Source organism: Stegostoma tigrinum, chromosome 23, assembly GCF_030684315.1.
Source record: "Stegostoma tigrinum isolate sSteTig4 chromosome 23, sSteTig4.hap1, whole genome shotgun sequence".
Classification (NCBI taxonomy): domain Eukaryota; kingdom Metazoa; phylum Chordata; class Chondrichthyes; order Orectolobiformes; family Stegostomatidae; genus Stegostoma; species Stegostoma tigrinum.
In genome coordinates, this window is record NC_081376.1 from 37,074,297 (window position 1) to 37,146,385 (window position 72,089).

At 43.6% G+C, this 72,089-nt stretch overlaps 1 protein-coding gene across 3 annotated transcripts; it reads right to left on the minus strand.

Moving 5' to 3' along the window:
* Positions 1-3,472: 3,472 nt before the first annotated feature.
* LOC125462505 (platelet-derived growth factor subunit A-like) lies at positions 3,473-39,896 on the minus strand. Of its 3 annotated transcripts, XR_007249667.2 has the most exons (8): positions 38,916-39,896; positions 37,733-37,829; positions 30,375-30,479; positions 19,446-19,633; positions 8,724-8,847; positions 6,897-7,026; positions 6,219-6,263; positions 3,473-4,649 (listed from the first exon to the last, which is right to left on the minus strand). XR_007249667.2 is itself a non-coding variant. In XM_048552612.2 (7 exons), exons 1-6 carry the CDS (start codon positions 38,973-38,975, stop codon positions 6,917-6,919), a joined length of 684 nt encoding a protein of 227 aa, XP_048408569.1. In that variant the 5' UTR covers positions 38,976-39,894; the 3' UTR covers positions 3,473-4,649; positions 6,897-6,916. The 3 variants fall into 3 exon arrangements, 2 of the variants coding, with proteins under 2 accessions (XP_048408569.1, XP_048408571.1); XM_048552612.2 differs by lacking the exon at positions 6,219-6,263 and having other exon boundaries at positions 38,916-39,894; XM_048552614.2 differs by lacking the exons at positions 6,219-6,263; positions 6,897-7,026 and having other exon boundaries at positions 38,916-39,880.
* Positions 39,897-72,089: the final 32,193 nt, after the last annotated feature.

A 72,089-nucleotide genomic window follows, 5' to 3' on the forward strand; every position in this document is an offset into this window, starting at 1 on the left:
TGAGGATAAAGCTGGGGAATTTCAGCCACATCACTACATTATAGGTCAAAGCAAAATAAATGATAAACTGCTACACACATCAAACAAAAATATCACATGTTTCCATATTAAGTCTTTGAAAAGTAGACATGCAACAATCCCAATCAGAAGAATGCATGCACAAGCATCCCCACCAGTTCCTAGTGTATTATCCAGGGTGATTCCCTCATTACTGCAGTACTGTTGGATGTGTTGTCTTTCAGCTGAAACTTCCATTTGATATCATAGCTGCTCTCTTAAGTGGATGCAAAAGGTCTCATAATACTTTGTTGAAAATGATCAAGGATGTTCTCTTCAGTGTTCCAGCCAGGATTTATCTCACAATTAACATCACTAAAAATCTCAAATCCAATTATTACCATGCATTTCCCACAGTTAGCACAATTCAAAAGTTCACATGTAGAAGGGGCAAGGAGCAATTTATCAAGTTTGATGACAATAAAAAGCGAAGCAAAGGGATGTTAACAAAGTGATTGGGCAGTAAGGTGGAAAATGGATGTAAAATTCAGGAAAATATGCAACTATTCATTTCAGCAGCAAGAATTAAAACCACAATATTTTATATATCTGTGAGAAATTTCAAAGTGTCAGCAAACTTTGGGTGTCATTATACAAGAACACCTGTAAGCTGAATTTTCACTTCCAACGCTATTTCAAAACTCAAATCCAATACTGTGTTGGGCAAGTTCGTGATCTGGAGTTTTTACAGGACTACCTCGTAATTGACACGGATGTGGTTCCCTGTCAAATTAAGGGTGGTGGGCAGGGTCTCAAGGCTGCAATTATTTATCATTTAGCTTCCAGCTTTTGGGAAACAATAGGTCGTAGTAGAGGAGAATTAACAGAGGGGGCACTTCAACATGAAGATGCATTCTCACCAACTCTTAAAAAGTTTAAAGAAATTATCAGTATGAGGTGTGGTGAAAACACTCCACAGGGTGTCCTTTACCTGTACCCTCAACCAGTCAGATGCAAAAGGCCTTTCAGTACAGATGGTTCTTAGCCCCCGCTCTTAAAAACTGAAAACCAACTGGAAATTCCAGTCAGCTTCCTAAAAGTGTCCTTAAAAAGGTTTAAAACAATCCTAATTGGTATTCCACTTTGGCTGACTCTCAGTTTCCTCGACTTGCCTTCCTGAAAATGGCTGGCCAGTGGACAAAAGAGAAGAAATTCATACTCAAGTCACTGCTGGATTCTTAAGGTCCCTCTAGCTCTGCTCCAGTCCTTGACCAGGCGTGAAAGTTCTGCCAGAATGTTAACATGCAGGTACATCAAGCTGTCAAGAAGGAAAACGTCACTTTGCCTTTATTGTAAGAGGAAGTCTTGCTACCAATAACGGAGTTTGGTGAGACCAGATCTGGTGAATTATGCAAAATGTTGCTCCCCTTGTCAAAGGAATAATACTCAGAATCTATTTCACAGGCTGGATAGGTTAGATGTAAGGGAAATGTTTTCAGGGTAAAGGGTATATCATTTAAAACATAAAAGAAAAAGAAATTATTCACCCAGATGTTATCTATCTTTGGACAGCTGTGGACACTCAGTCAAATAAATTCAAGGCTGAAGTAGATTTTTAAGACACAACGACTATCAAGGGATAAACAATTTTGTTGGGAAAATGGAATCAAGACAAGTCAGCTGTGATCTTACTGAATGGCAAAGCAGAATCAAGAGGCACAATGATCTAGTCCTTCACCCTAGTTCTTATGTTCTTAGTATGTCTAAAATGTTTTGGAATGTTCTGATATTGTGAAAGGTACTCTGGAAATTTATGTATTTTCTTGTCACACTTTGTAGTGATTGAAGACTGTAACAACAATTTCAAAAGAAACACACTATATCTCCACGACTTTAAGTGGTGGCAATGTGAAGCAGACCATTGCCTGAGGCTCAGTAATCTGCCTGAAGTACACACTGAATCACCTGGAGCTCACTAAAGAAAGTGATCATTGGATGTGTGAATGGGTAAATGGTTAGAAATGGGCTTTATCATGATGCAGCATTCAGTCAAATAGCTTAACGTGATGACCATCTGAATAAGGTAGCCAAGGGTGCCATGGTAAATTCCATCCAGTAAGGAGTTACCAGAAAGGCAGAAATAAAATTTGGTTAAATTAACTTTGAGTTTCTGTTTCTTAGAAATTCTATTTGAAAAAATATTGAATACCTTCCAGGTCAAATATGAAAAATCAAGGATTGGATTTTGTTAATTAATATCATGCAATATGTTAAAACTTCATAAAATAATTTAATCACAGGTAAATTTAACTCAAAGAAGCAATTGCTATTGGTACAAATAGTATAATGTTCTGCCCTGCACAATATTATAATTCTTGAACAGAAATCATTGTTAGGCTTTACAACTGGTTAAAACAGCTATGCAATGTCCAGAGATAAATTACAAAATATGCAAGAAAAGTGGCCATTTAAGATACTAGGTTCTACTAGGTTACAGTGCCCTTGGCATTAAATGCCTCAAAGTACAAAATTTTAAAAACATTCTCCGTGTGGGTATTGTTGGCAAGACTGGGATTTATTACTCATCCATGGTTGTCCTGAAAAGGAACTGGTGGACCACCTTCTAAAGCCATTTCAAATGACAACTAAGAGCCAAAGACAATGCTGTAGGATGACAATCACAACAGACCAGGCAGCAGGTTTCACTTCCCTGAAGGGGATTCGTGAACTAATGAATGTTTCTAAAAACAATCCTGCAGCTTTGTATTTACTTTCATTAAATTATTTTTATTTGCAAACTTCAAGATTGAATTAAAATTCTCAAATCAATGCGATGGAATATGAAATCTGACTGTCTGAATCATTATTCCATTAACAACTTATGCAGCCATATCCACATTATTTGTGTCAATTGCACCAGGGAATAGGTTGTCTAAAAGGACTTTTTTTATTCATACATTGGGTATGGGCATTATTGGCTAGGCTAACGTTCATTTTGCATCTCAAAACATCCTGGAGAAAGTGGTGCTAGACTGCTTTCTTGAAACGCTGCAACCCTTGCGAAGAATGGAGATGCAATGCTATTAGGAAGGACGTTCCAACATTTTGACCTATCAATAGTAAAGGAATGGCAACAAGGTAACAAGTCAAGATAGCGTGTGGATTGCTGGGATCAGCAAAGCTAAATTCATCCCTAGCCTCATTCTTTGTCACAATCAAATAACTTCCAAAGTAAAGGCTGAGTAGTAGACATTCAGATTGACTGGCCTGTAGAAAAGAATAGGAGAAGTGGCCAGCCAGCATATCCTTGCTATTGCTAAGTTAGCAGAACAGGGACAGGGGTGGTTTGAAGTTAGGGCAATGGTTCTGTAGGACCTCCATGCAAAGTTAAATTGTAATGCACAACCAAAGTGGAATAATGGAAGCCCCTATTAAGTCGATGACCATTAGGCTTTTTTGTAAATCACAGCACTACTTTCTTGAATATATTCAGAAGTTTAATTATTGTTGTGACCACATATTTAAAAAGAGATCAGATTATCTGGTAGAACATCAGATTTCCTTGTAGAGCGCACTGTTCATACTTTTATAGTTCCCATTGCAATAGACACTCATGACCATTTCAGACAATCACATATGTGAAATAAAAGCTTGAAAATACTTTTCCTTAAAAAGGTGGAATTCACAAAATTGAGCTATTACTAACAGGCAAAGAAACAACATTTTCAGACTGTACAGGACCAGAAATGTTAATTTCTGGCTTCTTGTATCATTTATTAATGCAAAATAATTTTACTTAAAATGCTTTAAATTAGAAAGGAGGAGAGGGGAAAGAAAGGAACATGTTGAACCAAAAAGACTTTGAGTTTTTTTTAGAAGAATGCAATTTTCTGAACAGCTTGGTTAAAGATCATATTCTTCCAGTAAAATAAATCAATGATATGCTGGAAAGTCATACCTGCAGTCTCCTAAATGCAATAAAATATACAAGTAGTCCACAGAATAATAAAACATTAAAAAGAATACAGTAGAAGCAAGCTTAATATACACTCAATGGTGTGAGAATAAACTCAACATCCATCTTCAAGGCTCCCCACCCGATCCCCTCTGAAGGAACTGCGTAGTTCGTAAGAAAACAAGAGCAATGTGCAAGGTTGCCCCACAGTCTTGTGGATAAGCTCTGGAAAAGAACGTACTGGCAGAGGCTTCTCAAACGGTCCATGCCTCTCATTCGCGTTAAGTCCCGTTGAGGCTTTAGGGAGACACAGCCTTCTAATCAACAGCACCATTTTAGAAGTTCTTCATTATATGTTCTCCATTCACCTGAAACCATGTCCTTTCAGCAGCATTTTAGACATTCTTGCCATCCATTTGGATGCCTTTTCTTTTTCTCCATATTTATAAAAATATCAAGCTGCCTCCCGTCAATTCACTGAGCAGTCTCATTCCACAATATTCCTCCTGATTGCCTTGGAATTAAGACAGTTTTTTGTCCATTTTCAATTTGCTGGGAAAACAGTTCTATTGAGGGCAAAGGGAAATAACAGTCGAAAAAAAGCACCTTTGGCAATAGGCTTTTGGCATGGAGCAAAAGAGATGTATATGCATGCCCCCCACTGTAAGTCCTCATGTAGCTTATTTTCACCTCACATCTGCAAGAGAAGAAATAGTAAACATTAATGATAACACCAATGCTGCATCTTAGGTAAATAGCAAGCAATCACCACTTTTTAGAGCACAGTTTGAAATGGGTCTAGTGGGCATTATGGTTTAATAAATCAACAGTGACATCTTAATATCAAAGTCTTAGCTAATGTTTTCTTGGCAAGTCACTCACCCAAGCCCACATGTGCAGGTATTGCAGTAAAGGAATTTGATGATTGCAGACAATAACAACGAGTTAACAGCAGATCATGTTGTAAGCTTTAACCAGTTATTTAAAAATATAATTAGCAAGCTACTTTCATCTGCAATCAAACTGAATGAAGCTGGAGGACTGTACATAGATATATGCTTTTCAGATATCAATATTAAATCAACACAAATGTGTAGCTGTGCCTCCTCCACTTAATTCTCTTCCTACTCCTGTTCCGGTTCCAAATGGGGCTTTCAGCTGTATTTCAAAGTCACATGCCACAAGCAAGTCATCATTAAGAACGTATTCAGCTGATTCTAGTTCTAATCCCATTCAATATCCGAATGTATTATTTTAAGAAGTGCTCCCTGACTAGTGATCAAGACTACACTGTGCAGCTGTACAGCTGCTCTGAGGATCTGCACACGCCTATCAACACGCCAACGTATTGACTTCCAGTTGCTGTCATCCACGAGCCTTGGAGGTCCATGCGGGAAAAAAATAATAGAGGGGACACTGGTCAAAACACTATCTTGGACAGGTCATTGTGTAGTGATATCAGTGGACTTGTAAATCAGAACACCAAGTTCAAGTTTAGGGAACATTGGCTTGAATCACAATACAGCAGCTAGTTAAACTTGAATTCAATAAAAATCATGAAATAAGAAGCTTGCTTGTAACCCCTGCTGATTGTTGTAAAAACCCATCTGATTCACTAATGCACATTACCTGGTCTAGTTGACATATGACTCCAGATACAGTGAAAGGTAGCTAACTCTTAAGTGCCCTTCTAAGGATGGCCAACAAACGTTGGACTGGCAAGATATCAGCCCTGTTAAGACTGGCTCACGCAAGATCCAGAGTAACATTTGGGGTAACTTGGGTCGGGGTGGATACTGTCAGGTGCAGCTTAAAACCAGAGACATTTTTGGGGCTAAATGTCATAATCAGAAACAGTACAATATTAGTGATGCTGGACTCCAAAAGGATAATGCTCTGGGAAGTAATTTGTTAAAGGAACAGTGTTCAGTCAAGTAACTGGAGGAATGGAAACTGCAGCATGACACTGCACAGATACAAGATTTATTTTAAAACAAAGATTTGCAGAGCAGCCAATTATCAGGCTCAACACTAAATGGTGTTTCGTAATCATCACCTCAGCAACTGAGCATTCCACTCAGTCCACAATCATCACTTCTGCATATGGATTGCTCAGATTCCAATTCCCAGTGGATAAAGGCACTGCTCAATATATTAAGTCACATAGGCCTGAAGCCTCCTTGCCAGTGCTCAGTTTAGTCAGAGTAGCAAGGCAGAACAAATTGTTCCAGTGTTTCTGAGCTAAAAAGAGATGGGAGGAGCTTACATTTCCGCTTCTGTCCTGACTGTTAACCAGGGGATCTCTTACAAACTGGAAGGCAATGGGAACAGATTGAAACTTGTCTGTCATATCCTTCATACAGACATGCCTTCTATCACATAACATTGCAATTAAATGTTGGCTGAAGTAGCGAAAAGTGAAACCATAAATAATAATTAAATAACAATAAATAAATGAGTAAGGGTAGTTTGGGGTGCAGAGAAAACAGAAACCTCACTTACTCAGACAAAACCTTTCATTTGGGCTAACCATTAGCACAAAGTGCATTTATGAAAGAACAATATTATAAAAGTGCAGTCATTTCACGCAAAATCATTCACACAAGGCAATTCATTGAGATTTGTACAAGAAATCAAGCAGTCAGCAATCAGCGTTAGCGCAGGAAAAGGTCAGGCTAGGATTGTGCAGGTGCATGCCCTTAAAACCAGTGAAAGATAAAATAAGCAGTGAAGGTGTGAAACATCCAGCAGTGATCAGCTTCAGGAAGCATAACTCCCCAAAGGCAGAATCAGTCAAGCCCATCAAAAAATAATTTCTACCCAATCTCAAGGTGAGATGTGACACAAACTGGAACGTGATTGAGTTAAGTTATAGCATCTGATTATTAATTTTCTCTGATGATTTATGCAGGCTGATATCAGCTATCAGCACAGCAGGTCCTACCTGAATGCATCCCAGAGCTTTTATGTTGGAAACACATCCTTGTCAGGTGCCAGTATTAACTTTTTACGCTTCCGTTTTTTAATTTTTTCACTATTTCTTCCTTTAAAGCGCTTTGGGCTGGTGAAAGGCCCTAAGAAAATGCACTTGTGTTGGAATTTATACAGATATCAACAAGTACTGGAGCTGTTTCTAGCCAATAACAGATCACAATCTCACTAACTCAGCAGCTTTATCATACTTCATTGACCACTAATATGCAGGGTTATCATCTTTTTGTTCAGTCTCAAACTAATGAAGGGGCAGGAGGTTCAAGCCTTATTCAAAGGAAGAATCATTTCAACAAGAGAATTCAGAGCATGCATGCAGTAGCTCAGAGTTTTTAAGCTCAATTTTTTACGAAGTTCAATTGATTTTTAAAATCAATTTTATCACTTTCCTGTTTTATTTACATTGTTCAATTAAATCTATTGGATAAACAACTACTACCGATAATTCAAAGGCTTAAGTCTTGAACTAAGCTCACTAAAAGTAGGTCTGAACCAAAAAACTTCAGAGTGAGAAGAATGTGAAATACACTGACCCAGAAAGTCAGTGTAATATCACAGGGTAAATGATTATTAAAGTAAATGAACAGGAACCAGGAAATGGGGATTAAAGAGTTGACTGACAAAAGTCTCGATGGGTTAAAGTGTCCACTTTTGTTCCTGCCTCAGCTTTTACGGATAATAAGGAACATTAACTTCAAACATTAGTGATAATGGGAACTGCAGATGCTGGAGAATCCAAGATAATGAAATGTGAGGCTGGATGAACACAGCAGGCCCAGCAGCATCTCAGGGGCACAAAAGCTGACGTTTCGGGCCGAGACCCTTCATCAGAGAGGGGGATGGGGTGAGGGTTCTGGAATAAATAGGGAGAGAGGGGGAGGCGGACCGAAGATGGAGAGAAAAGAAGATAGGTGGAGAGGAGAGTATAGGTGGGGAGGTGGGGAGGGGACAGGTCAGTCCAGGGAAGACGGACAGGTCAAGGAGGTGGGATCTTCTTTTCCCTCCATCTTCGGTCCGCCTCCCCCTCTCTCCCTATTTATTCCAGAACCCTCACCCCATCCCCCTCTCTGATGAAGGGTCTAGGCCCGAAACGTCAGCTTTTATGCTCCTGAGATGCTGCTGAGCCTGCTGTGTTCATCCAGCCTCACATTTCATTAACTTCAAACATTAACTTGTTTATATAAAACATCTTATTCTGGGCCAGAAGGTCTTGATTCAAGACCCACCTGCCCTGGAAGAGGATCATAACATGTCCTGACAAGGTTGATTAAAATAACTACGAAATTTATTTCAACAAAGGCATTTATTCTAATTATTTTTAGCCCTCAATAAAACAGCATACTAGTAATGTTCAAACAAACACATTAATGTCTGCAAGTGAAATCAAAAGGTACAACTCAAATTCCAAGGTCTCAAATTCCAAATTTTTTGCGAAGATAATCAAACAAGGGATAATTCATAAGTCTACATATTGAAAATTAAGACTTAATATCTGGTTTACTATTTAGCAATTGCAAGACAGCCCTATAAAACCAAGTAGTCTAGTTCAAATCCAATTGTAGCAACTCTACTAGTAAGAACTTTAAAATGTTACAATGTATCTGCTGAAGAAACTGCAAATTATATTTTAATATTGTCGGATGTATCGTTTGATAATGCTAAATAGATGAATAGCAACTTCTCTTTAAATAGCACCTCTAACATAGCAAAACATCCTAAGGCACTTTCACAATAACGCTAAACACAGATAAATCAAAGCACTATAGATGCAGTCAAGTACCTTCATGTTCTCTGAATTCTGAATTAGAATGTAGTAATGTGCACATACATTCCAGGTGCTCTTCTAACCTGACTATGACCTCCTTTAATCTGGGCTTGCGCCTTATATACTCCACTTTCGCAACCTGTAAGTCAACAAAAAGTATGTTAATAGTCTTATCCTAAAGTTGCTACATGATATAGTGAAGTAAATGAATTCAGATCATGGGAATTAAAACAATCACTGTTATGGATTTGATACTTCCAAGATAATTTACTGCAACTGACACTTTATGTAATGCGTCCCATATTTAAAGACAGAACAAAACTATCTTATGTTTCCATGGGTAAACTACGGGAACAACTAATACAATATTGGATTTCAGGTTACTGAGGTGAAATTAAGGAAACAAAATGTATCACCTCTGACAATATCCCAATTCAAAGCAATCTGTGAAGTGCCTCCGTCCAATAGTGCAGTATTTCCACTGTTTGACTGCAGTCATTAACCTCTTCTAGTCAACTGTGTTAATATAGCACTCAAAGCAGTTTTAAACTTAAGTTTTCCAGAGCACTAAGCACTGTGTGAATAAGAAAATATTAAAATCTACAGTCAAATGTACAAGTTCAGTTTTAAGTCACAAAAATTGCAAATGTAATAAACAGAGCAGCAACTGTGAAGCAAAAATTATTCAGTACACTTGATGTAAACCATTGAATGCAATTCCACTGGGCCTCTTCTATTCATCGACATTTCATTCCAACCTGTTCGAAATAAACAGATTTTCAGGATCTGTAGATTATAAAGTAAGGCCAGTTTGAATCCCTACAGTGCGATTCCTAGAAACTAGTTCTGACAAAGTGTCACCAGACTTGAAACATGAAGTCTGTTTCATAATCCCCAGATGCTGCCAGACCTGTTGAGTTTCTCCAGCATTTTCTGTTTTTATCCTAGATACTAGAGCTGACAAAAGACTTATATTTCATAGGACTTCTAGATCTGTCTATATAAATAACTCCATCTAACAAATTAACTACAGAGAATACACACATCATTCCAGTTTCCATCTGTCCAGCAGCTTGGGAGACTTAAGTATATCAAAGGAATTATATAAATGCAACTCATTGCCACTACAGTGATTCTGACAATGAATTAGCAGGCAATAATCGCACTACACAAAGCTGAGAAATTTGACTTTCATTTAGCAATTCATAATTCAAATAAGAGAAGTTACATTGAAAGCTTCTGGGGCATCATAAAAAAACCAAAAGGCCTTCTATTTCTGTTTGCAGAAGGAAACCCATTACCCCCATTCAACATTAAGTACAAGTCTAGTGGATTTGGTAGACTATATTGCTCAAAATAGTCTAGTTAATCAAAGTTATACAAACAATAACGATGACTGGGCAATAAAACCAAGATTACACACATCCAATGAATAATTTTAATTCTTTTTGCCCATTTAGCACAACTTCCCATAAAACACTGAGAAAACTAAGGATCTCTTTCCTGTGCCTGCTCACAACTTCAGTCCAACATTACAGTATTCCTGTTCAATAGAAATATCTTCAACATTTGGGAAAATCTAATCCAGACATATTTTGGAAAATTACTGTCCGGCCTTTAGCTTGGATGAAGATATCTAATTAAAGACAGCATATAAATAAAAGGGATCATTTAATTTTAATAGCAGAAACAAAATCGTTCAATAGCACATGCTTGGATTTCTGATATGTTGCTTTCAATCTGGCAGTGCAGATATGTAAAGTTACTCTCAAAACATGTTTAAAAATGTAGAAATAAACAGAACTGCAGAATTCAGTTTAAAGCTATTAAAAGGTATTGTGCTCCATATTGGTTTAGTTCTCCATGAACATTATTCTATCTTTATGCCCTATAGAATTACCAGTGGATTACTCAGCAAGGAATAGAAACATGCTCCACTCATCATTAGCAGACACATGCACAAATGTTTCCAAGGCTGTAACCCCAGCTGGAGCGTCACCTATTTGGATGATAAAAATCGGTGATAATGGTAATGTTCTTAGCTTGACAAAACTCTAGTTCAGTGTGAGAAGGCAAACTTCAAAAGGCAAATCACTTCTATTGTTAAAAAAAACAAAAAACATTTCCAGCAGCCAGCTGCCACAGTAACAGGATTCACTTAAGGCACCAAAAGGACCAAACAACAGCAGGAAAAAAGAAGTAGAAAACTAACAAAGATGAATATAGACCACTCTTTACATTGGTGCTCTGCCACGTTTACGTTAACCTGGGTTTGCAATAGATGATGCTCTCACCTACAACCATTTACATTTAATTCAAAGAATTCAGGCTGCACTTTTGAATATGTAGTTGCTTTCAAGTTCTATTCATGACTCAAATTTGCTCACTCCTTCCAATGTGAAAGATTTGGACAGTTCAGCAATGGAAAAATAATGCAGGTTTGTAAATATTGAAATAAAGACAGAAACCACTACAAATATTCAGATCTGGTAGCATCAGTGGAGTGCAAAACAAAATTAATATTTTGAGTCTGTGGCCTTTCATCAGAATCTTGGCCTGCGTGCAATCTGACAGCAGTCAAAACCTGAGATGCGGCACTAAATGCAAACCTAACAACAGCGCCACACCTCTTCACAAAACCCACCCAGACCAATTTTTTTAAATTGATACGTAGTTCTGACTGAATTCAGGATCAGCAAAACTGCTGTGATTATAACTTAAAGGATACTTAGGCTTGCAGAAGAAATGAGATGATCAAAATTAAAGGGTTATATAAGGAATTCTCATCTGGGATCAGTTGGTTCTGTCCTGAACCAGTACGTCAAATGATGGAGCCCTATCTAATCTCGACAGCAGAAACAAAACGGGAGATGAAAAATACTCACTCTTGCTTTGGATTATAATGTTTACAAAATTAAAGCCATCATACCTGCCCTCTCAAACAAGTGCAAGGAGAGGGGTGTATGTAGTGGGACCCGGGTGTTCTTGTGCACCAGCCACTGAAGGTAAGAATGCAGGTGCAGCAGGCAGTGAAGAAGGTAAATGGTACGTTGGCCTTCATTGCGAGAGGTTTTGAGTACAGGAGTTGGGATGTGTTGTTGCAGTTATACAGGGTCTTGGTAAGGCCACAGCTAGAATATTGTAAGATAATAAAATGTGAGGCTGGATGAACACAGCAGGCCAAGCAGCATCTCAGGAGCACAAAAGCTGACGTTTCGGGCCTAGACCCTTCATCAGAGAGGGGGATGGGGGGAGGGAACTGGAATAAATAGGGAGAGAGGGGGAGGCGGACCAAAGATGGAGAGTAAAGAAGATAGGTGGAGAGGGTGTAGGTGGGGAGGTAGGGAGGGGATAGGTCAGTCCAGGGAAGACGGACAGGTCAAGGAGGTGGGATGAGGTTAGTAGGTAGCTGGGGGTGCGGCTTGGGGTGGGAGGAAGGGATGGGTGAGAGGAAGAACCGGTTAGGGAGGCAGAGACAGGTTGGACTGGTTTTGGGATGCAGTGGGTGGGGGGGGAAGAGCTGGGCTGGTTGTGTGGTGCAGTGGGGGGAGGGGATGCACTGGGCTGGTTTAGGGATGCAGTAGGGGAAGGGGAGATTTTGAAACTGGTGAAGTCCACATTGATACCATATGGCTGCAGGGTTCCCAGGCGGAATATGAGTTGCTGTTCCTGCAACCTTCGGGTGGCATCATTGTGGCAGTGCAGGAGGCCCATGATGGACATGTCATCAAGAGAATGGGAGGGGGAGTGGAAATGGTTTGCGACTGGGAGGTGCAGTTGTTTGTTGCGAACTGAGCGGAGGTGTTCTGCAAAGCGGTCCCCAAGCCTCCGCTTGGTTTCCCCAATGTAGAGGAAGCCGCACCGGGTACAGTGGATGCAGTATACCACATTGGCAGATGTGCAGGTGAACCTCTGCTTAATGTGGAATGTCATCTTGGGGCCTGGGATGGGGGTGAGGGAGGAGGTGTGGGGACAAGTGTAGCATTTCCTGCGGTTGCAGGGGAAGGTGCCGGGTGTGGTGGGGTTGGAGGGCAGTGTGGCGCGAACAAGGGAGTCGCGGAGATAGTGGTCTCTCCGGAAAGCAGACAGGGGAGGGGATGGAAAAATGTCTTGGGTGATGGGGTCGGATTGTAAATGGCGGAAGTGTCGGAGGATAATGCGTTGTATCCGGAGGTTGGTAGGGTGGTGTGTGAGAACGAGGGGGATCCTCTTGGGGCGGTTGTGGCGGGGGCGGGGTGTGAGGGATGTGTCGCGGGAAATGCGGGAGACGCGGTCAAGGGCGTTCTCAATCACCGTGGGGGGAAAGTTGCGGTTCTTAAAGAACTTGGACATCTGGGATGTGCGGGAGTGGAATGTCTTATCGTGGGAGCAGATGCGGCGGAGGCGGAGGAATTGGGAATAGGGGATGGAATTTTTGCAGGAGGGTGGGTGGGAGGAGGTGTATTCTAGGTAGCTGTGGGAGTCGGTGGGCTTGAAATGGACATCAGTTACAAGCTGGTTGCCTGAGATGGAGACTGAGAGGGACTTCACCAGTTTCAAAATCTCCCCTTCCCCTACTGCATCCCTAAACCAGCCCAGTGCATCCCCTCCCCCCACTGCACCACACAACCAGCCCAGCTCTTCCCCCCCACCCACTGCATCCCAAAACCAGTCCAACCTGTCTCTGCCTCCCTAACCGGTTCTTCCTCTCACCCATCCCTTCCTCCCACCCCAAGCCGCACCCCCAGCTACCTACTAATCTCATCCCACCTCCTTGACCTGTCCGTCTTCCCTGGACTGACCTATCCCCTCCCTACCTCCCCACCTACACCCTCTCCACCTATCTTCTTTACTCTCCATCTTCGGTCCGCCTCCCCCTCTCTCCCTATTTATTCCAGTTCCCTCCCCCCATCCCCCTCTCTGATGAAGGGTCTAGGCCCGAAACGTCAGCTTTTGTGCTCCTGAGATGCTGCTTGGCCTGCTGTGTTCATCCAGCCTCACATTTTATTATCTTGGAATCTCCAGCATCTGCAGTTCCCATTATCTCTGCTAGAATATTGTATGCAGTTTTGGTCTCCTTTTCTGGGAAAGAATGGTCTTGCTCTTGAGGGAGTGCAGCGAAGGTTTACCAGGCTAATCCCAGGGATGGCAGGTCTGACGTATGAGGAGAGATTGACCAGATCGGGATTGTTTTCACTGGAATTCAGAAAAATGAAGGGGCATCTCATAGAGACTTATAAAATTCTAACAGGACTAGACAGGATAGATGCAGGGAGGATGTTGCATGGTAGGTGTGTCCAGAACTAGGAGTCACAGTATGAGGATTCAGGGTAGACAACTCAGGATGGAGATGAGGAGACACTTCTTCACCCAAACAGTGGTAAACCTGTGGATTCATTAACACAGGAAGTAGTTGATGCTTAAACATTGATTCAAGAGATGATCAGATACAGCACTTGAAGCAAACAGGGAGAAAGCAGGATTAGGCTATTGAGTTGGACCATCAGCAATGATTGTGAAAAAAAGGCAGAGCAGGCTCAAAGGGTCAAATGGCCTTCTGTGTTTTTCCAGTTCTAACTATAACTGTCCTACAATGTTTGAGCAAGTTTGCAAGTTTCCCACAACAAATCAAGACCCAGACCACATCAAAAAAAATGAAGAATGAATTAATCCTGCCATTTTCAATAGTCTGTTAAGAGTCCAATTAGTTTAGCTGCATTTGTTGTGGATTTAACATCAGTGCCAAACTGTTCAGGACTGACCATTAACTAAGTGTCAGTAAGTGGACATCAGGTTCACTAAAACAATGCACGTCAGATTTCACATGAACAAGAAGCAGGGGTAGGCCAGTCAGCCTCTCAGACGTGCTCTGACATTTAATAATCATGGCTATTTTCATTGTACATTCCTACCTACACTAGATAACATTTTACCCTTAATGAGAAATCTATTCACCTCTAAAAAAATCTGCTTTCACCCCTTTTTCAGGAAAGTACAGGATCTTCAAGAAAAAAGGTTACCTTGTCTCCGTTATAACAGGTGGCCCCGATTCTGGATTTTTCCCATAAGCAGAAATGTTCTCTACCATGACAAGTCCCCTCAGGATCTAATGTGTTTCATTCAAGCCTTAAATGTCCAAAGTTTCCTCATATGACAAATCCACCTATCCAGGTACTAGTCTCATAAAGGTTCTTTGAACTGCTTTCAATGCATTTTCATCCTTTTAAAATAAGATGACCATACTGCTCATACTCCAGTCTTAAAAAAAGATAATAGTGTTCTTTTGTAGCAATCCACTACTCCCCCTACCATCTCCAGCACAAAACAATTTGGTCATTAACTCATTCATCTTGTGGCATAATTTGTTTTTAGATCATTTATGACGGGAATCATTACAATAACTTGATATGATAAAGTCTCATTCAGATCACAGAAAATTGACAGTTCAAGCTAGTTATGATACTACATCAAATGATATATATACTATATTAGTCAGTAGACATTGGTTAAGATTGGTCCGAATGATCATATGAGACTTCTCTGTCTCACGCTAACCACTTTTAGATGAAAATGGTGGATAGAAGAATTTTATTTAAATGTACAAATGTATTTGTTACCAATATCACTTTTCAATTTTGACACAATTGTGTTTATTGTACACATAATATTACAATTTAAAAACAGACAGGGCTGGCAAAACTCAGCAGCTCTAAAAACGTCTGTGGGGAGAGAGAAACAGAGTCAACACTCTTGAGTCCAATAAGACTCGTCTTCCGTTCTGAGTGTAATTTGGTGATACTCTGCTACTGCCAACAAGCCTCCTTAGCTTCCAACTAGGGTTGGCAAATCAAGAGCTAAAAGATTTTAGGCATATTTCCAGCTTGTGTCCACATTTACTCAGACTTTGTGCTTTCAAGATAATCAATAGACAAGTTGGAAGGCTCTTCATTTGGTTGCATACATTTTTACATCGATAGTTTCTTCATACGATATATACCTGCCACAATGTATTAATAAAAGCCTAAAAACAAGCATCCTCTGGCTCACTGTGACATTGATATGGGGACATACACAGCAACATCAATCATCAGACTCTCACTCTTAAGTGTTACAAAACTATTAAACAGTTGAATCCTATTAGCTTCGAAATTGGGCTGTGAGTGGTTGTGTAAATTGAAAGATGTGCATCTGATGACGTAACCTTTAGTTCACAAAAATTCACCAGAAGGTATTCAGCACTTTGTTGTATCCTCCACAACACAGCCATTTACTTTTGATGTAGCCTTAAGCAGTTGAGTAGTCTTTAAGCTGTTAATGGTTTAGGCAATTGTCTGAGGTTTAAATCTGAGGTCTTTTAGGTTACAGCTGTTGCATTAGCTTTTGCTTTTTGTGAATTCTTTCCTTTATTTTCCCTCTCAAGTCTTAAACCTGGCCAAATGAAAGCACAAAGTTGCCTACAGTATCTCAGTATTACTATGGTTATCTATGTACTTTGATAATTTTGGTGCATCTGCTGTGCAAATGTTTGGATTTGCCGGATCTCAATTTTACAGTATTTGATTTCATTTCTTTATATTCTACAAATTTTCAGCATCAGACTGGGTCTAAATTGAGTATTGGTCTAACTTTTGCAACAATAATGGAAGGTAGCACAGGAGTTTAGAATTTATTGGGCAGAATGAAGTAAAATATTACTTAAATACTACGTCATTGTTTCCATGATGCTCTTATCTTGATTTTTCTAAGCTACAACTACACTACCCTAACACACTTTCACTTTTTAGATGTATCACAATCTTATGCTTCAACTTACTGTTTCCCCTTACCCACCTCAAATACAGAATTTCAAAAATGCTATTCTGCCCGAGTCTTTCCTCTCTTCAACAGTCTTCAGGATTTTAAAACAATCATCAATTAATCTAGCTTTGCCCTTTTAGCTTTTTCAATTATCTTGGTGTTCCAATCGACAGCACCCAACTTTCAGCCTTTAAAATCAGCAACAACTAAGTAATTAAACTGTCCTTATGGTTGTTTGGAGCATGAATGGATTTGCAAAAGGAGGCAAACATGGAATGGATTCCCCAAAGTCTATGACAATAATTGTTTAACAAGGGATGCTTAATTTTGAATGTATGCTCCTAATTAACAATTCCATTTGGTAGAGCTCCCTCTGTAGTAAAGTAGAAGTTTCATTTCATGTTATTTCTGTGAAGACTGATAATTGATCGCAATGGCAAAAACTACATGTTTCTCCTTGTAACAATTTTTTAAATGGCCTTGTATCTGTTGGCACAGACTTCTCAGGTGAGAGTACAAGAATCCTGTTAGTCAAGAGAAGTCTGCTACTCTTCAACTAAAACTGAAAACAGAGATGCTTGTAGTCCCTTTAGGCAAATAAGTTTTGGAGAAGAAGATTTATATAGAAATTCAGATAGTTCATTTTACAAGTCAAAGCACAGCAAAACACAATAAAATTCCTGAAATGTACCTTGAAACACCTGCCACTGCAATGGAGACTATAATTAACAACTGGAGTCGTCACTGGTCCAAATTTTTACAGTCAATGAACAGGCATAGCTTTGAGATCTTTATCTCGAAAGGTTCTAACCACGTACGCAGTGTATATGACTAGGCCCTTGTACCAACAGGCCAAAAAATCTAATCATATGCAGACAAAACTATAAGAAAATGAAGTAAAACTTCCATTGTAACATGCAAAATTCTGAGCTTGCATGGGAGGATATGCAGTTATGAGGGGAATCCCACAAACTTGCCACATATTTATTCTATATTCCATACAGAGTTTCTCAGACTATATACATACTAGTAAACTACTTACATTAGCACCAATCTACAAATTCACTTCTCTGTAGGATCTGCATTGCTCATCCCTAGACTAAAAGTGTGGTAACAATAAAAAGGCCAAATTTTGCCCAGATATTTTATTTCTTGGCTTTGCACTTCAGAAAAACAGAAACTTATAAAGGATATTTTTTCAAGATTGTGAAGCTTTGCCTCTCCAACTATTCTGCCCCTCTTCAGATGACACCAACTAATATACAATCAAAGAGTATCACGGCCATTCATTTGCCTCACCAAAGTGGTTATTTTTCACGTGCAAAGCTGAACCAAGTGGTGTCCAATGAATCAGAGAGAAGTCTCAAAATATCAAAATCAGTAAGTGCTTCAGCAATAGGTCAGATACAGAGACCCTTGATGGGCTATTTCTCTGTTAGCCCAAAGCTGCTAATGCATGTAACAGCCTACAAAGAACATTACCCAAAAACAATTAACCCACTAGGGACCAGAGGACCTTCTTACTGTCGTCTACCAGGGCCAATGCTAATTCCCATCAAAACATCTGAGCACCTAATGAAGTAATCTTAGTTCATATTTAGCCAAATGTATGTGTTTCCTTATTCAGCATGTGATAAAAATTGTATAAATAGTATGGAGCTGAAGTTATTTTAACAGGCTAGATAAAGCTAGCTCAACAAAGCAACTTCCAAGTATCTTGGAATTACACACAATATGATTGACGTGCAACTTCTTGCTTCCTTTTCAAAACACAGCCAGGCAACATATGTTGCCTGAGATTACTTAGTTCATACAATGATCAGACAAATTGTTTGTTAAGTCTTGCAATGAGAAAAAGCTACAACCCACATCAAATTCAAAGCTGGATAACAAAGTCAATTAGCATCAAAACAAATTTGTCACCAGTTTGGCTTTCTCTGGCACTTTATCTGAATTGTTCTGATCTAGTGCAAGTCACTTAATCTGTGTCAATAAATTGAGTCTTCTAATAATTTAAATTACAGAAAAGGACACTCTATACAGTTGCAACTAATTGTCTGTCACTATATGGTCACTGAAGGAGAACTAAGCTTACATTCCAAGAACTGCCAACATATGCATCTGTTCATGAGTCATATGCCATGCAAATTACCTCCACTTTGCACTGACAGAATAATCACCCAGTTCCGACAAACACCAGCATTTATTGAATGATATATTTCCAAAAATCAACATGCTTCTATTCAAATCTGAACACAATTAATTACATCAAAGGCCATGTGGCAATAACCATTCAGAACTAGAAAAACAAATAAATACTGCCCATCCTGTCATTAAAACAGTGGGGTCTGTTTGAAGCACCCATGATAGGCTTTGTGTTCTGTAGCTGACCTTTATTTTGCTTGCTACTTCACATTAAAAGGAATAAAGTAAGTCATTTCACAGTGGATCTTCAACATCATCAGCAGTCCTCATTAATATAAGTTTTGCCACCTTAATTCATTAATTTTGGCCACAGCATCACAAAATATTGATTCTTTTCTTCCTATACTGGTTTAATGTTTTTTATAATGGCTTGAAATGCAGTTAACTCCTATTAAAATAGAGAAAGTCATTGATCAAAATGAAGGTTTTTCCGCCCACCCCAAAACAGCTAAGCTACTGTAGGAAATGAACGAGCTATTTTCCAGTTACTTCAGTTTGTGCCAAAAACAGACAGACCATATCTTTGTTTATTTTTTTTCAAAAATGTATTCTCCAGATCCTAAAATAACCAATTAAAATCACTTTGAGGCTTATTAAACGATGGATAAGATGATGTCAAGTTATTTTTCACACAGCCCATGCCAACATGGACTCCCTCCAAACTCCCCCTTCCACCCACTCCTCTAAAGAATAGGACGAGATTATGGATGAGTGAAATTCAATTGTAAACCAGTCAGTTAAGTTATTTTTCCTCACCTTGACACTTCGATGATGTATCCGGGAGGGCTGGCATTTGACACTGCCAGTATTGCAACAGCCTGTGCAGCGTCTGACCTCCACACAAGCAGGCCATATCAGGAAGTTGGCAGAGGTGGGATCTATCTGACTGCGAGGTATTTCATAAATGACAGTCCTTGTTTTGCACACAGCAGGAACAGCTTCTTCTGAAAAATTTCAACAAAGTAACTTTGAGTACTGGTTCAAATATTTTACGTATGAAAGACAATTTCCTTTGAATCTATAGGACATTTTTTCAAAATAGAGAAAGCATTCAAGTCAATAATTGTATTTACTGTCAGAAGAAAAGTAACTTAAAGCACAAAGGGGAAATTTTGCTTGGCAAACATATTTAGAAAAACTGTTGGACTTTCCTTCTTTGTTATAGATGTATTTTTCTGTTTTTTGTAACGTTCCTGCAGATTGACTTGCTGCAAGTATAAGTTCAAGAGCAAAAACAACCATTTGGTATCTAACTAACCAGTCACATGCGAGTCTAATGGTGAGTGCCAGGAAGTTATTCAGCTGTTACAGGCTTAATACTTTGCCAATCGTTGATATCCATACATTCTGCCAGAGGATATCGAAAAGAGATCAATCAAAAGAATCTTGGTTACTCTTTCCTCTCTTTCCACCTGAAGGGGATCCTCTTATGGTACAGCGTCACATCCCTAGCCCTGGATCAAGAGGTTCTGGTTCAAGTTCCACCTGCTCCAGAGGTGTGTAATAACATCTCTGAACAGATTGATTAGAAAAAATAGGTTCACCTGAAAAGCACCAAGTAGGTCCACTGCAACATGTCCCTGCAACAGTTAACTCAATTAGGCATTGAATCCTGAACCTTCATTATTATTATGTGGCTGTATCACACAAAACGGTGCATTTTCCATTAAACCAACTACACTTTAATCTATTATAGGGGTCAGTAGCACTCAAAGCAGTGCAGATTCTCCCGGAGTCATAAATGCAATTAAATACTGATAGACATTAAATTTTTTTGTTGCCAAAATCCAGTCATACAGAAAAACCAAAAAACACCATGCAGAAGTGAATCCAAGGTACATTGGCATAGGTCCTAATGCGCTCAATCGAGCCCAAACCAAGCACGGTACCAAAATCCTTTTGGAATTCACCTTTTAGTCTCAATATTTTGCCTGATTTCAATTCAAGCACACTGGTCCTCTGTTTAATAGAACGGTATTAGGGGAATAAAGCATATCACGAACAACATGTTAAATTGCCGAAACAACATTACACAAGAAACCTAATAAACAATTTTACAGAAAAAAAACTACTTGTTGCAAGATCTTGACACTTACAGGCTGTGTGGTACACAATGGTCAGGTTTAAAGTCACCTGATTATACCTATTATTACACAAAACACTTTAAAATGCATTAATCATTACCTTCTGATTCAGCCAGCAGGGATGTGTACATTACACTTGCTTGCATACCACTACAATCACACCTAGAAACCATACAATGGAAGTGTGCCATTCATAACTTGCACCACATACACGTGGTGAGGGAAGCTCTACTTTCATTCCAGTGACTTACACCACTGCAGATGCACACAGATTACTTTCCAATCTACCTCTTCTCCTCTTCCTACCATGACCGTCTCTTTACACTTTTTTTTAAATGTCGTTATTATTCCTACTCTGAAAATGTAAATTACTACTGAAATTATTTTGTAAGCACTAACTAGTTCAAACTCATTCACAAGTGGGTATTTTCTCATTGTGCAGATCATGTGGATGTAATTGGAACCATGCACCTTGCCGGATTGTTTCCTTTGATTGGCCTGAAATACAGAAGCCAACTGGATAACCTAACTGTTCTTGGCTTGAGGACTAAGAGTACAGACCACAAATTAAAGTTTAGAGATTTCTAATCTCTATCTCTCACTGCCACATTGGGCAGTAGGTTAATGAATCCAACTTTTAAGTATGGGAGTCATTTCATATTGCAAGTCATCCATTCTGTCTATACCTGCCTTCTGCACCTAATACAGCCTTTTAATTGCACAACTAACATTCAAGGCTATGGCCTTAGTGCTGGAAAATGGGATTAGTGCAGACAGGTCAGTGCCTCTTCTGTGTCACAGTGTTCTATAACCTTAGCCAAGTTTCACCTATTATCTATCTATTTCCCACAATTTTTTCAAGATTGCAATTATCTTTATTATTGAAAGAACTTAAAGCCCAGAACACAAAAGACAGTTTGCACAGTATGCAGAAAATTCCATAATGTAGCACAGTGACAACAAGAACAACTAGGTGAAGAGAATGCACTATGGTTTATATGCCCTTTGAAAGCCTGATATGAATGACTTATTGGTATTTGGATTTATTTGCCAAATGACACACTCCATTTATATTATATGGTGATTACAGAGGAGTTGGATCGTGCCCAAAACCAGTGTCAAAAGGAGAACCCACACAAGTCCATTCAAGATGAGGTTCTATTAGTATATCGACATGTTATTTATCCCTTGTGTCCTGGCCAATACTATACATTCAAGTAGCACAAATACAAATTATGTGGTTATTATGATGGTTCAATTTGTAAGACCTTGGTGTACACAAAATGACTGTCTTATTGCCTTTATTATAACAACAGCTACACTTTTCATATATTTATTTAAATAAAGTGTTTTGATACAATCTGAGATCATGAAAGCTACTATATAGATGTAACACATTCTTTCTTTAGATGCTCCACCAGAAAAAACGAGAGTATCCACCAGAAAGAACATTGAATCTTGAAAAATGTCCATATTAAAGAGGCAAGTGTTGGTCTTAAAATGCATAAAGGAGGATAAATCCGCCAGACTTGATCAGGTGTACCCCAGAATGCTGTGGGAAGCTAGGGAACTGATTGCTGAGCCCCTTGTGGAGATATTTGCTTCGTTAATAGGCATGGGAGAGGTGCTGGAAGACAGGAGGTTGGCTAATGTGTGCCATCATTTAAGGAAGGTGGTAAGGAAAAGCCAGGGAACTATAGACTGGTGAGCCTGACATTAGTGGTGGGTAAGTTCTTGGAGGGGCTTCTGAGGCATAGGATTTACATTCATTTGGAAAAGCAAGGACTGATTAGGGATAGTCAACATGGCTTTGTGCATGGGAAATCATGTCTCACCAACTTGATTGAGTTTTTTGAAGTAGTAACAAAGAAAATCAATGAAGGCCAAGTGGTAGATGTTGTCTAATTGGACTTCAGCAAGGCATTCGACAAGATTCCACATGGTAGACATGGTTAGCAAGGTTAGATCACACAGAATACAGGGAGAACTTGCCATTTGGTTACAAATTTGGTTTGAAGGTTTGAAGGTAGGAGACAGAGGGTGGTGGGGCAGGAATGCTTTTCAGACTGCAGACCTGTAACTAGCAGTATGCTGCAAGGATTGGTGTTGGGTCCACTACTTTTTGTCATTTTAATAAATGTTTTGGATGTAAATATGCGAGGTATGGTTAGCAACTTTGCAGATGGCACCAAATTGGTGGTATAAGAATAGTATGCATCAGTTATACAGTGCACAGTCAAAACCACATCTCAAATACATTGTAAAATATTTTTTTCCTCATTTAAGGAAGCATGTAAATGTACTGGAGGCAGATACGCAGAGGTTACTACATTGATACCTGGAATAAGCAGGATGCCTTATGAGATGTTGGGCTTGTTTCCACTGGAGTGAGGGGTGACTTGGCCCAAGATCCTGAATGATCTTAACAAGACAAACATGGAAACAATGCTTTCTTTTGTGTGTCAGTCCAGAACTAGGGGACACTTCTAAAATTAGGGGTCTCTCTTTTAGGACAGAGATGAGGAGAACTTTTTCACCGAGGATTGTGCAATTTTGGAACTCTGGCTCAGAAGATGGATAAAACTTGGATTTTAGTATTTTTAAGAAAGAGATAGATATAATCTTTGCATGTCTGGCAGCATCTGTGAAGGAAAAAACAGAGATAACGTTTCAGGTCCGGTGACCCTTCCTCAGAACTGAGGAAGTTCTAGGAAGGGTCGCCGAACCTGAAACGTTAACTCTGCTTTTTCCTTCAGAGATGCTGCCAGACCTGCTGAGCTTTTCCAGCAACTTTGTATTTGTTCCTGATTTATAGCATCCGCAGTTCTTTCCATTTTTATGTAGATGCAATCATTTTGGAGAGGGGATTTAAGGGTTATTGGGGTGATGGGAATATAGAATTTGAAACACAAATAAATCAGTCATGATCTTGTTGAACGAAAGACCACTCTCAAGGTGCTACATGGTCTCCTTCTGCTCCTATTACACACCTTCACTGTTGCAAATGTTACTTCTGAACGACTAGAATTTCTGATTCTGTATCTTTCTTTCAGTGCAAACAGAGAAATTCCACAACAGAAGGGTCAGAGAAGTGACTCTACATGAGGCCAAAGTGAAGCCCTCGTACTCAGATCATAAGATGTAGCAGCAGAAGTGTTCAACCACTCAATGAGATCATGGTTGATCTGATCATTCTCGACTCCAATTTCCTTCCTTTTCCCCATAACCCTTGATTCGTTCACAGATTAGAAACCTGTCTGCCTCTCTCATGTTTGCATTTGCTTAACGGCCAGTCTTTGACAGCCTTCTTCGGTAAATATTCCACGGATTGTCCACCCTCAGAAAAAAATCCACTTCATCTTAGTCTCAAATAAGCATGCCCTTGGTCTGAGATTACCTGATCTGTGACTTTCCCCCAAGGGAAACAACATCTCTCCAACTATCCTGTAAAGCCAACTAAGAATACTGTATTTCAATAAGGTCTCCTCTCACTCTCATCAGGAATAAAGGCAAACCCAACCTACTCAACTCAGCCTCTTCTCATAATAAAATCCCTCCATGCTTAGGATACCCTAGTGAATTTTCTCCGGACTGCCTCCAATATCAGTGTATCTTTCATTAGATAAGGGTAGCAAAACTGTTCACAGTATTCCAAGCGTGGTCTGATCTTATCTTGTTTAGTTTCAGCAAGGCTTCCATAAGATCATAAGGTATAGGAGTAGAAATAGGCTATTCGGCCCAGCAAGTTTGATCATGGCTCATGTTTCTCAATCCCATTTCCCTGCCTTCTCACCATAACTCTTGATCACCTTACCAATCAAGAATCTCTACTTTCATACTCCATTTCCTTTTATAGAAAAGTGAATAGCCATTTGTCTTCCCTATGAGCTTTTTTCTGATTGATGCATGACAATCCACAAATCGCTCTGTGCTGAAGCTTTCTGCAGTCTTTTCCCATTTAAATAATATTCAGTTCTTCTATCCTCCCTACCAAAGTGCATAAGCCCATTTTCCCATATACTGCATCTGACAATTTTTTGCTAACTCACTTAACCTGAATCTATCCCATTAGTATCCTTGTGTCATCCTCAACTTTAGTAAAACAACATAATTCAAAGCATCAACTATTTAGGGAAGGACATAATTGCATGATAAACAACTCAGAGAAAACTCACATGACTGATTCGCAAGATGAAGGGGTTATCTTATGAAGAAAGGTTGGAAAAGTTGGATCTGTATCAATTGGAGTTCAGAAGAATGAGTGGTAACCTTATTAATCCTGACAGGACTTGAATAGGTGGATGTTGAAAGTATCTCTCTCCATTTGGGAAACACCAGAATTATGGAAGAAGAGAGTTAAGGGTATCAGGGATAGTAAGGAAAGTGGTGTTGAAAGTATACTTAAGTTAGTCATAATTTTATTGAATGATGGAACAGTTCAAGGAGTCAAATGGCCTACTTCAGCTCTTAACTCCGATATTGGTATGTCAAGTTTAGAAGCTAGAAATAAAAAGGTAAATATTTTAAATCCAGGCTCCTATTATGCATGATCACAGATGTCCATGTATTTTTTATGATCAAAGTTGAGATCAGAATGCACCAAAGCAGAAAATGTCATGGTTGAGTTGAATAATTTTTGGAGGTGTCTAGCTTACAGCTATGCCAAGTTAAGTCAACTAAGTGCTGGAAAGGAAAGAATAAAAAAAAATGTTGGTTATGTTTTTATTTCGAAGTATTATTGATAGGTTCTGCTGAAAAGCGTACTTGAGAATGGTAGAATTGTCCTCATTCTACCCTAAACCCCATGCCAACTCCATCACCAGTCATGAGCACACACATACACACCAAGAATGGTCATGAGTTGACATTCCCAAACAAGAAATGGTACTCCAATAATAGCATTTTGGGCAGGAAGAGTTAGAAGTGGCGGGAACAAGGAGGGACAAGTTAGGTAAAATAAACAAGATATGTTTCAATTCCTCTATTAATAATCTATTCACCTGAATATTAGTGATACAATAGAATATATGAATTTAAAGATCTCTTCCTTGCTATTGGATGTCACTAACTTTGGAAACACTCCCACTATTTAGAGACACAATAGTGACATCTAGATGCACAAAATCAGTACAACACTTTGTAAGCTATTGTATATCACCCTTATTTTTTTCTCTCAAATGACACCCCCAAGCCAGGCCACAACCAAACATGACTTTGGCACAGACTGGCATAGCATGCCCAATTTTCATTTTTACGGATAGTAGGAACTGCAGATGCTGGAGAATCTGAGGGAACAAGGTGTACAGCTGGATGAACACAGCAGGCCAAACATCAGCAGAGGAGCAGGAAAGCTGATGTTTCGGGCCTAGACCCTTCTTCAGAAATGGAGGAGAGGAAGGGGGTTCTGAAATAAATAGAGAGATTTGGGGAGGCGGATAGAAGATGGATAGAGAAGAAGATAGGTGGACAGGAGACAGATAGGTCAAAGAGGTGGGGAGGGAGCCAGTAAAGGTGAGTGTAGGTGGGGAGTTAAGGAGGAGATAGGTCAATCCAGGGAGGATGGACAGGTCAAGGGGGTGGGATGAGGTTAGTAGGTAGGAGATGGGGGTAGGGCTTGAGGTGGGAGAACTAAGGAGCTCTGTAAAACAAAATTTGCTCTTTACTGTAAGTTTTCACTCTCTGACCAAATGAAACACAAGTTTAAAAAAAGTTCAGCACCAATATGGAGTGTGAAATGCCTGCTCCAAATTTTGTTATATTATTCAGGACTTCAAAAAAAAATCACACACTTCCCATGCGTCATAAATGCTCTGAGGACTGTTCCTAGTATACATGGATATACTAAGTGTTATAGCAGTTTAGTCTCTAATCCAGTTGATCATCAGCCACAGTGGGAGTCTATCCCAGTTCTGTCTACCCACACAGCTCAGTTACTATTTGCTCAAACATAACAAACGAAAATCGTTATAGCTGACGTGTTATGTGACTATTCTTGGTACATTGATGCAGATATAACCAAGTTTTACAGCTGAACAGTGTGTCTTCAGCTACTATGCAACATGTTAGGACATGAATTTGAATTTAAAGAATTTATTAGAGCAGGTTTGCTCATATGAAGATTTTCCACAGTATGTTTCAAGTGTACTAAGAACAAAGCACTTTAGAAAAAAATATGAAAGGGAAAATATATTAACAAATGGCCATTTAATTTTATATATATTTAAAATTCATACCAGAGTACTGGGAATGAGTAATAAAATGTTGTGCTTTGTGCAACGTAACTGTCTTTACCATCTGACTAACAGAGGATCAACATAAACAACAAGTACACAAGCTACCAATACAAATATATTTGATTTAAAACATGATTTTGAAAATCTATAGATTTAAAATGAGGATTTAGAATCTGTAATTTGGAATTATAACACCACATAAGGATTAAGTTCATCTTACTAACGCAACGACTGATAATTTGCTGTTTTGGTAATTTCCTCATGAAAAAGATTTGACTAAATTACCAGCCAACAAATTTCTAGGTTAAACCATTCAACAGTCTGAATGTATTATTCTGTAGTTGCTGGTATTTTAGAAAATGAGTGCTACATTTTGTTTTTAATGTAAACAAATGCGTAAAAAAAGTATGAGCCCGAATAACCGACTCATTTAGTAAATCCACTAGTTATGCTGGTACAGAATTATACTGACATGAAAGCCCCAGATGAAAGGTTGTCTGAAATTGCTGTGGTAAGTTGTTAGACAAGGGTTGACTACAAGAATCTAGAAGAGGGAGAATGAGCAGAATACTTGCTCTAAATCACTGTCCAATGATATTTGCTTGTAAAAGGAATCATGTATATGTCGGGTGAGAACAGGAACAGATTCAGTTGTGATACTTGAAGATCAAATATCCTGCCATTACACACTGTCTAAACTGACACATTAAGACTGGCTATCAGAGAATACACAGCATGCATGGAACCATGTCTCATGTTGTGTCACTGCTTTCAGCAGACGTGGGGATAACGAGATTTAACTGGCACAACCATTTTAAATAGCAAATGGTGAATAACAGATACCTACAGGGAATTCTATTTCTAAATGACCATCTTTTTGAAATAGAAATAGAAAAAGTTAGTCATCAAGGTTTGGCCAAAATATTAATTCTGATTCTCTCTCTACAGATCCTGCCAAGTCTGCTGACTATTTCCACAATTTTCAGTTCAAATTCCCAGCATCCACAGAATTTTGCTTTTGTTTACTTTTATTAAAACATTCTAATATTAGGCAATATGTTTCAGATGTTGAATTGCAATATTTGCTGGAAAAGACCATGATTATATGTATATTAATGGATGCCTGGATGTTCATTACTGAACATAGAACAATACAGCGCAGAACAGGCCCTTCAAGCCCTCGATGTTGCGCCGACCTGTGAACTAAACTAAGCCCCTCCCCCTGCACTATCCCATCATTATCCATATGCTTATCCAAGGACTGTTTAAATGCCCCTAATGTGGCTGAGTTAACTACATTAGCAGGCAGGAAAACAGAAGTTAACCTCAGGCTCAGACAGGATCATAAACAAGGACGGCGAGAACAAAGCTCAAATATCTTATCAAGCTCACCTAAATCCACAATATGAACATATAAAAAAGTGAACTTTGCTTTTCTTTCTTTATAACAGTTTTAGGTTATTTTACATTATCTATGCACCTTAGTTCTCTGGCACAATGAAGTCTCCCTGTGGAAGGGGCAGCTTGTTTAGTCCTCTATCATTGCTCCTCCTCAGCTGACAGCTAACATGAACTGAAATGACACACTCTCTAACCAAAACTTCACCCAGCTATTTGTTTAAGGTAGAAAAGTGACTTACCAAGTAATGGTTCACAGGTCCTGACATTCAGTTACATACATGTACCTATAGCACTCTCTTGTTTATATTACTTATCATCACATACCGACTCAACAAGCCTCCACCAGACTCCAAGGAAAGTGATGCCAAAATATGTCCAACTGATACAATGTGAAGCAATTTAGAGGGGGCAAAGTAGAAAAGTAGCACATCTGCATGTAAACTATAGCAAAAACAAAAGGTGTCTTTAATTTAAGTATTAATCAACATTTAAAGCTATCAAGTCTATTCTATCTAGTGGGCAATGTATTTTTTCATAAGTTTGGCAGTAATACAAAGTTATGATTTGTTAAGTAGGGGTCTGTAAAGAAATCTTGCAGGATCTCGGCAGCCACTTATTCTGTACTTATTGACTTTCTAGCATATTACTTGTGTTATATATTCAAAATCTTTTTTTTGTAACGAGAGTACTGCTTTTCCTTGGGTAACAGGCAGAACCTTGCCAGTTCCAGAAAGTATCAATTCTACACAGTTATAATCTTGTGCTTCCATTTAATGAGGCCCTACTCTCAATACACAGCTTTGATGAGTTTGCCCCACTGTCTTTTAGGAAATTAAGGGTAGGGAGATGGTGTATGTCAATATTTCTAAATGGACCTGCAACAATTAAAGACCAGCAACACAATATGTGCAAGCTTCCAGTCACACACAAACAATGCTCTGATGGCTCAGCTGATCAGTTGATAGCTTATTTCGGACATAGCTGAGGAAAGGTGTAAGCAAAACAAGCCAGATCTCCCTTTGCTATCTAGGTAGCCTGTTAAAAGTGTAAGCCATACAAACATTGAGTATGGCAGGATCTCCTAACAAAGTAGAACCACTTGCCAACAATTGTCATCTGATTTTTCATGTGAGGAGCAGTCATGTAAAGATTTACTGGAGTAGGTGGAATCCTACAAAGAGAGGAGAGAATTGGAAAAAAAAATCCACATTGTGTAGTTCTTTGATTATGGGTCTCCTATTAGGTCTACTGAATTTATGTACAGAATATCAGAGGGCAGTGACATCAAGGAGTTCAGATAACAGCGTAAACAACAAGAAGCATGAACGCTTTGTCAATATTAAGTCAACTGCAAGGTGTGTTATGTCCTTGAGCCAAACTACAGCTGGAGCTATTCCAGATAACATTCACAGGTGCAGAGCTGCTCAAGTCCATTTCTGTATGGTTTGATTGGAGGGTGCTGGAAATAGATGGGGGCAGAACACTGACAGATCGCTAGTTTCAATGGTCAAATGGCATGAACTACGCAATAATAAGACACTTCTATTCCACTGCATGATACAAAAGAATAGTACATCCAAACATATTGCAGAATCTCACCTCAAATCACCAATAAGGGGAACATGAGCTGACAATCTGTATTACTTTAAAAGTAAGCAAAGTCCACGTCACACTGAAATCACCCCAATGAAATTACATCTGACGTGATCCTCAACTGATTGCTAAAACAAAGTCAGAATCACATTACTACCATAAGATTCTGTGTCATTGAAATAAATAGTCTAATACAAAAGAATTTTGAATAGTTCCGATATAATCACTTCCATCTTCACAATGTTGATAGCCCAGGTAAATCTCTGTTATAAACTGCTTGGTGTACCAAAATAGGTACTACTGAATAACAAAAATAAAGTTACACAATACTTAAACAATACTGTTACAAAGTGAAATGATAAAACTAAACTTACCAATACTTCGCCTTCTGCGTACAGGTGCTGAACGCTTTGTGTACTCATGTTTTACTGCATTAATACTGTGAGACCTTAAATTAGATTCTGTGTGATCATCATCCCCTGTTATATGAGGTAAATGAACATATTAGAACTAATCATATCATTGATACACAAGCACAATGTTAACTTTAAATGCATATTTTAAGATTTTATTTGACTGTCATCATTCCTGCAATCAAACCCACAGAATTTTGTTTATATTTCACAGATGATCCAATGTCAATTCACAACCGTAGCACAACAGTTAGCATACTATTCACCTACTAGCATAATCGCAGCCAAGCCCTTCTATCCTCATCTGATATTCAAAGCTGGAGGCCATGTATTCTAAGATTAAATATAGTGATCCGATTCCTCATCTTCATGAAAACCAGAGAATGCAACAGTGACCAAAGATGGAAACCAATCCATCTAGGCTGGTTTCCCTCAGTATTACACAAAATTGTGCTTTTAGCCACTTGGTTTTTATATGAGCTATGATGATTTTCTTTTTAAAAGTGCAAAATGCATACAAAATACAAAACAGCTAAGTGCATTATTTGCCTTTGAGTACTCACTAATTGTGAATGTGTGCTAATTCATTGCACATCAATTACTTGAGGTACAAGTTAAATGTTACTATAAATACACCAATCAAGAAAACAGCCATTCTTCAAGACACACATCGTGTAAGAAATAAAAGTAAGGATCCAGTATCACCCACATTGTATTTTGTAACATAAAAACACACAATTAGTTATTTTCTCCACACAATGACCATTATTGATACATTTAGAAGTCATTCTCAACCCCAGTTTCTTTATCTGAAATTTCTGAGTCCCTAGGAGTTACACTCCCAGTTGTGGATGAACAAATGGCCTAAATTCACATTTGTACCTTGACAGTGTGGTGGGCTTGGAGAAGGTAGATAGCTTTCATCGGTAATCCCGACTTCTGCCTGAACATTTCCAGAAAGGGCCGGTGGATAACAGTAAAATGGGAAACTTAACTGATTCTTCCCTCCACTGTCATAGGGATGCTGCAGCCACTCTGAGTGTTCCTACCATTAATCGCACATGAAATCAGTTAACTCTCAGAAATCTGGAAATAAGTCAATCACATAGGTATAGCACAGAGAAAAACCAGACTGGACAGTACAACTGTGCAATCCTCCACATAAGTTTTCCTCCATGCATGAAACTTGTTCAATGTTTTCTCGACAAACTACATGATTAAATGATATCTAAGAACATTTTGAAAGGTTATATTAAAGATTGAATGTAAAGTGGCACTGAGCCACTGAAAATAGAAATTTCCAATTTCATTTTCTCTTATGTGCTGAAATAATTATTTCAGCAGGAACACCACAGTTGATTTCACGAACCAATGCTGGGGCAGGAGATTCCCACACTTGATCATATGCTTGATCATTATTCATGTTTAGGAAGATTGCAAGTGTGCTCATTCGGTAAGGGCATGTAACAGATTCAACTGTATTACAGATTTCATGCCCAGGTTCACACTTGGAAGAGTAGACATTGGAATAAAGTACTGGAAGGTGTCTAGCAGATACGGAACCACAACTCAGTGAGGAGATAGCACATGAGAATATTTCTCAATACTCAGGTCTGCATTGTCCTTAAATTGTGATGGCATTGAACTTCAATACATTACTCGGTGAAATGTTACAATATTTCTTTATCAGAATTTATGACACATTTCACTTCATCTTTGTCTTATATATCAAATTAATTATCAAAGTTAAGCAGTGAATATATATTTTTACTGATCCTGTCTGACATAAACAGCAATACTGTATTTCAGATTTAAAGTAACATTTCAATGTAACACTGAAGAGTAATCTCCAACTAGTGATTATTGCTAAGAATATGTGATAACACAAGCTTAACCAACAAGGCAGTCACGTCTTTTTTTCAGCAGACCATCTCAAGTTTAATACCTCTACAAAGCTTTCTGCACCTCTGTCAATATTCCACAACCTAATAATTAGTTTTCTTGAGGATACCATGCTACATTGTCTATTTATAATTAATAATAGTCTCCAGTTAAAGAGTACTGTAAGATGTATCAAAATGAGACAGATATTACAGTTCCTGAAACTGGCTGAACTACATGGATTTTTGAGTTTGCTCCCATGTTCCAGGATTGTGATGAACCTAAATTAGACGGTTAGGGATCCGGAATAAGGCCCAAATCACCAATATTTCTACAATCTGTCAGTTTCCATATCAGAAAGCATTCAAAACATTTTCACCATGGAAAAGATAGGCAATTACTTAAAAATTAACAACAGTAATACAGAAGAAGCTCAAAGTAATAAAAAAAACTGAGCTGAAAGTGGAATTGGCAAATAAAGGATAAAAATACAGACAACAAAGATTTAAGGAGTGTTCAATAAATATGAACATTTCAGCAAGGAGAAAACAAGTCTGAATACAAGAAGAAAATTCATTAGAAAAGTCAAAAAAAATCAGACATCACTGATGGAGTTTTAGAACCTTCCCTCTCAGGTGAATTGACTTGATATCCCATTCCCTAGCTACCTGCTCCATCTTTGCCATTGGCAACAATCCAAGATCCAGCCTATCTGTCTGTAACCCCTGTGTCATATTTTACACCTAAGTGAGCTTCAGGCCTCATGCTTCTACCATCACTAAGTCCACCTTAGTGACTCTGAAACTCTCATTTCACACTTTCATTAACTCAAGAATCCAGCATTCCATGCACTGCAGACTAGTCTTCCAACTACTCTCATCCATAAACCTGAGACCATTTAAAACATGTCTTAACTCACATGAAGTCCTAATCACCTCTCACTCCTGCACTGACTAACTGACACTAACTCCCAGTCAAGCAACATATTGATTTGAAAAATTCTTATTCTGTTCTTCAAATCCTTCTACGTCCTCACTCCTCCATTTCTGCACAATCCCTTCCAGCCCCACAACAATTTGCGATATCTGCAGACTATTTCTGGCCTCCTGAGTATTCCCAATTTTAACCATTCCACTATTAGTGGCCGCACCTTCAGTTGTCTTGGCCCCAAGCACTGGAAATCTGTACCTTCATATCTGTCTACCTCACCTTCTGACTTTGAAAGTAATCCTTAAAACCTATCATTGTCCAAGCCTTTAGTCCTCTGACCCTATATCTCCTTAAATGTGTGTAACGTATTTGTAATCATAATACTCCTTTGAAGCACCTTGGAATATTTTATTATGATAAAAGGTTTCATACAAATACAAGTTGTTAATTGCTGGACTGTAATCCACAGGCATTGGGCACCCACCAGTACTTTGTCCAAGTGTTTTCAATTTTGTCAGTGATTATTTGCAGGCAGCTTGACTATAGTAAAGGTGAAGAAGTTACAGCAGAACCCAACTTGGTCTTGTCCAACACAAGAACATGCACACACCTCATCTCCACAACCAAGAAACATACAGCTCTATTATAACATCTTGGCCATTGTCACGGTTAAGATCAATGAACCCGCCAGAGACTAACTGAAACAAAGGGATTTTCTAATCTGTAAGGCCAGTGCCATACCAGGGAATGTAATCACGTACCAACTCATCAAATGAACAACACTAGAGCAACATTAACTGCTACAGTTCTTATCCACATTTAGCCCATATAAGTTTACAAATTGAAAACTGTGCCATTGTAGAACTTGCAAAAACTTAAATGGTCACAGTTGTAGTGTGACACTTAAGTTCCTAGGAAGGTCATAGTATTTATATGTAGCAGGCAAATTCACATTTTTACTTTTTAATATCTAAGAAATTTGAGAATGTTATTTTCAGTTCTCATTTGCTTTTCAGGTAAAAGGACAGGCAATTTTGAGCCTGTCCTCACTTACCCTTCAAAAACAGTTGCTGGACCAAGATCAAGCTAGGGATCCTGACAGATTTTTCTCCTTCCAAACCTGGGCTGTTTGTTTATTTTTTGGCTAGGGGGAACTGGAGTTTAGGTATGGTGCAATACTCTACTGCTGTCTGAACAGATATTTACTCTGAAAAATTCCTGTACATTTATTTTTCTGACTTAGCAGTTGTCTGAATCATATGTTAATGTTTCCTTTCTCCACTCCCATTTATGGAAGCCATTGTTTATTTGATCTATTTGTTCCAGGGTTTTCTGTGTGCATAAATTTTAATAACTTGCAAATACTGTACAGCTTGTGAAAATATTACATTTTGTGTAAGTCGATGTTGCCAACAACTATAATGCAAATATCAAATCATATCAGGATTTTGTGTATATCTAATCAGATGTGTAACTTGTGTTGCAGCTTTTTTGACTTGCTTCTAGCCATCGTGCAGCAGGTTACTTCAAGAATCAGTCAACACAAGCCTGCAACTCACTGACCTGTCAAACACCTGCTCGGAGGTCATTTGGGTCCTGCCCATGTGTTCAGGTCTGTTTGTATTCAGTGTGAAGTCACTCAGCTCACAAAAGGAAAATAAAAACAGAGAAGCCAGTTTTTGTTGTTTACCAACGAATGCAATGACCAGAAACAGGATTTTGTTGGAACAGTTTTATTTCACAGATATTGTATCTAAGCTGGATATCGCCACCACATGCTCCCTTTGAGGGTAAGAACAAGCTGTGTACTATAATAGTATAACATCTTCCACTTGGCTCTTTGTGAAACTATGATCATGCACTTTTTAAAAACATTGAATGACTTGTAATGTTCATAATTTTGAGAAATCTGTTGTTGGATACAAACCTTAATGAATTAATTTCCAATGTCAGCACAGAGAATGGCAGGAATTCTTAACCCTAGTGAGAGATAATGGGAACTGCAGATGCTGGAGAATTCCAAGACAACAAAATGTGAGGCTGGATGAACACAGCAGGCCAAGCACCATCTCAGGAGCACAAAAGCTGACGTTTCGGGCCTAGCCCCTTCATCAGAGAGGGGGATGGGGAGAGGGAACTGGAATAAATAGGGAGAGAGGGGGAGGCAGACCGAAGATGGATAGAGGAAAAGATAGGTGGAGAGAGTATAGGTGGGGAGGTAGGGAGGGGATAGGTCAGTCCAGGGAAGACGGACAGGTCAAGGAGGTGGGATGAGGTTAGTAGGTAGCTGGGGGTGCGGCTTGGGGTGGGAGGAAGGGATGGGTGAGAGGAAGAACCAGCAACTCATATTCCGCCTGGGAACCCTGCAGCCATATGGTATCAATGTGGACTTCACCAGTTTCAAAATCTCCCCTTCCCCTACTGCATCCCTAAACCAGCCCAGTTCGTCCCCTCCCCCCACTGCACCACACAACCAGCCCAGCTCTTCCCCCCCACCCACTGCATCCCAAAACCAGTTCAACCTGTCTCTGCCTCCCTAACCGGTTCTTCCTCTCACCCATCCCTTCCTCCCACCCCAAGCCGCACCCCCAGCTACCTACTAACCTCATCCCACCTCCTTGAGCTGTCCGTCTTCCCTGGACTGACCTATCCCCTCCCTACCTCCCCACCTATACTCTCTCCACCTATCTTCTTTACTCTCCATCTTCGGTCCGCCTCCCCCCCTCTCTCCCTATTTATTCCAGTTCCCTCTCCCCATCCCCCTCTCTGATGAAGGGTCTAGGCCCGAAACGTCAGCTTTTGTGCTCCTGAGATGCTGCTTGGCCTGCTGTGTTCATCCAGCCTCACATTTTGTTCTCTTAACCCTAGTGACATAGGTTTTGAATTTACCATCTCAACATTGTGGCAAGATCTCATCGGTCTTTCAGACGGAGATTTTACACCAAGGATCAGCTTGCCCTCTCAGATATATTTTATGGAACTATTTGAAAGAGAGCAGGATGCCTGATGCAATTTCACTCAAACCACATCATTAAAACAAATTATCTGGTAATTACTATTGTGGGATTTTGCTGTACACAAATTGGATGCCATATTGCAACAGAAGTTCAAAAGATTCTTTGGTGACTGTGCAGTCCTTTGGAATATCCCCATGGGTGTGAAAGGTGCTACATAAGGTTTTTCTTCCTTGCTAAATATTTTTAAAAAGTTGTCCTCAGTGTCCAATTGTTGTTAATTGATCAAAAGCTGGGAAAAGAATCAGTGGTTGTTAAGCTTCCAGTGGCCTGGTATTTAAAATAAAAAGTACTGTACATGGATGGAGCGAATGTGTTAAATGCTCAATGATCAAGTAGTTTCTGCGTCAAGAAAACAGTGAACTTGAATAGTGATAATGGGAACTGCAGATGCTGGAGAATCCAAGATAACAAAGTGTGGAGCTGGATGAACACAGCAGGCCAAGCAGCATCTCAGGAGCACAAAAGCTGACGTTTCGGACCTAGACCCTTCATCAGAGAGTGCAAACTCATTGCACCCTCTCTGATGAAGGGTCTAGGCCCGAAACATCAGCTTTTGTGCTCCTGAGATGCTGCTTGGCCTGCTGTGTTCATCCAGCTCCACACTTTGTTATCTTTAGTGAACTTGAATAACCCACCCCACCATTTTCCACTAAAATTGTATACTTGCAGGTTTATCGTCATTACTGGAACACGGTTTGAAAAATATATAGGCTTTTAATTGCAGTATTTTATGTCTTCCATTATACAGTATTTCGAATGAAGCATTCAACCGTGAAACGTATTTGAAGTTGAGCTGTCTGCAAGTACTTCTGTGTTATGACTATCACCTAACATATTTCTGAATGTTCTCCACAAATAGATCCCTCGGGATAGTTGTTAGGGGGTGCTGTCTACTTCGAGGGCATGTTTAACGCTCAAACTCTGCATCAAGGAGATCAATCCTTTCTCTGGTCAAACGGATCAATGTGCTGATTACCATTACTGAGGCACTCTCAAGTGCTTGCTGTCTTTCAGTTTTGACGCTTGTAATTCACACGACATTCAACAAACCGTCTGTACAAATAAAATATCCATCCGGTGTTTCTACTATAAACGCCTCAAACATCAAGTACTCTTGCTTAGTGTGGGACGGCGGACGCGCCGTGCCATCACAGGCTGACTTCAAAAATGCAGTTCCAAGCCTTTCACAATTTATTTTTTGTGTTGTGTGGGGTTGGGTTGGGAGGAGGGGTTTTAACAAAGTGGAATACCCCGGTCATTGAGAGCGACGCCCTGGTTGTAATGTTACAGAGATCGCTAGCTGCCTTGCAGCCTGTCTGCATTGATGTTTTAAGACAAGATTCTGAAATCCACAGACTTCATTTCATTACACAAGAAACAATTAATAAACATGACAGGAAGCGTGAAATGTACGGTTTACTGTTGCAGGGCAATAACGTGGTCCCATGTGTGAGACAAAGAAGGTAATATATACATATAAACATAATTTACCTACGGATTCAATCTCCAGGAGGCGCTGAAGATCGCGGATGCTGGTAATATCACTGTGTGCCAGCTTCTCAAGCAATTCTGGGGGAAATTCAGCTTCCTTGGAAGAAAATGAGCCAAATAAGCGAAAATAAGTGCAAAAATAAAATAATGGACAAAACAAATGACGCATCTTACTCCCCGGTAAAAATGTTTTAACTAAAAATAAACTTTCTAAGTTCTTTAGAAACTTTATAAATCATTTGAACGTACGCCGGGCTGACCCACTCTTGGAAGGCATGCAGTGTAAAACGGGGTTGAGACAGGCCGAGTAAAACCAGCGCGCACTTGAGGTTGTGAGCATGATGCCTTCAGATCGAATGCTCAGCCCCAGCTTCACACAGTAAACAGCTCTGAAGTGACCGACAAGGGAGCAAGATCGTTTTGCAAACCACCATTGCACTCGTTCTCACTGATTCGCAGTCGGTGGCCGAACAAAATGTAGCAGTGCTAAATCAAGCGCACCAGAAGGTTAGTGGGCTCGGAGTGGAGCACCTGGTGTTTTGTTTCCTTGTAACTCTTGCACAGTCTGATACTTTGATCGGAGACAAACACAAGCCGTAACAGAGAGACCTCCGCCACGCCGGTACTTTGACCCCAAACCTAGCCTTCAAGCGATAACAATAATTTGTTGTGCTGCTTTCCCTCCCTTCCAGATCTGATGTCTTTCGGGGAGAAAGAAGATAATAAAAGTCACCATTCTGGCCGCTCCCGATCGTTTTCCCCTTTATTTGCTCCAGCTCACTTAGTGAACACTGAGGCGTTTCGGAGCACAAGCCAAGACCTGCAGCAAAAAATGCTGTCATGCACCAACTTAGTGCAGTGCACAAATATCCATTCCCTGAGGGAATAAAACAAAAAGCAACAGAACCGTTTGCCCGATTTTAACGGAGCGGACTATTTGCAAGCACATTTGGCGGAAAAACCGACGCAAGACTTGTCTAGCAGACGAACTGCGATTGCACAGAGCCAGCTTTGCGGCCAGGGACTGGTTAACAAAAGCACAGCTCGTTAAAAAAAACACACACAAAAGCTCAAAGAAAACTGCAGAAGAACCATCCGCTATCACTCAAGATAAATAAAGAGAGCATGGACAGCGGGCAGCCATTAGGAGGTTGAGTTATTGTGCTTTAAAGTAATAGCTTACCTCTGTACGCGCACAGGTCAGGTAGCAAAAGCCCAGAATGAAATAAACCGTGGCTCGCATTTCGTTTCACTTTAAGTTTGTCCTGCAGCGAGAATCGATCATTTAGGAGCTTCAGCGGCGCCCCTATCGCAGAAAAAATCAGTACCATCCCTCGGAAAAGTAACTAGAGTGAGGATTTTTTTTCTTGTTTCACATTGGATTTGTACGTTTCCTTGCCGTCCTCTCTCTCTCTTCCTCTCTCTCTGGCATCAGCAGTAGACCAGCCGGTAGATCTGCATATTTGTTCAGATCAGACCAAACTGAAAAACCCATGAGTCAACACTGCACCGGACTGATACGCCCATCACCTGTCTGGCTGCACAGGAGAAAAAAGGGGATGGGACACTGAGTCTCTGAGAGAATTTATCATAAATATGGACTTATTCCTGTTATTTTGAAAATTCACCAGTTGGACGATCCCATTTAAAGACACACAATAAGACAGAATTCAAAATCTGGCAAACTGTTTTTGGAGTTTTTCCCCAATTTAATTCTTTCAATTAATTTGAGCTCGAGTTGTTAATTCTTGCAGTTTGTCCGGTAGCGGCCGAAGTTCACACGGTGGGCAAGGAGAAAGGGTTTCCTTTCGGTTTAGAAATCGCTGCCATATCGGATGAAAAATGTTAGAGCCGGTGTAGAAGCGCCTTGCCGAGAGCTTGATGATCCCACTCTGACAAAGGAACAGAGGCTGATTGTAGAGCTCCTCATGCCCCCAACTCCAACCTCGAAAAGAGCTGTAGACTGAGACAGTTTGACATCACGCCGCCGACTGGCGAGTTACTAGGACAGCGAGAGGCGGCTCTCGCACACGGTCTCCGCCCAGGCACAGTTCCTTATGGCCCGTGGCTCCTGCCCTTGGGCACACGGTGAGCTCACCGCAATGCGCGGAATCACCCTGGCCGGTCCCTGCTATCCTGGAAGCCCAACTCCGTCTGTCCTGTACATGGCCATGACAGAACACAGGTTCCTAGTCTCCGGGAGGGAGATGTGCAAGGGGGGAGTGGTAAGGAGGGGTAGGACAGTGGGGAACGGTGAGAGAGGGATTTAGTGGCGGGGAGGGGTGTTGGGGGGGGGGGGAAGAGAAGGTAGAGAAAGTGGGGTTAGAGGGAGATGGAGAGGGGGAGAGCAGAGAGATGAGTGTGAGAAGGGAATCCATACAGTGTGGAAACGGGCCCTTGGCCCAACAAGTCCACACCGAATCTGAGAGCATCCCACCCAGACACACCCCTGTAACCCACCTAACACACCCCTGAACACTATGGGCAATTTCCCAGAGCCAATCCACCTAACGTGCACATCTTCAGACTGTGGGAGGAAACCGGAGCACCCGGAGGAAACCCACGCAGACACAGGGAGAATGTGCAAGCTCCACACAGTCACCCACGGGTAGAATTGAACCCAGGTCCCTGGTGCTGTGAGGCAGCAGTGGTAATCACTGAGCCACCCTGCTGCCCCAAAGGAAGAGAATGGAGGGCGGGAGGGGGGGATGAACGAGAAGGTCGGGGACGCGAAGAGGGAGGGGGCAGAGTGATGGGGGAGGAGAGGGAGAGGGAAGAAGGCATGGGGGTGAAGGGAGAGAAGTGAGGGAGGAAAAAGGGAGGGGTAACAGAAGGAATGGGGTGATGGGGGAGAAGGGAGCGGGACAGAAGGGATGGGGTGAAGGGAGGGAGGACAAAAGGGATGGAGGTGAAGGGGGGGACACAAGGGAGAGGGGTGGTGAGGGGGAGAAGGATGAGGGATGAAGGGGAGAAGGGAGGGGAAAGAGGGGAGGAGGTGAAGGGAGGGGAGAGAGATGGGAGGGCGGTGAGAAGGGAGGGGGATGAGGAGAGGGAAATGAGAAAGGAGAGAGGAGAGAACGGAGGGAGAGAAGGGAGGGTGGTGAAGAGAGGGAGAGGGGAAGAGGAGAGGAAAGGGAGGGGGAGAGGAGCGAGGTTGGAAGGAAGGGAGGGGGAGATGGTAGAGGAGGGGGAGAAGGAGGGGAGGGTGGGCACTGGAGTGGGAGGGAGGGGGAAGCTGGTGTGGAGGAGAATGAGAGGATGCGAGGCGGGTACAAGGAGAGGGGGTTGGGGTGAATAGTGGAGGGGTGAGGGAACAAGGGGAATGAAAGAAGTGGGCTGAGGGGGGAGCAGACAGCGGAACCGGGGGGCATAGGTGGAGGGATATTGGAGGGGGGAGAATAGGGTTGGAGAAATGGGGAGGGGATGGGTGGGGACAGGAATAGGAGAGTGGGGGGGCAATAGGAGAGAGTGGTGGGAGTGGAATAGCTGGGGTGGTTAGGGTTATGCCTGTGTTTATCTTCCATAAATGTTACTTCCCACAGTTTTTCACTTCACCCTATCATAATGTGGAAGGGCAGGTAGAAACATTACTGCAAGCCATTTTCCTTGAGCAGAGTATTATTCTACCCACATGACATTCCTGTGCCTCACACAGAAACATTTCTTAATAAAAACTGACATTGCTGGAAAATTTCAGCATCTGTGGAGAGAAATCAGAGGTAACATTTCAAGTCAAATTTCAAGACACTTCCTCATAATTTTAAATAATGGAAAACACAAAAGAATTCTGACCCATACCTACCTGTTTTTGACCCACAGTTGGGTGACAGCAAGCTTCAAGTTAATCATAGATAATAAAATGTGAGGCTGGATGAACACAGCAGGCCAAGCAGCATCTCAGGTGCACAAAAGCTGACGTTTCGGGCCCAGACCCTTCATCAGAGAGTTATGATTGGATTTTTCTGTTCTCCTCAAGCAAGTTCCCTCAACACATAACCTCTTCCTCATATTTCCTTTTCTATCCAAGGCCATGATCCTTCCACTGCACTAACCCCACCCGTCGTATACTACTTCATGCCTTCACACCTTCCCCATGTCCCCTCACATTCCTTTCCCGCTTCCTCCCCATTCTTTCACCCCCTTCCCCATCCAACTACTTCCCCCTCCCCCATTCTCATCCCTAATTACCCCTCCCCCTCTCCATATCCCTCTTTTCCCCTCCTTCTATCTACCTGTTCCCATCTCGCCACCCTCCCCATCCGCCATCCCATCCTCTTCCTTACCTCCTTCCCCCTTACCCTCCATTCCCCTCTCCCTCATCCCCCAACTCCCTTCACCTTCCCCCAACCCCTGCCCCAACTCCCTCCACCTAAACCCAATCTCCTCCCCATCTCCCAACTCCCTCCGCCTTCCCCCTCCCCATCCCCCAACTCCCTCCGCATTCCCCAACTCCCTCCTCATCCCCCAAATCCCTCTGCCATTCCCCTCCTCATCCCACAACTCCCTCCGCCTTTCCCCCTCTCCCAACCCCCTCCGCCTTCCCCCAACCCCGCCATACCCCAACTCCCTCTGCCTTCCCCCAACCCCCTCCCCATCTCCCAAATCCCTCCACCATTCCCTGCCCATCCCCCAACTCCCTCCGCCTTCCCCAACCCCGCCATACCCCAAAACCCTCTGCCAACCCCCTCCGCCTTCCCCCAACCCCCTCCGCCTTCCCCCAACCCCCTCCGCCTTCCCCCAACCCCCTCCGCCTTCCCCCAACCCGCTCCGCCTTCCCCCAACCCGCTCCGCCTTCCCCCAACCCCCTCCGCCATCCCCCAACCCCCTCCGCCATCCCCCAACCCCCTCCGCCATCCCCCAACCCCCTCCGCCTTCCCCCAACCCCCTCCCCATCCCCCAACCCCCTCCCCATCCCCCAACCCCCTCCCCATCCCCCAAATCCCTCCCCATCCCCCAAATCCCTCCACCATTCCCCAAATCCCTCCCTATCCAACCCCCTCCTCATCCCCCAAACCCCTCCTCATCCCCCAAACCCCTCTGCCATCCTCCAACTCCCTTCGGCTTCACCCCTCTCCCAACTCCCTCTGCCTTCCCCCAACTCCCTCAGCCTTCGTCCCACCCCGTTCCCATCCCCCAAATCCCTCCACCATTTCCTCCCCATCCCCCAACTCCCTCCGCCTTCCCCAACTCCCTCCGCCTTCACCCCTCCCCCACCTTCTCCCCACGCCCCTCTCCTTCTCCCTCCTCTTCCCCCTTCTACTCTCCTCACCCCTTATCCCATCTAACCCCAGCCCCCGACCATTATCCCTTATCCCACCCCTTTTCCTGCGCCCCCCCCCACCCGGTTTGGGCGGGGTTAAACGGCCGTTGGAAAAGGCGCGTGCACCGCTCGCCCAGCTGCGCATGCCCACCTGGTGACACGTGCCGCCGTGGTTACCTAATCAGAGCCGCTCCCACGCTGTGACGTTGTGGGGAGTCGCCTGCGGGCTGTGTCACGTGCGGCCCGCTGACATGTGCGGAAGCTGCAAGCGGCCGAAGTGAATCTCATTAGCAGCTGTAAGCTAGTGGTGCCACCCTCCTGTTTGCAAACACTGTTGTTCACATCCCCTTCCACTCCGTTAAGCATAAAGCGCGTTCGGTCCTGAATCATGCCTGCCTGTGTCAGCGTTCGGTTTGGGCGTGAAATTTGCGGCACACACGGCTTTCTGCTTTGATATGAGGGACTCATTTTGAAGCGGCGAGATCATTTACCAGATGAAACAAGGCGTGCGAGCTACTTATTGCAAAAAACGACAGATTGAGCAAATTAGAATCGACTTGCTTTTTGATAGTTCCGTGGTATGGCGCCAATAGGCCAGACTTTGATCGAAGGGGAGTGGGAATAGTGCAAAGTACACACTTAATCCGTTTTCGTAGTCATATCTTAATCCCTGTCAAGTGGGACCGGAGCTTAATAAAGTTAATCAAGTTATTAACATTTTAGTTTTATGCCAGTTGCTGTAAATACACAAGTAGTGTTAAAAACAAGATGAATGCGACCAAATATAAGTTTGCAAACAGTAGGAAGTCGAGAATCCTGTTTTCTGCTCTTGATTGTATCACCGCACGGGGCTTTTGTGTCGCTCTTGGGTGCATGCCGAAACTAAGTAGCTTTAGACTGAGTCGGTGCAATTATGCCATCTGCAGTAACAGCTAGTAGACATTTATTTGGTATTTAACCCAAACCAGTCTTCAGCGCGGTGTCAACCTGCTGATGGTGAATGCATTGAAAGTTCAAATAAATCTTGCTTCTAAATTTTGAATGCATATGTAGATTGATTTCAACATGGAATGTTGTCGAGAGGATGATATGGCAGCTATTTATGTCGGCTGTGGGTTCACTGGATCACTCACTTCTGAGTTCGTTGGTCTGGGTCTGGTTCTGACGGCGGAGCACAAAAGGTATTGAACCAAGTGCTGCTTTTCCAATGAGATCTGATATTGCGGGCCTGTGCGTCCTTTCGGATGGAACCGTTAAGATCCCACACTTTCGAAGAGCAATTGAGTTCTGACTGGTGTCTTGCCTACGTTTATTCTTAAATCGACATTACACGCCATCATCGCAATACTGTTTGTAGGAGTTTGCTCTGCATAAATTATCTGCCATGTTTCCTACGTTCAAACAGTGACTACACTCCAATAAAGCTCAGTTGTGTGTAACTTGGAATGCCCTATGGTATAAATGGAAGCCTTTATTTCTCTTGCATAGCATTCTCTTTGGATAGCAGTAACAGAATAGGCCAGAGTCAGCATGGATTTTTGAAGGGGAAATAGTGCTTGAGTAATCTTCTGGATTTTTTTGAGGATGTATCTGAAGATGGTTAAGGGAGAGCCAGTGGATGTAGTGTACCTGGACTTTCAGAAAGCCTTTGATAAAGTCCGGCATAGGAGATTGGTGAACAAAATTAGGGCACATGGTATTGGGGGCAAAATACTGAGTTGAATTGAAAATTGGCTGGCTGACAGGAAGCAAAAAGTAGTGATAAACAGGTCCCTTTCGGAATGGCAGGCGGTGACCAGTGGGGTACCACAAGGTTCGGTGCTGGGACCGCAGCTGTTTACGATATATATTAATGATATAGACGAAGGCATTAGAAGTAATATTAGCAAATTTGCTGATGACACAAAGTTGGGTGGCAGTGTGAAATGTGAGGAGGATGTTATTAGAATACAGGGTGACTTGGGCAGGCTAGTTGAGTGGACGGATGCAAGGCAGATGCAGTTTAATGTGGATAAATGTGTGGTTATACACTTTGGTGGCAAGAACAGGAAGGCAGATTACTATCTCAATGGAGTCAAGTTAGGTAAAGGGGAAGCACAATGAGATCTAGGTGTTCTTGTACATCAGCCAATGAAAGCAAGCATGCAGGTACAGCAGGTAGTGAAGAAAGCTAGTAGCATGCTGGCCTTCATCACAAGAGGAATTGAGTATAGGAGCAAAGAGGTCCTTCTGCAGCTGTACAGGGCCCTGGTGAGACCGCACCTGGAGTATTGTGTGCAATTTTGGTCTCCCAATTTGAGGAAGGACATTCTTGCTATTGAGGGAGTGCAGCATAGGTTCCCAAGGTCAATTCCCGGAATGGCGGGACTATCATACGTTGAAAGATTGGAGCGACTGGGCTTATATACTCTTGAGTTTAGAAGGATGAGAGGGGATCTGATTGAGACGTATAAGATTATTAAGGGATTGGACACTGTGGAGGCAGGAAGCATGTTTCCGCTGTTGGGTGAGTCCAGGACCAGAGGACACATTTTAAAAATAAGGGGTAGGCCATTTAGAACAGAGTTGAGGAAAAACTTCTTCACCCAGAGAGTGGTGGATATATGGAATGCTCTGCCCCAGAAGGCAGTGGAGGCCAACTCTCTGGATGCTTTCAAGAAAGAGATAGACAGAGCTCTTAAAGATAGTGGAATCAAGGGTTATGGGGATAAGGCAGGAACAGGATACTGATTGTGGATGATCAGCCATGATCATAATGAATGGTGGTGCTGGCTCAAAGGGCCGAATGGCCTACTCCAGCACCTATTGTCTATAAACGCTATCAATTTATAATGTAACTTTCTATCTGCTCAGCAAGAAAACTACAAGGTCAATTGCTCATAGGTTCCATCTGTCTCCTATCATGAGAAATATGTCAGTATGCATCACATTAAGATTGATTCATTGTGGGGGCTGCATTATCCCTCCCTCCAGGCAAATATCAAGCAGGCTATTATAGTAACCATCTCGCATCTGCCACTGAATCACAGCAATAGGGAGTCGTGTTCCAGACACTTGCATCACCACAATATGTAAATCTGTTACTTAAATACAGACGGTAGATAAACACAGATGAAACAGAGACAATAGCAACAGTGTAGAAATTTTGTACACAATTCATTGGTATATGTACAACAAACTGCAACATCTGATAAAGCGTGAATGTTGATACGTCCCAAACAAAAACAGAAATTACTGGAGAAACTCAGCAGTCAAATATAAGTAGGCCCTTCAGACTTTTCATTGGACCCAAAACGTAGACTCTGTTTTCTGTCCACAGATGCTGCCAGACCAGCTGAGTTTCTGCAGCAATTTGTTTCAGATTTCCAGTATCAGCAGTTGCTTGTTTTATGTTAGGTTGACCCTCTGTCCTGATTGTTTTCAAGCAACATTGTTTTTCTCAGGCCGGATCTTCTGGGATCATCCCTCAAAGTAAGCACAAGGCTGAATTCCTATTCCCTCCCTCCCACCCCACCTGACAAAAAGAACACCCTTGTCATTTCTGGGACAATCCAAGAGTGTGACCAAATATTCTGCAAGTACCTACATGAGTGCAGCTGTAATAATATTAAAGAAGATTGAACTACCCAGGGCAATGCAGTCCACTTGATTAACACCTCAGCAAATAGCCAAAGCTCCTGTTCACCTTCAAAACTCATGAACCTCTAGAATATCAAGACAGCTTGACCAGACACATTGAAGCACTTCCAGCTGCCAGTTTCCCTCCAGGACACAATAAATCACACCCCTGCATAACTGTTTGATCAAAATGTTTGAATATCTCCCCATGAGTACTGTGGTAGCATCTTTAACACACAACTCAACCATATTCCCAAGGACCATTAAGAATAGGCAATAAATACTAACCCTGTTGGTGACATCCATATCACAGGTTGTTGAGGTTGGTTGGCTCGCCGAGCTGGTTTGTTGTTCCGCAGATGTTTCGCTACCGTGCCCGGTAACATCCTCAGTGTAGCCTCCGATGAAGCATCAGTGTGTTTTCCCACCTGGTTTTTAAACTCTGGGGCCATTGCGATGGGTTGCCTCACTTCCGGCTTTCCTCCATAGTGGAATGTATATGGGGTCAAGTTCAATGCATGCTTTGTGGAGTGCCATGCTGCTAGGAATTCTCGTGCCTGTCTCTGCCTAGCCTGTCCCAGGATCTTGGTGTTGCCCCAGTCGAAATCATCGTTTTCCTTGCCCATGTGGATTGAGATGAGTGAGTATTGGTTGTGTCTTTTTGTAGCCAGTTGGTGCTCATGTACTCTTGTTGTTAATTTCCTTCCTGTTTGTACGATGTAGCGTTTCTCGCAGTCTCTGCAGGGGATCTTGTAGATGATATTGGTCCTGTCCATGGTGGGAAGTGGGTCTTTAGTTCAGATGAGCACTTGTCATAGGGTTGATGTGGGTTTGTGTGCCACGCTGATGCTCAGCGGTCGTAGAAGTCTTATGGTGAGTTATGACGTGTTCCTGAAGTAGGGTAGTGTGATGAGTGTGTCGGGGCGTGTAGAATCTTTCTGATGCTATTCCTATAGGCATCTCCTGACCCAGTTCTTTGGATATCCATTATCCTTGAACACTTGGAAGAGGACAGGGTTAGGGTTGCAGACACAGAGGAGTTGGAATGAGACAGGGAGGACAAGGATGAGTGGATAGAGGACAAGTAGGGGGTACATTAAGGGGATGTTATTAGCAGATAAAATCAAAGGACACAATTGCAGTAGAAGCAGGACAGACTTGGTTGGCTCATTTAGTTAATTCCTGGTATAAAAGAGTTGAAAAAGGTTTGTACGGGCTGGCCTATAACCACTGGAGTTTAGAAGAATGGGAAGTTATGTTATTGAAGAATAAAAAGTCCTGAGGAGGCTTGGAGGGTGACTGTTGAGCGGATGTTTCCCCTATGGGAAAGACTAGAACAAGGGAATACAATTTAAAACTAAAGGGATCTCCCACTTAAAATGGAGAGAACAAGAAATTTTCACTCCGGAATGTTCTCTGAGGAATTCTCTTCTCCACAGGGTGGTGGAAACAGAATCGTTTTTAAAATTAAATTTAAATAAATTCTTTGTCAACAGGGAGTTAAACTATAGAAGGTATAGACAGAAAAGCAGACATCACAGTCAGGCTCTTATAAAATGGTGGAACAGGCTCAAGGGACTGAAGGGGTTAAGACTTTAAGAGGTTCCTACTCTCTTGAGAGTACATGAACACCAGCTGGCTACAAAAAGATAAGACCAATACTCACTCATCTCAATGCACATGGACAAGGAGAACACGACTTCAACTGGGACAACACCAAGATCCTGGGACAGGCTGGGAAGAGACAGGCACGAGAATTCCCAGAAGCATGGCGCTCCACAAAGCATGCTATTAATAAACACATTGAACTCAACCCCATATACATTCCACTACATGAAGGAAAACTGGAAGTGAGGCAATCCATCTCAACACACTCCAGAGTTTAAAAACCAGGTGGGAAAACACACCAACGCTTTATCGGAGGCTGCACTGAGGAGGTTACCAAACATGGTAATGAAACGTCTGCAGAACTACAAAACCAGCTCAGCGAGCCAACCAACCTCAACACCCACAACCTGAGCTACAGATCTACTCCAAAACCTTAGACATCACAGGAACAAATGAGCACACCATCACTTCTAGCTCACTTGGTAAACTCAGTTGTACCTTTGTCTGTAAAACTAAGATAGCCTTCAGGTGCCTCAGTTACCTCTGCTACTCCTCCTCCTCCTTTTCTACCTTGACTGTTTTGAAATATTTAATATGGTCAAGCAGGTCATCTTCCTTCGCTACTTTTGCTGAAATTTAACTATTGTGGCAGCAACTTCTATGTTTCTATGCTCATATATCCCAATGTGGCCACCCCACATCCTACAATGGCTTCTCTTCGTTATATCCACACAAATATCCTGAGCATGTATTGCATTGCATCCTTCTTCAAAGAGTACCTTGTGTTTTGAAATTAAATTGAGAAGGCAATCAGGTCTTTACATTTCATCCAAAAGACAACATCTCTACCAGGGCAACACTCCTTCAGTACTCCATTTAATTGTCCAATGAGATTATTTAATGAATTTCTGGAGTTGGGTTTGAATGTGCAACCACCTGTCTCTGAGGTAATAGTGCTACCTATTGCATAGAGGTTGATATTTCTCTATGAACAATACTGATTTAAATTAACTATATCTAACACCTTTAATGTAGTAAAATGTACCTTGATACTGTTCACTGTTGGATTTCTTCTAATAGTGCAGTGGGGAAGGAGATAACATTAGGGGCTATGGTATTAATTACTCACCAGAATGGCTTTGGTCTTAAAAAGGAAGAAAGACTTGAATTTGCTATCACACATTGCACAACCATAGAATGTCTCAAAGCATTTTACAGCCAATCATGTACTTTTCAAAGTGTAATCGCTGTTGTCGGAAATCCAGCAGCCAATTTGTGCCCAGCAAGCTCCCACAAACAGTGGGATAAAAACCAGATAATCTGTTTCTGTGACAGCATTCATGATCCTGAACTAAAATTCAAGTGACCCATTCCAGCTCCATACAATCATGCACCTTGAAATTTTTAAAGATTTCACTATACAATTTTGCCATCAATATTCCAACAAGATAAATCATTCAATGCTTAATGTGATTTATTTGGCAACATGTCAAAGTGATCTGCAATGATTTTGTGAGAGACATAAAGTGGTTCGTGGTAACACCATTATTAATGTTTACTGTGTGACAAGAAAACCTGAATAAAACACATCTAATGTGGGCTGTACTTAAAGAGATGCGAGGTTTGGCTCCAAATCAGTCTTTCATCACATTCTGAGACGATGTTCACAGATGCTGCCAGACCTGCTGAGCTTTTCCAGTAACTTCTGTTTTTGATGTGCTTTCATCGAATCATGATTAAAAAAAAAACACAACAGAAAAATTAGAAAGCAACTGAACAGCTGGTTAGGATCCAGGGCAGCTTTCTTTGTCAATTCTGGCTTCTTGTACATCTGCAGTTTTAATTGCTTTACCTGAGGAGTCTGCACCTACAGCTGCCTGAGTCCCGAACTCTTAAATTCTCTCTCAAAACTATTCCATCTCTCTTCTTAAGATTCTTTTTTAAAAAAACTATCTCTTTGACCAATCTTTTGATTTCTTATCTGAATACCTAATTATGTGGCCTACCATGAAATTTTCTTTGATAATCGATCACACATGGAAAGGACCTTGAGAGATAATGGGAACTGCAGATGCTGGAGATTCCAAGATAATAAAATGTGAGGCTGGATGAACACAGCAGGCCAAGCAGCATCTCAGGAGCACAAAAGCTGACGTTTCGGGCCTAGACCCTTCATCAGAGAAGGGTCTAGGCCCGAAACGTCAGCTTTTGTGCTCCTGAGATGCTGCTTGGAAAGGACCTTGAATCAGTTTCCTACATTTAAGTTCTATATAAAGGCAAGCTGTCGTTTCATTTTTGTAACTTCTTTATAAATTATCAGGAACTTGCTTTCTTTGAATTAATAAGATGTTCCACTGCATATCTACTAAAACTGTTGTTAACAGGGCACTATACTAATACAAAAGCTGATAGTTTGTGATTCAGGTTATGGATTAAAGGAATTTGTTTACTGCTGATGAGAGAAAAAACTACAAACAAAAAGCTAGTTATACGATCATAAAATTGCACAACACAGAATGAGGCCATTTGGGCCTTGATGCCGGTTTTGGCTATTTGAAAGAACTATCAGGTTACTCCATTTCCACTTCTATTTTCTTCATCTTTCAGGAGTATATCTAATTCCTTATTGAAAGTTACTGCTGAACCTGCTTCCATCTTTCATCAGGTAGTACGTAACGACTCACTGCATAACAAAAATCTCCTTACTGCCTCTGATTCTTTTGGCAGTTCTTTTAAATCAATTACCTCGTCAATGAAACAGCTTCGCTGTGTGCTGTGTACAATCCCCGGTTGATTTTTAACCAGTCCTAACAAATCAATATTTGAAGTAACATTTCTCTGTCTTTCACCTGAAGATACATCGAACTAGCATCTTTATTCAGATGGGCAGGCCACTACTTACAAATGTACAGGAGGCTTTGGAAGAAGCTAAAACGATAGTGAGCAAAGAGTTGCACATTTACCATGCATAACGTGAACTACAACACTGCATAGGATGAACTGAAAACAAAGATAAAGAGCTTTGCAAGTATTCATATAAATACCTGATGAAGCCCACATTTGGCACACATTGAGCTCCACACATTGTGATGTAATAATGGCCCAAAATTGATTCAAGCAATCCATGGGGGCAGGAATGTATATCCTCAGCAGCAGCTTGAATGAGGATTAGGAGCATGCGCATAACAACACAGAACCAGCCACTGTTCTTCATGTTAGCCATTCCTCTCACAATTATGTTATTCCCCATTTTACAGTTCATATCATTCAAAGCAACAGCTCCCATAGCCAGTTCGGCATCAAACATTGGCACAAATGTAGGAATCTCTAGAATTGCCAGCCGAAAGAACTCAAGAGGTTTGCAAGACAATCCAATGAAGCAAGTGACCACATTTACTTATTTCTGTTTGGGATTTGGAGTGCTTTAAGCCAAAAGACAGTAGCTAACCCAGTGCAGAAAAGGTGAAATTGCTCTCCCTAGAGTAGAGAAGACTAAGAGGAAACCTGATGGACATGTTTAAAATAATGGAGGATAAAGCAGAATGGTGTTACCTGAATTGATCCATGATTTTATGAACTTGTGAGTCAGGCCTTGAAATGGAAAATAGTAACCATGAGCTGGATGAAAAAAAATGGAACTTTATGTGTCACCAGACTGGGAATAAGAAAAACGAGTCTCTTTAGTCACTGGTCCTTAGTAAGATAACTCTTTCTAATCTAATTGTTGATGAGCCTTCAACTTGCCTTGGGCACCTTTTGCCTCCTGTACTTCTATAAACACCTTATGCAGTGTGTTAGTTTGCCCCTTTTTCAAGGTCACATCTTCTTCAACATCAACAGACAATATCAGCTTACATGAAGCCAGAAGCTACAGAGTTATGATATCGCTGTTTGTGGGAGCTTGCTGTGTGCAATTTGGCTACCAGATTTCCTGTATGCAACACCACCAAAGTATTTCATTGGCTTTAAAGGACATCCTGACATGGAATTGCAAAGATTCAGCTCTTACAGCGCCAAGAGCTCAGTTAAGGAACAAGTTACAAAGAAGTGCTAAACGATCAATTCATACATGTGAACCCATAAAATGACTCCTTGTTAACATTTACTTCAAAAAGATGACAGTTCAACAAGTGGGTCAATTTACATCCAGGATATTAGCTGTAGATATAAAAGGACTAATGAAGTTGACACAAGCCAATTAACTATTGATAAGTAAATACAATATTGGATATGGTTGACTTATCAGCATATGCCTCACCGTCCAATATTAAGCATGTCATGTTAGTGAGTGCACGTACTGTTTACTGTGTTCACGTAGCATCTTTGATAAAGTTAAATATCGTGTTTGTTGAAACCACTTTGCAGTGTCTCTGAAAAATTCACTTTTAGTGGTTATCGAGTCATCTCCATTTAACATATTTCTTACATTAAGGGTGTAACATAACCCAGTGCCTTCCCAGCAAAGCCACTAATTACTAAGTGCATATTGGCCAATCGCTGAGATCTGGAAACGTTTTCTTTTGGTTTATTAACTTATTAAAACAAGGTGTAGTTTGAGCTAACCATACTCAAGACACATGTCTCACACATTGACCCTACTGGCTGGTGGGTAAGGGGCAAGTCTGTGGTTACTATGACTCAAAAACTCAGCCAAAGCAAGCAGCGAGGAATTGGACACTGGAATCTTTCTTTTAACCAGGAACCAAGCTTGGGGAGACTTTGAGGAAGTACTCAATAAGAAGGACATTTAACAAGCAAAAGTTTGACATTCAGTCCTTGTAGAGTTTTCTTGTGTTGATTCACAATTAAATTGCTTTATGCTGTGTGCTGATAGTTATATCCTCTGACATGTATCCTCTTTTGCACTTCCTCCTCTGTTTCTATATTTTGTTTGTTTTGTGGTGGGCAGAACTGTGCTGAACACTGCCCTTTGTGGAAAGGATGAGAAGTGCAGCCTGCTGGCAGGTGGATAACGTGGCAGCTGACTCCAGCTCTGACAGCAAGTTCTTTAAGTTACCAATGGAACAGTGCTCCCCTGGCTCACGTATGGAAAATATCTCAATTGGTTAGTTCCCATCCCTCTAGAGACCAGAGTCCTGTCTGCTTCAATCTAGGCAGCAACAGGAAAAGTATGTAGTAGACAGAAGATACTATTAGAATATAGAAAGAAAGAAAAGTTGTACAGTGTGCCTCATATTTCTTCCTTTTCTTCTCATCAGTCATGGAGGCAGGTTTCGCTGCAAGCCTCTGATACTGATTTCTACCTCTGCTGTTTTTCTCTCTTCTCTCCTGCATTCCCAATTCACTTTCTTTCCCTCAACATTTTGATATCTGCTTTTCTTACTTTCATTTCCCCTGGTTAGTCTGTTTCTTTCTTATCTTTCTTCACTTGTGTTTGTTCCCCTCTCTATTGCTTCAGAGTTTTCCCCTCCTTTCAGTTTCCTAGTTCCTCCACTTCTCTGCCTTGCTTTTCTCATTCTCTCATCATTAATGCTTTGTTAACACCTTTGTGGCCATGTTCAAGCCAGTCCCGGGAGAGTGAGTGAGCAAGAAGTGTCAAGTCTTCAAAATCACAACATGTCAACGTGGCAGAGACATGAGAAATGAGAAGAACAGACAGAATGACAAATTAAGATCAAAGATAGCAAAACAAAAGCTATACAGAAAGAAACTATCATAGGAAGATACATGTATAAATATACATCAATCTGTGTTTGTTTTGTTTTTAAATTCCTTGATTGCTTCCTTCTTCATGTTTCTTTTACCTCTGGTGTTAAACTCTTCATTTCTGGACTCTTGCCCACAATAGTTGGCTATGCCATTGACTGCCTGGATACTAAGCTCTGCAATGCTCTTTCCGAACCTTCTAGCCTCTCCTCTTTTCAATCCTCTTTTAAATTTGCCTCTCTAACCAATCTTCTGGTCCCTTGCCGTAATATCTTTCAAAATCCTGCTTAGCAGCATCCCTGTGAAGTATCTTGCAGGACTATTACTAACTTAAAGATGCTAAAGAAATAAATTGTTGCAAGCAATACTAAGGACATTACTTAATTTTATGCGGTAGACAGGTTGGAGATGTATTATATTCAATGATATAGCCGATCTTCAGTATCTTAACATAAAATAAAAACGTAAGAAACAAGAGCAAAAATAGGTCATTTGCCCCTTTCAGCTGGTTCTGCCATTCAATAAGTTCATGGTTTATCTCCTCATAGCCTCAGTTCCAGTTTCCTGCCTGTTGTCCATAATCTTTGATTCTGCCACAGTTTAAGAATCTATCACAGCCTTGCACATATTCAATGGCTCAGCCTCCATGAGCCTCTGGAAGAAATGCATTCCAAAGATTCACTGCTTTCAAAGGAGAAATTCCTCCTCATCTCTGTCTTAAACAAGAGGCCTCTTATTCAGAAACATATTGAAATATTTTTGTTTGGAACATCTTAAGAACCTTTCATGTTTACATTATGTTTTACAAGTTTATTGAAAACTTGACACTTCGCAAGAATATGCTACAAAACTTGTTGTGCATCACTGCGTTCCGATCATGAAATGTTGATCCAGATGAGAGGCTTTCATCATAGTACACATATCACTTCCCCCTTCATGTCACATGATACAAAAATTTGGCATCTTTTAATGACCATGAAGACATCAAACAGAAAAATAATACATGAAGTACTTTCAGTGAACTCAACCCCAACAATGGCAAGATCCAGAAACTTGGGAATATGACACCAAGTCGATGAAGTTATTACATTTCTCAGTGCTGGATATTGTATATACAGCATTATACAACATAGCAGCTGTATCGTAATGCATTGTGATCCTGTAACATTACCTCAGGTCTGATAGCTGTACAAAGAGTTTATAAGGGAAGCTTAATCTGGGGGTAAGCACTTTGAGTGTCAAATACTTAGCATGGAAGTATTCGTATATATCAATTAAATTCTTAAAGAAAGAAAAAAACATTCATCTACACTACACCTTTCACAATCTCAGGGATCCCAAAAGACTTTGCAACCATTTCTTAAGTGTAATGTAGGAAAAATGACAATTCCCACAGCATAAGCTTCCACAAACAGCAATGGTTAAATAGTTTTTCAAAATAATATTGAATGAGTGAAAGTATTGGTCAGGACATCATGGAGAACTCCCATGTTTTTCTTCAGAATAGTGACCATCGCGTGGAATAAAACATAAAAACTTTCTACTACAGAGATGAGTGTACTACTCACTGAGCCACAGCTCATACATCAAAAGTGAAGGAATATATTTTAAGGTAAACATTACACTGATTTTTGCTTCTTTTGCAGAATCCACTAGCATGCTATTCTAAATTGTCACTGACCACTCTGTGAGGTAAGGTGGCTTTCAAGCAATGAAACCCTCGATCAAGAAAGAGATTATCTCCGATATTTCTTTCTTCAACATGACCACTGTCAAGTATTCAGGAGGATGACAGTGCTTAAAAAGCCAACTAATCTGGAAAAAGTGAAAACACGTCACAACATGCTCCAGAGAGCATTCTCTTGGCTGGTATTGCTGAACCAGATTGGAAAGAAGTGGCTTATGACATACTTTGAACTCCTTGAGTTAATTACTGGCTTCTGTGCACAATATGCTTCCAACAGTTTCCTGTAAATGGAAGTGAACACATCTTGACATATGCTCTGGAGAAAGGATCTGTACATTGAGGATTAGAGCATTCAATCTTACTTTGTTGTAATTCCAAACATTCAACATTGTCTGTCAATGATTTCATTTAGAATATCTGCTCTGCCTTGTGTAAGATTTCTATTCACAAAAAGCTATTAGCCAATTTGACTACTGGTAATTCCAGACCTGCAACAAAGTTGTTGACCCTTAGCCCCTGAAATGGCCCAGCTAGCCACTCTATTCAACTAGGATAGGCGACAAATGCTAGCTTTGCCAGTGACAAATCCTATTAAGCAATAAATAAAAAAATGATTTGAAAGGATGATTAAACTTGGTAACTATGCCACACAAATGGTGAAAAAAAACTGAAGAATTTCATCATGACCCCACCCCCAAGCACCAAACCATCATCTCCTACACCATCCATGACCTCATCACCTCAGGGGACCTCCCACCCACAGCCTCCAACCTCATTGTTCCCCAACCCTGCACGGCCCGTTTCTATCTCCTTCCCAAAATCCACAAACCTGCCTGCCCTGGTCGACACATTGTCTCAGCCTGTTCCTGCCCCACCGAACTCATCTCCACCTATCTGGACTCCATTTTCTCCCCTTTGGTCCAGGAACTCCCTACCTACGTCTGTGACACCACCCACGCCCTCTACCTCCTCCAGAACTTCCAATTCCCTGGCCCCCAACACCTCATTTTCACCATGGACGTCCAGTCCCTATACACTTGTATTCCTCATGCAGATGGCCTCAAGGCCCTCCGCTTCTTCCTGTCCCGCAGGCCCAAGCAATCCCCCTCCACCGACACCCTCATCCGCCTAGCCGAACTCGTCCTCACCCTCAACAACTTCTCTTTCGATTTCTCCCACTTCCTACAGACAAAGGGGGTGGCCCTGGGTACCCGCATGGGCCCAAGCTATGCCTGCCTCTTTGTAGGTTACGTGGAACAGTCCCTCTTCCGCACCTACACAGGCCCCAACCCCCACCTCTTCGTCCGTTACATTGATGACTGTATCGGCACTGCCTCTTGCTCCCCAGAGGAGCTCGAACAGTTCATCCACTTCACCAACAACTTCTACCCCAACCTCAAGTTCACCTGGGCCATCTCCAACACATCCCTCACCTTCCTGGACCTCTCAGTCTCCATCTCAGGTAACCAGCTAGAAACTGATGTCCATTTCAAGCCCACTGACTCCCACAGCTACCTAGAATACACCTCCTCCCACCTACCCTCCTACAAAAATTCCATTCCCTATTCCCAATTCCTCCGCCTCTGCCGCATCTGCTCCCAGGATGAGGCATTCCACTCCTGAACATCCCAGATGTCCACATTCTTCAAGGACCGCAACTTTCCCCCCGCAGTGGTCGAGAACACCCTTGCCCGCATATCCCGTATTTCCCGCAACACATCCCTCACACCCCGCCCCCGCCACAACCGCCCAAAGAGGATCCCCCTCGTTCTCACATACCACCCCACCAACCTCCGGATACAAGGCACCAAGATGACCGTCCATATCAAGATGTTCACCTGCACATCTGCCAATGTGGTACACTGTATCCATTGTACCCGGTGTGGCTTCCTCTACATTGGGGTAACCAAGCGGAGGCATGGGGATCACATTGCAGAACACCTCCGCTCGGTTCGCAATAAACAACTGCACCTCCCAGTCGCGAACCATTTTAACACCCCCTCCCATTCCTCAGACGACATGTCCATCATGGGCCTCCTGCAGTGCCACAAGGATGCCACACGAAGGTTGCAGGAACAGCAACTCATATTCCGCTTGGGAACCCTGCAGCCCAATGGTATCAATGTGGACTTCACAAGCTTCAAAATCTCCCCTTCCCCCACTGCATCCCACAACCAGCCCAGTTGTTCACCTCCCCCCCACTGCATAACTAAACCAGCCCAGCCTGTCTCCGCTTCCCTAACCTGTTCTTCCTCTCACCCATCCCTTCCTCCCACCTCAAGCCGCACCTCCATTTCCTACCCACTACCTCATCCTGCCTCCTTGACCTGTCCGTCTTCCCTGGACTGACCTATCCGCTCCCTACCTCCCCACCTATACTCTCCTCTCCACCTATCTTCTTTTCTTTCCATCTTCGGTCCGCCTCCCCCTCTCTCCCTATTTATTCCAGAACCCTCTCCCCATCCCCCTCTCTGATGAAGGATCTAGGCCCAAAACGTCAGCTTTTGTGCTCCTGAGATGTCGCTTGGCCTGTTGTGTTCATCCAGCTTCACACTTTGTTATCTATGAAGAATTTGTATCCATCTTTAGCCTGAAGTGCCAAGTGAATGATACCTATCACAAAGGAAGATGGTTGTGTTTTTTGGAGGTCAATCATTTCATCCCAAGGACATCACTGCAGGAATTCCTCAGAGTAGTGTCCTTGGCTCAAACATCTTCACTTGCCTCAACAATGACCTTCCATATGGACAGAAGCAGGGATGTTCATTTATAATTGCACAATGATGAGCCCTGCTTCAGGTACCAAAGCAGTCTACATTTACATTCAGCAAGCCCTGGACAACGTCCACACTTTGGCTGATAAATGGCAAGTATCATTTGCAGCACACAAGTACCAGCAATGATCATCTTCACAAGAGAGAATCAAATCATTTCCCTTTTATGTTAATGGTAGTATGATTGAATCACCCACCATTAACATACTGAGTTATTATTGACCAGAAAGTGAGTTTGATCAGCCATATAAAAATGTGTTTACACGAGTAGGTCAGAGTGTAGGAATTCTATAACAAGTAACTGACCTCCCATCTATCAAAAGCCTGTCTGCCATCAACAAATCAGAAGTCTGACAGCAGACTCCCCATTTGCCTGGGTGAGTATATCTTCATTAACGCTGAAGAAGCTTGGCACCATCCACACAAAACAGTCCTTAGCTTGGCTCCCCAGCCACCATCTCGAATATTCAATCCCTTCATCACTAGCATGGTGCAGCAGTGTTTACCATCCACAAAAAGCAATGCACTAATATATAGCATCTCCTCGAGAGCACCTGCCAAAATTGCAACCTCTACCACCTGGAAGGACAAGGGCAGCAGATACATAGGAACATTACCACCTGCAAGTTCCCTTCAAAGTTCCCGTCAAAGTCACACACCATCCTGACTTGATAATATATTACTGCCCCTTCGCTGTTGCTTTGTCAAAACTCTGGAACTCCTCTCTGACAGCACTGTGGCTATCCCCATACCCCAAGAATTGCAATGATTCAAGAAGACAGCTCACCACCACCTTCTCCAGGGCAAGTAGGGTGGACAATAAATGCTGGCCAGGCAGTAATGCCCACATTACATGAACAAATGAATAATAAATTTATGGGGGAGTTGCAAATCTCCCCCATGTGCAGTGCAGTATGCCCAAGATTTCAATGAAATTGAAAATTGGCTTGAGGGATTCAAATGGGCTGCCAATTCAAGATCATCCATTTTATTGACTCCATCACATATCCATCTTACATCCTGGCACCTCCAATAACTGTAGTAGGGTGATTAGAACTCTCTTTTCAAATGGCAATCGACACCAGATCTGTGGGTAATTTCAAATTAGAGATTGATACACATTTGGAAACAAAAACACATTAAAGAACGTAGGCCAAAGGCAGGTATACACAATTAGGCCACAGATCAGCCGTTATCTCATTGAATGGTGGAACTGTGGAGTTCTTGCATCATAGCAGCAATTCACTATCTCTGAACCAGAAACCCAGGGCATGGGCCCAAGGATTTGATGGCCAAAACTTACATTCATATCACGGTCAAACAGATTGATATCAACCTGCAAATCCTTCCCATGCCGACAGTAAAGGTGGGAGAATCTCCCGGTCAGCTAGAATCGTAGCTGTAGCACAACAGTCTCCAAACATTAAAGATTCCATTGTGTTCATCGAGCTGCACACTGTGTTCCTGAAGCTGTACACTGTGATCCTGCAGCTGCACACTGTGATCGTCCAGCTGCACACTGTGATCATCCAGCTTCACACTGTGTTCCTGCAGCTGCACACTGTGTTCATCCAGCTGCACACTGTGATCCTGCAGCTGCACACTGTGTTCTTCCAGCTACACACTGTGTTGTCCACTTGCACACTGTGATCCTGCAGTTGCTCAGTGTGTTCGTCAAACTGCACACTGTGTTCGTCCAGCTGCACACTGTGCTCCTGCAGCTGCACACTGTGTTCGTCCAGCTACACACTGTGTTCCTGCAGTTGCACACTGTGATTCTGCAGCTGTACACTGTGATCCTGCAGCTGCACACTGTGTTCGTCCAGCTGCACAATGTGATCATCCAGCTGCACACTGTGTTCATCCAGCTGCACACTGTGATCCTGCAGTTGCACACTGTGATTCTGCAGCTGTACACTGTGATCCTGCAGCTGCACACTGTATTCGTCCAGCTGCACACTGTGTTCATCCAGCTGCACAATGTGATCATCCAGCTGCACACTGTGATCATCCAGCTGCACACTGTGATCCTGCAGCTATACACTGTGGTCGTCCAGCTATACACTGTGTTCGTCCAGCTGCACACTGCGAGCGTCCAGCTGCACATTGTGTTCATCGAGCTGCACACTGTGTTCCTGAAGCTGTACACTGTCATCCTGCAGCTGCACACTGTGTTCGTCCAGCTACACACTGTGTTCCTGCAGCTGCACACTGTGATCGTCCAGCTGCACACTGTGTTCATCCAGCTGCACACTGTGTTCATCCAGATGGACACTGTGTTCATCCAGCTGCACACTGTGATTCTGCAGCTGTACACTGTGATCCTGCAGCTGCACACTGTATTCGTCCAGCTGCACACTGTGTTCATCCAGCTGCACAATGTGATCATCCAGCTGCACACTGTGATCATCCAGCTGCACACTGTGATTCTGCAGCTGTACACTGTGTTCCTGCAGCTGCACACTGTATTCGTCCAGCTGCACACTGTGTTCATCCAACTGCACACTGTGATCCTGCAGCTGCACACTGTGATTCTGCAGCTGTACACTGTGATCCTGCAGCTGCATACTGTATTCGTCCAGCTGCACACTGTGTTCATCCAGCTGCACAATGTGATCATCCAGCTGCACACTGTGATCATCCAGCTGCACACTGTGATCCTGCAGCTATACACTGTGGTCGTCCAGCTACACACTGTGTTCGTCCAGCTGCACACTGCGATCGTCCAGCTGCACATTGTGTTCATCGAGCTGCACACTGTGTTCCTGAAGCTGTACACTGTCATCCTGCAGCTGCACACTGTGTTCGTCCAGCTACACACTGTGTTCCTGCAGCTGCACACTGTGATCGTCCAGCTGCACACTGTGTTCATCCAGCTGCACACTGTGATCCTGCAGCTGCACACTGTGATTCTGCAGCTGTACACTGTGATCCTGCAGCTGCACACTGTGTTCGTCCAGCTGCACACTGTGTTCATCCAGCTGCACAATGTGATCATCCAGCTGCACACTGTGATCATCCAGCTGCACACTGTGATCCTGCAGCTATACACTGTGGTCGTCCAGCTACACACTGTGTTCGTCCAGCTGCACACTGCGATCGTCCAGCTGCACATTGTGTTCATCGAGCTGCACACTGTGTTCCTGCAGCTGCACACTGTTATCCTGCAGCTGCACACTGTGTTCCTGCAGCTGCACACTGTGTTCTTCTAGCTGCACACTGTGATCCTGAGGCTGCACACTGTAATCGTCCAGCTTCACACTGTGTTCGTCCAGCTGCACACTGTGATCCTCCAGCTGCACACTGTGTTCGTCCAGCTGCACACTGTGTTCATCCAGCTGCACACTGTGTTGTCCAGCTGCACACTATGATCATCCAGCTGCACACTGTGTTCATCCAGCTGCACACTGTGTTGTCCAGCTGCACACTATGATCATCCAGCTGCACACTGTGTTCGTCCAGCTGCACACTGTGTTCCTGCAGCTGCACACTGTGTTCTTCTAGCTGCACACTGTGATCCTGAGGCTGCACACTGTGGTCGTCCAGCTGCTCACGGTGTTCGTCCAGCTACACACTGTGTTGTCCAGCTTCACATTGTAATTGTCCAGCTGCAAACTGTGATCGTTCAGCTTCACACTGTGTTCGTCCAGCTGCACACTGTGTTCCTGCAGCTGTACACTGTGTTCCTGCAGCTGCACACTGTGATCCTGCAGCTGCACACTGTGTTCCTGCAGCTGCACACTGTGTTCCTGCAGCTGCACACTGTGTTCCTGCAGCTGCAAACTGTGATCGTTCAGCTTCACACTGTGTTCCTGCAGCTGCACACTGTGTTCCTGCAGCTGTACACTGTGTTCCTGCAGCTGCACACTGTGATCCTGCAGCTGCACACTGTGATCGTCCAGCTGCACAGCGTTCGTCCAGCTGCACACTGTAATCGTCCAGCTTCACACTGTGTTCCTGCAGCTGTACACTGTGTTCCTGCAGCTGCACACTGTGTTCTTCTAGCTGCACACTGTGATCCTGAGGCTGCACACTGTGGTCGTCCAGCTGCTCACGGTGTTCGTCCAGCTACACACTGTGTTGTCCAGCTTCACATTGTAATTGTCCAGCTGCAAACTGTGATCGTTCAGCTTCACACTGTGTTCGTCCAGCTGCACACTGTGTTCCTGCAGCTGCACACTGTGTTCCTGCAGCTGCACACTGTGTTCCTGCAGCTGCACACTGTGATCCTGCAGCTGCACACTGTGATCCTGCAGCTGCACACTGTGATCGTCCAGCTGCACAGCGTTCGTCCAGCTGCACACTGTAATCGTCCAGCTTCACACTGTGTTCCTGCAGCTGTACACTGTGTTCCTGCAGCTGCACACTGTAATCGTCCAGCTGCACACTGTGATCGTCCAGCTGCACATTGTGATCGTCCAGCTGCACACTGTGTTCATCCAGCTGCACACTGTGGTCGTCCAGCTGCACACTGTGTTCGTCCAGCTTCACATTGTGTTCGTCCAGCTGCACACTGTGTCCTTCTAGCTGCACACTGTGATCCTCCAGCTGCACACTATGATCCTGCAGCTGCACACTGTGATCGTCCAGCTACACACTGTGTTCATCCAGCTGCACACATTGTTGTCAGGCTGCACACTGTGTTCGTCCAGCTGCAAACTGTTTTCGTCCAGCTGCACACTGTGTTCATCCAGCTGCACACTGTGATCCTGCAGCTGCACACTGTGTTCGTCCAGATGCACACTGTGTTCCTACAGCTGTACACTGTGTTCGTCCAGCTGCAAACTGTTTTCGTCCAGCTGCACACTGTGTTCATCCAGCTGAACACTGTGTTCCTGCAGCTGCACACTGTGTTCTTCCAGCTGCACACTGTGATCCTGCAGCTATACACTGTGGTCGTCCAGCTACACACTGTGTTCGTCCAGCTGCACACTGCGATCGTCCAGCTGCACATTGTGTTCATCGAGCTGCACACTGTGTTCCTGAAGCTGTACACTGTCATCCTGCAGCTGCACACTGTGTTCGTCCAGCTACACACTGTGTTCCTGCAGCTGCACACTGTGATCGTCCAGCTGCACACTGTGTTCATCCAGCTGCACACTGTGATCCTGCAGCTGCACACTGTGATTCTGCAGCTGTACACTGTGATCCTGCAGCTGCACACTGTGTTCGTCCAGCTGCACACTGTGTTCATCCAGCTGCACAATGTGATCATCCAGCTGCACACTGTGATCATCCAGCTGCACACTGTGATCCTGCAGCTATACACTGTGGTCGTCCAGCTACACACTGTGTTCGTCCAGCTGCACACTGTGTTCGGACAGCTGCACACTGTGATCATCGAGCTGCACACTGTGTTCGTCCAGCTGCACACTGTGTTCCTGCAGCTGCACACTGTGATCCTGCAGCTGCACACTGTGTTCTTCCAGCCACACACTGTGTTGTCCACTTGCACACTGTGATCCTGCAGTTGCTCAGTGTGTTCGTCAAACTGCACAGTGTTCATCAAACTGCACACTGTGTTCCTGCAGCTGCACACTGTGTTCGTCCAGCTACACACTGTGTTCCTGCAGCTGCACACTGTGATCGTCCAGCTGCACACTGTGTTCATCCAGCTGCACACTGTGATCCTGCAGCTGCACACTGTGCTCGTCCAGCTGCACACTGTATTCATCCAGCTGCACACAGTGTTGTCAGGCTGCACACTGTGTTCGTCCAACTGCATGCTGTGATCCTGCAGCTGCACCCTGTGATCCTATAGCTGCACACTGTGTTCGTCCAGCTGCACATTGTGTTCGTCCAGCTGCACACTGTGTTCGTCCAGCTGCACATTGTGTTCGTCCAGCTGCACACTGTGATCGTCCAGCTGCACACTGTGTTCCTGCAGCTGCACACTGTGATCCTGCAGCTGCACACTGTGTTCGTCCAGAGGCACACTGTGTTCCTACAGCTGTACACTGTGTTCGTCCAGCTGCAAACTGTTTTCGTCCAGCTGCACACTGTGTTCATCCAGCTGCACACTGTGTTCCTGCAGCTGCACACTGTGTTCTTCCAGCCACACACTGTGTTGTCCACTTGCACACTGTGATCCTGCAGTTGCTCAGTGTGTTCGTCAAACTGCACACTGTGTTCGTCCAGCTACACACTGTGTTCCTGCAGCTGCACACTGTGATCGTCCAGCTGCACACTGTGTTCATCCAGCTGCACACTGTGATCCTGCAGCTGCACACTGTGCTCGTCCAGCTGCACACTGTATTCATCCAGCTGCACACAGTGTTGTCAGGCTGCACACTGTGTTCGTCCAACTGCATGCTGTGATCCTGCAGCTGCACACTGTGATCCTATAGCTGCACACTGTGTTCGTCCAGCTGCACATTGTGTTCGTCCAGCTGCACACTGTGTTCATCCAGCTGCACACTGTGTTCCTGCAGCTGCACACTGTGATCCTGCAGCTGCACACTGTGTTCGTCCAGAGGCACACTGTGTTCCTACAGCTGTACACTGTGTTCGTCCAGCTGCAAACTGTTTTCGTCCAGCTGCACACTGTGTTCATCCAGCTGCACACTGTGTTCCTGCAGCTGCACACTGTGTTCTTCCAGCCACACACTGTGTTGTCCACTTGCACACTGTGATCCTGCAGTTGCTCAGTGTGTTCGTCAAACTGCACACTGTGTTCGTCCAGCTGCACACTGTGATCCTGCAGCTGCACACTGTGTTCGTCCAGAGGCACACTGTGTTCCTACAGCTGTATACTGTGTTCGTCCAGCTGCAAACTGTTTTCGTCCAGCTGCACACTGTGTTCATCCAGCTGCACACTGTGTTCCTGCAGCTGCACACTGTGTTCTTCCAGCCACACACTGTGTTGTCCACTTGCACACTGTGATCCTGCAGTTGCTCAGTGTGTTCGTCAAACTGCACACTGTGTTTATCAGACTGCACACTGTGTTCCTGCAGCTGCACACTGTGTTCGTCCAGCTACACACCGTGTTCCTGCAGCTGCACACTGTGATCGTCCAGCTGCACACTGTGTTCATCCAGCTGCACACTGTGATCCTGCAGCTGCACACTGTGATCGTCCAGCTGCACACTGTGATCCTGCAGCTGCACACTGTGATCGTCCAGCTGCACACTGTGATTCTGCAGCTACACACTGTGATCGTCCAGCTGCACACTGAGTTCCTGCAACTGCACACTGTGTTCCTGCAGCTGCACACTGTGTTCCTGCAGCTGCACACTGTGTTCCTGCAGCTGCACACTGTTATCCTGCAGCTGCACACTGTGTTCCTGCAGCTGCACACTGTGTTCTTCTAGCTGCACACTGTGATCCTGAGGCTGCACACTGTAATCGTCCAGCTTCACACTGTGTTCGTCCAGCTGCACACTGTGATCCTCCAGCTGCACACTGTGTTCGTCCAGCTGCACACTGTGTTCATCCAGCTGCACACTGTGTTGTCCAGCTGCACACTATGATCATCCAGCTGCACACTGTGTTCATCCAGCTGCACACTGTGTTGTCCAGCTGCACACTATGATCATCCAGCTGCACACTGTGTTCGTCCAGCTGCACACTGTGTTCCTGCAGCTGCACACTGTGTTCTTCTAGCTGCACACTGTGATCCTGAGGCTGCACACTGTGGTCGTCCAGCTGCTCACGGTGTTCGTCCAGCTACACACTGTGTTGTCCAGCTTCACACTGTAATTGTCCAGCTGCAAACTGTGATCGTTCAGCTTCACACTGTGTTCGTCCAGCTGCACACTGTGTTCCTGCAGCTGTACACTGTGTTCCTGCAGCTGCACACTGTGATCCTGCAGCTGCACACTGTGATCCTGCAGCTGCACACTGTGATCGTCCAGCTGCACAGCGTTCGTCCAGCTGCACACTGTAATCGTCCAGCTTCACACTGTGTTCCTGCAGCTGTACACTGTGTTCCTGCAGCTGCACACTGTAATCGTCCAGCTGCACACTGTGATCGTCCAGCTGCACATTGTGATCGTCCAGCTGCACACTGTGTTCATCCAGCTGCACACTGTGGTCGTCCAGCTGCACACTGTGTTCGTCCAGCTTCACATTGTGTTCGTCCAGCTGCACACTGTGTCCTTCTAGCTGCACACTGTGATCCTCCAGCTGCACACTATGATCCTGCAGCTGCACACTGTGATCGTCCAGCTACACACTGTGTTCATCCAGCTGCACACATTGTTGTCAGGCTGCACACTGTGTTCGTCCAGCTGCAAACTGTTTTCGTCCAGCTGCACACTGTGTTCATCCAGCTGCACACTGTGATCCTGCAGCTGCACACTGTGTTCGTCCAGATGCACACTGTGTTCCTACAGCTGTACACTGTGTTCGTCCAGCTGCAAACTGTTTTCGTCCAGCTGCACACTGTGTTCATCCAGCTGAACACTGTGTTCCTGCAGCTGCACACTGTGATCATCCAGCTGCACACTGTGATCCTGCAGCTATACACTGTGGTCGTCCAGCTACACACTGTGTTCGTCCAGCTGCACACTGCGATCGTCCAGCTGCACATTGTGTTCATCGAGCTGCACACTGTGTTCCTGAAGCTGTACACTGTCATCCTGCAGCTGCACACTGTGTTCGTCCAGCTACACACTGTGTTCCTGCAGCTGCACACTGTGATCGTCCAGCTGCACACTGTGTTCATCCAGCTGCACACTGTGATCCTGCAGCTGCACACTGTGATTCTGCAGCTGTACACTGTGATCCTGCAGCTGCACACTGTGTTCGTCCAGCTGCACACTGTGTTCATCCAGCTGCACAATGTGATCATCCAGCTGCACACTGTGATCATCCAGCTGCACACTGTGATCCTGCAGCTATACACTGTGGTCGTCCAGCTACACACTGTGTTCGTCCAGCTGCACACTGTGTTCGTACAGCTGCACACTGTGATCATCGAGCTGCACACTGTGTTCGTCCAGCTGCACACTGTGTTCCTGCAGCTGCACACTGTGATCCTGCAGCTGCACACTGTGTTCTTCCAGCCACACACTGTGTTGTCCACTTGCACACTGTGATCCTGCAGTTGCTCAGTGTGTTCGTCAAACTGCACAGTGTTCATCAAACTGCACACTGTGTTCCTGCAGCTGCACACTGTGTTCGTCCAGCTACACACTGTGTTCCTGCAGCTGCACACTGTGATCGTCCAGCTGCACACTGTGTTCATCCAGCTGCACACTGTGATCCTGCAGCTGCACACTGTGCTCGTCCAGCTGCACACTGTATTCATCCAGCTGCACACAGTGTTGTCAGGCTGCACACTGTGTTCGTCCAACTGCATGCTGTGATCCTGCAGCTGCACCCTGTGATCCTATAGCTGCACACTGTGTTCGTCCAGCTGCACATTGTGTTCGTCCAGCTGCACACTGTGTTCGTCCAGCTGCACATTGTGTTCGTCCAGCTGCACACTGTGATCGTCCAGCTGCACACTGTGTTCCTGCAGCTGCACACTGTGATCCTGCAGCTGCACACTGTGTTCGTCCAGAGGCACACTGTGTTCCTACAGCTGTACACTGTGTTCGTCCAGCTGCAAACTGTTTTCGTCCAGCTGCACACTGTGTTCATCCAGCTGCACACTGTGTTCCTGCAGCTGCACACTGTGTTCTTCCAGCCACACACTGTGTTGTCCACTTGCACACTGTGATCCTGCAGTTGCTCAGTGTGTTCGTCAAACTGCACACTGTGTTCGTCCAGCTACACACTGTGTTCCTGCAGCTGCACACTGTGATCGTCCAGCTGCACACTGTGTTCATCCAGCTGCACACTGTGATCCTGCAGCTGCACACTGTGCTCGTCCAGCTGCACACTGTATTCATCCAGCTGCACACAGTGTTGTCAGGCTGCACACTGTGTTCGTCCAACTGCATGCTGTGATCCTGCAGCTGCACACTGTGATCCTATAGCTGCACACTGTGTTCGTCCAGCTGCACATTGTGTTCGTCCAGCTGCACACTGTGTTCATCCAGCTGCACACTGTGTTCCTGCAGCTGCACACTGTGATCCTGCAGCTGCACACTGTGTTCGTCCAGAGGCACACTGTGTTCCTACAGCTGTACACTGTGTTCGTCCAGCTGCAAACTGTTTTCGTCCAGCTGCACACTGTGTTCATCCAGCTGCACACTGTGTTCCTGCAGCTGCACACTGTGTTCTTCCAGCCACACACTGTGTTGTCCACTTGCACACTGTGATCCTGCAGTTGCTCAGTGTGTTCGTCAAACTGCACACTGTGTTCGTCCAGCTGCACACTGTGATCCTGCAGCTGCACACTGTGTTCGTCCAGAGGCACACTGTGTTCCTACAGCTGTACACTGTGTTCGTCCAGCTGCAAACTGTTTTCGTCCAGCTGCACACTGTGTTCATCCAGCTGCACACTGTGTTCCTGCAGCTGCACACTGTGTTCTTCCAGCCACACACTGTGTTGTCCACTTGCACACTGTGATCCTGCAGTTGCTCAGTGTGTTCGTCAAACTGCACACTTTGTTTATCAGACTGCACACTGTGTTCCTGCAGCTGCACACTGTGTTCGTCCAGCTACACACCGTGTTCCTGCAGCTGCACACTGTGATCGTCCAGCTGCACACTGTGTTCATCCAGCTGCACACTGTGATCCTGCAGCTGCACACTGTGATCGTCCAGCTGCACACTGTGATCCTGCAGCTGCACACTGTGATCGTCCAGCTGCACACTGTGATTCTGCAGCTACACACTGTGATCGTCCAGCTGCACACTGAGTTCCTGCAACTGCACACTGTGTTCCTGCAGCTGCACACTGTGTTCCTGCAGCTGCACACTGTGTTCCTGCAGCTGCACACTGTTATCCTGCAGCTGCACACTGTGTTCCTGCAGCTGCACACTGTGTTCTTCTAGCTGCACACTGTGATCCTGAGGCTGCACACTGTAATCGTCCAGCTTCACACTGTGTTCGTCCAGCTGCACACTGTGATCCTCCAGCTGCACACTGTGTTCGTCCAGCTGCACACTGTGTTCATCCAGCTGCACACTGTGTTGTCCAGCTGCACACTATGATCATCCAGCTGCACACTGTGTTCATCCAGCTGCACACTGTGTTGTCCAGCTGCACACTATGATCATCCAGCTGCACACTGTGTTCGTCCAGCTGCACACTGTGTTCCTGCAGCTGCACACTGTGTTCTTCTAGCTGCACACTGTGATCCTGAGGCTGCACACTGTGGTCGTCCAGCTGCTCACGGTGTTCGTCCAGCTACACACTGTGTTGTCCAGCTTCACATTGTAATTGTCCAGCTGCAAACTGTGATCGTTCAGCTTCACACTGTGTTCGTCCAGCTGCACACTGTGTTCCTGCAGCTGTACACTGTGTTCCTGCAGCTGCACACTGTGATCCTGCAGCTGCACACTGTGATCGTCCAGCTGCACAGCGTTCGTCCAGCTGCACACTGTAATCGTCCAGCTTCACACTGTGTTCCTGCAGCTGTACACTGTGTTCCTGCAGCTGCACACTGTAATCGTCCAGCTGCACACTGTGATCGTCCAGCTGCACATTGTGATCGTCCAGCTGCACACTGTGTTCATCCAGCTCCACACTGTGGTCGTCCAGCTGCACACTGTGTTCGTCCAGCTTCACATTGTGTTCGTCCAGCTGCACACTGTGTCCTTCTAGCTGCACACTGTGATCCTGAGGCTGCACACTGTAATCGTCCAGCTTCACACTGTGTTCCTCCAGCTGCACACTGTGATCCTGCAGCTGCACACTGTGATCCTCCAGCTGCACACTATGATCCTGCAGCTGCACACTGTGATCGTCCAGCTACACACTGTGTTCCTGCAGCTGCACACTGTGTTTGTCCAGCTGCACACTGTGATCATCCAGCTGCACTGTGATTGTCCAGCTACACACTGTGTTCCTGCAGCTGCACACTGTGTTCCTGCAGCTGCACACTGTGTTCTTCTAGCTGCACACTGTGATCCTGAGGCTGCACACTGTAATCGTCCAGCTTCACACTGTGTTCCTCCAGCTGCACACTGTGTTGTCCAGCTGCACACTGTGACCTGCAGCTGCACACTTTGTTCGTCCAGCTTCACACTGTGTTCATCCAGCTGCACACTGTGTTGTCCAGCTGCACACTGTGATCATCCAGCTGCACACTGTGTTTGTCCAGCTGCACACTGTGTTCGTCCAGCTGCACACTGTGATCCTGAGGCTGCACACTGTGTTCGTCTAGCTGCACACTGTGATCCTGCAGCTGCACAGTGTTTGTCCAGCTGCACACTGTGTTCGTCCAGCTGCACACTGTGATCCTCCAGCTGCACACTGTGTTCGTCCAGCTGCACACTGTGTTCTTCTAGCTGCACACTGTGATCCTGCAGCTGCACACTGTGATCGTCCAGCTGCACACTGTGATCCTGCAGCTGCACACTGTGTTCGTCCAGCTGCACACTGTGATCCTGCAGCTGCACACTGTGTTCCTGCAGCTGCACACTGTGATCGTCCAGCTGCACACTGTGTTCATCCAGCTGCACACTGTGATCCTCCAGCTGCACACTGTGTTCGTCCAGCTGCACACTGTGTTCATCCAGCTGCACACTGTGTTGTCCAGCTGCACACTATGATCATCCAGCTGCACACTGTGTTCGTCCAGCTGCACACTGTGTTCCTGCAGCTGCACACTGTGTTCTTCTAGCTGCACACTGTGATCCTGAGGCTGCACACTGTGGTCGTCCAGCTGCTCACGGTGTTCGTCCAGCTACACACTGTGTTGTCCAGCTTCACATTGTAATTGTCCAGCTGCAAACTGTGATCGTTCAGCTTCACACTGTGTTCGTCCAGCTGCACACTGTGTTCCTGCAGCTGTACACTGTGTTCCTGCAGCTGCACACTGTGATCCTGCAGCTGCACACTGTGTTCCTGCAGCTGCACACTGTGATCGTCCAGCTGCACATTGTGATCCTGCAGCTGCACACTGTGTTCGTCCAGCTGCACACTGTGATCCTGCAGCTGCACACTGTGATCGTCCAGCTGCACAGCGTTCGTCCAGCTGCACACTGTAATCGTCCAGCTTCACACTGTGTTCCTGCAGCTGTACACTGTGTTCCTGCAGCTGCACACTGTGTTCCTGCAGCTGCACACTGTAATCGTCCAGCTTCACACTGTGTTCCTGCAGCTGTACACTGTGTTCCTGCAGCTGCACACTGTAATCGTCCAGCTGCACACTATGGTCGTCCAGCTGCACACTGTGTTCGTCCAGCTTCACATTGTGTTCGTCCAGCTGCACACTGTGATCCTCCATCTGCACACTATGATCCTGCAGCTGCACACTGTGATCGTCCAGCTACACACTGTGTTCCTGCAGCTGCACACTGTGTTTGTCCAGCTGCACACTGTGATCATCCAGCTGCACACTGTGATTGTCCAGCTACACACTGTGTTCCTGCAGCGGCACACTGTGTTCCTGCAGCTGCACACTGTGTTCCTGCAGCTGCACACTGTGTTCTTCTAGCTGCACACTGTGATCCTGAGGCTGCACACTGTAATCGTCCAGCTTCACACTGTGTTCCTCCAGCTGCACACTGTGTTGTCCAGCTGCACACTGTGACCTGCAGCTGCACACTTTGTTCGTCCAGCTTCACACTGTGTTCATCCAGCTGCACACTGTGTTGTCCAGCTGCACATTGTGATCATCCAGCTGCACACTGTGTTCGTCTAGCTGCACACTGTGATCCTGCAGCTGCACACTGTGTTTGTC

Bases quoted from the DNA above. Each gene is read 5' to 3' on its own strand.
- LOC125462505 (XM_048552612.2), bottom strand. From the start codon at position 38,975: ATGCGAGCCACGGTTTATTTCATTCTGGGCTTTTGCTACCTGACCTGT. The intron at 37,830-38,915 runs GTAAGCTATTAC...TTTTCTTCCAAG, and splicing joins TGACCTGTGCGCGTACAGAG to GAAGCTGAATTTCCCCCAGA. The intron at 19,634-30,374 runs GTAAGTTTAGTT...GAAATTTTTCAG, and splicing joins ACGCAGAAGGCGAAGTATTG to AAGAAGCTGTTCCTGCTGTG.